The sequence below is a fragment of the Balaenoptera ricei genome, chromosome 14, assembly GCF_028023285.1.
Source record: "Balaenoptera ricei isolate mBalRic1 chromosome 14, mBalRic1.hap2, whole genome shotgun sequence".
In the NCBI taxonomy this organism is placed as follows: domain Eukaryota; kingdom Metazoa; phylum Chordata; class Mammalia; order Artiodactyla; family Balaenopteridae; genus Balaenoptera; species Balaenoptera ricei.
In genome coordinates this window covers 47,062,418-47,134,506 of record NC_082652.1, presented here as the reverse complement: position 1 = coordinate 47,134,506, position 72,089 = coordinate 47,062,418, and the positions used below count along the sequence as shown (strand labels likewise).

The window sequence follows — 72,089 nt, the reverse complement described above, 5'->3', positions numbered from 1 at the left end:
CTGTGGCTTGGCTTTTTACTTTTTAAGATGATATAATGTATAGAAATTTTTATTTTTGAAATTGTCAAGTTTATCAGTCTTTTCTTTTATGGTTAGTGCTCTTGCGTCTTAAGAAAGCTTTTCACACACTTATAAGATATTGCCTTTCAAAGTTAAGTTCCTAAATCATCTGGAGATGATTTTTGTAAATGATATGGGATCGATTTCATCTTTATTTTTTATATGTGTACCTTAATGTCCAGGCACATTCATTAAAAAGAGCCTGCTTTCTGCACTGCTTTCTGTAGTACCAATTATAATAAATCTAAGAGTGTACATAAAATATATAATATACAAATAAAAATTTAAATAAATAAAATATTGAAAAATAATAGTGTGCATAAAAGTGTATATCTGTTTGTAAGCTCTGTCTCTCCCTCTTTTTCCTTTTGCTTATTCATCTATTCTTATGTTAGTTCTAAGCTGTTTTAATTGCATAGCTTTGTTCTATTCAAGAGTGTTTTGGCTGTTCTTGGCCAATAGCATTTCCTGTACACTTTAGAACCAAGTGTTTCACAAACAAACTGCAATTTTGATCAGGATTGTATAATATTTTAACAGAAATTAGAAAGAATTGTCAAAATTTCAATTTTGAGTCATGTATCGGAATATACAAACAAGGAGATTTCTTTATATTTTTAGGTTTTATTTAATGAAGTTTTATTTTTTCATTATTAAAGTCTTACAGAGACCTTTTAAAGGTTATTCCTTGGTAGTAGTATAATAATATAATGATATATTTTCTTTAATTACAATTTCTAACACATTTTCTCACATATAGAAGTACAATTGATTTTGGCCTTCTGATATTTGTATCCAGCAATTTTGCTAAACCCTTATTTTTAATTTGAATGATATATCTGAAGAGTCTTTTGGATTTTTAACTACACAATCATTTAATCTGACAATAATGATAGTTTTGTTTCTTTTTTGCCAATCCCATAACCTTTCCCCCCTACTTTTGTACCATCAGCAAAATATTAAACAAAACTTTGATAGTGAACATCACTATTTTATTTCTCTATTTCATAGAGAAAGTTTGTACCATTAAGTATGATATTTATTTTGGGGATTTTATAGATAGTCTGCATAAAGTTAAGAAAGTCTCCTCTACTCTTAATTTACTATGAGCATATGTTTTACTAAACATGTCCTATATATTGGGAAGATTATATAATTTTTCTCACTTAATTTGTTTCTGTGGTGTATTACATGGATTGAATTTTCTAATGTTAACCCAGCCTTGTGTTTTCAGTTATAAACCCAGATTTGGTCATCATCATTTTGATATAGTACTAGATTCAGTTTGTGAAGATTCTGTTTTGGAATTTTCCACCTATGTTCATGAGTGAAATTGGCATATAGTTTTCCTGTCTTACGCTAATCTTGTTGAATTTTTTGGTCAAAGTTATGCTAGCCTTCTTAAATGAGTTGAGGATTGTGATGTTTTATTCTCTTATCTAGAAGAGTTGTATTAGATTGAAATTATTTCCTCCTTGAGTGTTTGGTTCTTAAGACAGTTTGAGTAAATTGTACTTTTTACTATGAATTTCTCCATTTCATTTAAATCTTCTAATTGATTGGCAACGTGTTGTTTATAATAGCCTCTTACTATTTTCCTAATATCTGTGGAATCTATAGTTAAGTCCTATTTTAAAGAATTCTTTATATTTTAAATTTGTGTATTCTCTTTTGTTTTGATCTAGTATAGTATACTAGGTATATGAATTTTATTGGATTTTTATTTGATAGTACATGCCTGATGATTTCAATATATGAAGTGTTTTAGGTGCTTTTCTGCATTCTGTTGTTTCTGCTGGTTTTTACTCATGAAGTTTAGTTGGATTGGTCCCTGGGTTACCTTGAATGTGCTATAGTATTCTCTTTCTTCCTTCCTCATGTCTATGGGGTCAGGAAGTAAAGACGACATCTTTAAGGAGTCTGTCTTTCAGCTTTGACTCACCTACTGACCAGTGATATGGAACGGGTTTCCTATAAGAATGTTCTCTGATAATTCTATAACTTGCCTACATCACTGAATCTTGAAAGACTGTGTCATTTACTTTTAGAGAAATCTGCACTCCACAGGAGATCTGGAGGAATATTAACTACCTCTAGAACTTCCTAGTTTTGGTCCACATTTCAGTGTACTTAGCAGACATTGTGTGTGTGCGTGTGTTTGCTTTTTGAAGGTGGATTGTTATGTTCAACTATTATTTTATTTATTGTTATTTTATTTCATAAAGTTGAGTAGAGTAAAAATATCTTGACTCAACTATCATTAATTGGAAGTCTTCATTGTCTTCATTTTTAACACATTTGTTAGTTTTTATTGTATAGAAGTTAAAATATATTTTTATTTTATTTATTTAAGGTGTCTTATCTCTAATTAGAGCATCTTGTGTGTCAAGCATGTAGAATTATCTATTTACAGTTAAGATCAATGTGCTATGCCAGTGTGGCATATTGAAATGGATAAAGATTTAGATATGGTTCAGATTCCAGGAATTTCACTAACTGGGTTTGTTTCCATGAGTGAGTTAATTTATCTCTGTAAATAGCAAATTCCTTATCTATTTTCTTCCCTGGAAGATTTTGGGACATTAAATTAGATACATTTTAATAGAAAAAACTAGCACATAGTGCATTCTCTTTGAGTAGTATTCTTTCTTTCATAATTTATAGAATGTATATATTTTTAACAGACTTGCCATTTATTAAAACCTCTGGCATTAGGTGTAGATATAAGTTATTTTTTCTATATACTAGTATTCAGTTTTTACTGTTAGTCATTAAATATGATTTTCTTATTGTTTGCTACTCTAGTTTATAACACATTCATTTCTGACAATTTTGTATCTGTGTTTAAAATTTTATTCTATTTAATTGATTTTTAATCCTCATTTTGGTTTTAATAATTTTTAAAATACATTATATATCTTAAAAAATATGGCTTATTATCCTTACTTTGCAAATAAGAATGTTTTAGAAGGAAAGCTTTTGGGTTGTTAGTGATGAGTGTTACAAAGAGAAGTCCAGCCAGTTAGTCACCCAAATGGGACCTATTAATTACTTAACTTGGCCTGAGCTCCCCATTGCATGGTTTACATCTGAGTTTTCTAGGCTCACATTTATTTTTGTCTTTATATTGAAAACAGATCAGTTTTCCTGGTGACTGATGCTCAATAATCATGTTTATAGATGATTTATAAAGTAGAATATTAATTTATGAGTTTGCAGTGGGGGGGATTTTTCCATGCTGGGATAACTGTAAAGTTAATATTTTCTCTCCAGATGCCCTCTACTTGCCCTAGCCAGCAAGGTACCAACCCCCAAATTGTTTATTGATCATGAATAGAGAGCAAAGATGGATAGATATTTTGACATGCCCTTCATCTAAGCTGCAGGGGTGTCTAGCAAAATATTCTTCCCCTGTGAGAAGGAATATCTTTATTTACTCTCCCAGAGAACAGCATGTGAAAAGGTCTGAACTTACATATATTTGATTTCATCTATCAGGTGATAGTTGATACGATTTGTTAATCTCATAGGGTCCTGGAAGCACTTTTCTATTGCTACCACGATCGTTGTCATTTGAAGAAAGCTACATTCTCATTCCAATATTTTTGGACTCATTTTTCAAATACTTGGAAAATATTTAGTTATATTTGGAAATAAACTATTTTTCTTTAGGTAACCATTTAATTCTAACTACATACTAGTAAGGTCTAAATTTTTATATACCTAGTCTTTTTTAAGACATTTGGTAAAGATACATTTTACAATCTAAGAAAATTAAATTATATTGTCCCTCATTTTAAAGAGGCGTCATTATGCCAAAGAATAACTTCGAAAGAGAAGTTCTATTGGGAATGGCGGGAATTTGAGAAGCACTATGATGTAATCTAGGGGCTCAGTTCTCACATAGAATGCCAAGGCAAGAATGGATTTTAGAACCGAGGCGTGAATGGATTGCATTTATTCATGTATCCAGCAAATAATTTTTCAATTTCTGCTTGTCACTGTGTTGACCTCTCTGCATCATACACTAATTCAAACTTTTTTATTTAATTGCTTCCATATTCAAATAATGACAATAGAATTTTTGAGGTACCTTTTTCAATTTTTGCAATAATATGTCTTAGAAACAGGGTGAACTGTATTGTTGTTGTTAGAAATAAGCTATTAAAGTGTTTGGGCTATGTATACAAAAAATAATGACTTTGACTCATAGCCCTTGTTTTTTGGCAGTAAATAGACATCAAACCCAATTATCTATCAAGGTCACTCCTAAATGTGTAACAGTAAAGCTAAGTCATGTGTTATAGGAGAATGATTATATGTCTAAACACTTTACAGAGAGAAGCATCTAATTAACATAAATGATATAATATCATAAAGGTACAAATTAATGACAAGGGGAACCTGAAGACGTTCTTATTTTATACCATTGGGTTTCGTTATCCAATCTATCCATCCATTCTTATTTACAGTGGAATGTTCAAGAAAGGCCTGTCAAGTCAGAAAAATCTGAGGTTCTATGTCACATATTTCATCAGAGAATGCTCTGTAGAGCATACCAGTGGTTGTAGCAAATCCTTTCGGTACCATCTCCATATTTTGCCCTTATCACTTCAGTGTCCACATGCCCGATTTCTAACTGCCAGCTCCTGTGTTTCTTCATTTCGTTGGTGCCATAGTCACTTTACCCACTTGTGCAGCAAGCACAGGGAATTCTGTGCCCAGAGGCGGTTCTTAATTACTAATTGATGGTAGCCGTTGTCTGAATACAGAATCACCTTCATTTCTGGGACGATTTAGCTCTATGGTGCAAGTACCATACCAGCTCCTAGGAAGGGTTTTCCCTTCCCAGGAGCGCTGAGCTTCAGTTGTCCATGGTGGTAACTGGTTTTTAATGGCTGCGTCCCCTTCCCTCTTTCATCTCCCCATTTACTACCAGTGGTTTCTTCACCTCCATCCCTTCCCCCCAGATTGCGCTCACATCCTGTCTCAGGGTCTATTTCTGGGTGAATCCAACTGAACATGTGATCAAAACCAACTGAGAAGCCTGGGTCAGTAATTTATCAAGCAGAAACTAGCATACATTTTGAAAAAGATATCTATTAATTTGAATGCAGCAAAGTATTTTCCTTTGAAAAATGTGACCAGTTACATTCTGGGTCCAACCAGATATGAACTTTGATAAGAATTGGAGTCTGATATTTTGAGCAATTGCGGGAAAGTTCTTGAGGCAGGGGCTTTCCTCCCTAGGTTTAAGGAGGATGGCTGGGACCACACAGGCACAGAGCAGACCGGGATATTCCAAGTTTGGTATAATTAAGCTTTGTTTGTAAAATTAGGAAAAGTAGGTCTCCCAGAGTCAGCTGGAGAGTTTGTCAGTCAGTTTGTCTTATTTGAACACAATCACCAAGTACTTGCCCAGAAACTGGCATCTGTTTCAAACTTTTTAACGTCAATTTAATATTCTCCATTTGTATTTACTATGCTTGAGTTCTTTCAAGTGAGATTTTTATATATTATAAAAAGAATGAGATCTTTTATGTTTTATTTTTTGGCCACCAGCATGTGGCATGTGGGATCTTAGTTCCCCCGACCAGGGATCGAACCCACGACCCCTGCATTGGAAGGCAAAGTCTTAACCACTGGACCGCCAGGGAAGTCCCTATAGTAAGATTTTAATTTAATCTATTGCTCAGTGCCCTTTTTCCAATTTCTTTTTGCATGTTGCTATTAAACTATCTAGGGCTTTTGGTTTATTTTTGTCACTTGTTTTGCTACCAAATTGTATGGTCAAACCAGGTAATAGGTCTCTCTCATAAGAGAGCTAGCAACCGGTGATCTTTTAAAAATACAATTCTGAGCAGAGCACTCCTCTGTCCAAGCTTTCCAGTGGCTCTCCATTTCACTGAGAATGTCAGAATTCTTACAGTGACTTGCAAGGTCGAACTCCATCTCATCCCTTGTTACTTCTCGGACTTCATTTCTTATTGCTTTCCTTCTTTCACTGCCACATGTAGGTCTCCTTCTTCTTCCTTGAATACCCCAAGCACATGCCTACCTCAGAATTTTTGCAGTTTTGTAGTCCTCTCTGCCTGAAGTGCCCTGTACCCAGATAGCCACATGGCTTGTTCCTGAATGTTCTTCAGGTGTCTGCTCAAATATTGCCTTATAACTAACTCTGCCTCAATTACCTTATATAAAAGAGTATCCCTCCCATCCTGCACTCCCTAGCCTAAGTTGCCCTGCTTTTTCTCTTGACCATTTTTGCCATCTAACATACTATACACTTACTTGTTCATTGTCAGAACGCCTGTCCCATCTTGAACATAAACTCCATGAGGAGCTTTGTTCACTACCATATCATCACTGCTTGGCAAAACTATTAGGCATTTAATAACCATCTGTGGAATGAATCAATGAATGAATCAATGAATGAACAATTTGGACAAGGAAAGAATTTATGAGGAAATGATACTTAAATTGCTACATAAATGATGAAAGGATGCAACCATATGAAAATGAGGAGGGAAATGTTCCATGCAGAGTGAATACCAGTTGCAAAGGCCAAAGTATTTCCTCAATCCATTTCCTCTCACGTTCTCTATTATAACTATTATAGTCCAAGCCACCATCGTCTACCCACCACCATCTTTATGCCAGATCAGGCAGGTCCCTGTAGGCTGTTCTAAGACATGCAATGAAAATCCATTGAAATTCTTAAAATAGGGGATTGACTTAATCTAACTTATATTTTAGAAGGCCACATAGGCTCATCTGTAGAAAATTGTTTAAATGAGTCCAGTATGGAAGTAGAGAGACTACTTAAGAGGTAGTTCTGGTAGGGTGGCAGATGGGGTTGGAAACTATTTGATAGCTTGAGATATATTCTGGTTATAAAATCAACAGGGCTTACTAATGGATTAAATGTGAGGGGTGAGGGAAAGGATAAAAATCAACGGACTACTTAGATTCTGCGTTGAGCACTGGGTCAATGTAGTCATATTTACTGGGATGAAGGATATTAGAGGATAAATTATAAGCTTTAATCCCGAACAGTTAAAAAGGGGCTTGGATGAGTTATCATAGAGATAATGTAGAGTGTTAACAGGAGAGGTCTTGGGACAAACTTTAGGGGAATATTACCATTTAAAGATTGGGTAGTTGGGGAATAAACAAGAAATAATAAGAGAGAGAGTGACCAATGAAATATAATCAATATCCCTAGAGGATGGTGTTATAAAAGCCACGAAAGAAGAATGTTTCAAGGAAGAGAGAACAGTTACTCTTTTCAGATTCTTTACAACAAATAAGAAAGGCCAGAACAGAAAAGTAGACCTTGTATTTGACGTTGTATAGGTCTTAGACAAATTTGACCAGGGCCATTCTAATGGGCTGATGGGTGAATGTTGTAGTCTCATGGGACATGGTAAAGAAAGGAAAGCATGTGTACATGAGTCTTAAGAAATTTGGTGAAATAAACAAAGAAAAAATGAGACAGTAGCCACAGGGAAGGGTGCTGATGGAAGTGTTCTGGGGTGGGGGAGAGAGCAAGAGAGGGAGATACAGAGAGATAGGCAGAGGGAGAGGGAGAGAGAGAGAGAGAGAGAGAGAGAGAACGAGAATAGGAAAGAGAGTGTTAAGGAAGGAGCGAAGTCCTTGAGCTTAAATGGGGAATTGTCTTTTTATATGAGTAGGACACTCCATTGCAATACGGTGGGGGGATAATATGGGTGTCAAGGGTGGCTGTGCAGGTTTGGCAGAAGAAGATGCGTGGATTTGAGATTGATGACTTTTATTTTCTCAGTGAACAATAGGGTTAGGTCATCAACTGAGAATAAGGAGGGAAGAGGAGGTGTGGGAGTGTTGAGGACAGAGACAGTATGGAATAGTAATCTAGTGTAATGAGATGAGAAGCCTCTCACAGAATCAGCTAGGATTAGGGAAGCATTTGATGTTAACCTGAGATCTGAAATCGATTATTTAAAATGAAAAAAGTCAACTCACTTGAATCATTTGTTTAGCTGTTGATGTGCAGACAGAAATGCGGGGGTAAAAGATTTGGGATATGAAAGGGGGCTCAGGGCAAGGAGGTAGAAGGTATGCTCCAAGAGGTGACAGTAGTTGGACTCATGAAGTTTGATTAGACAAGGAGGGAAGTGAAGCTGACAGATACTGAGAAAGCGGTGCGAGTCCAAAGAATGGAAGCTTTGATGAAGTGGAGGAATTGCAACAATCGGCATTCATAAGCAAGTGAGATGGAAGGATAGGAGGAAGTGAAACGGAGGCATCCAAGGTCCTGCCATGCTGGGTTATGAAAAAGAAGCAAGTGACTGAGGTGGCTGGGGGAATGGAGGCACAAGAGCTGAGAATATGGGATGCTGAGTGCCTCGTCCACGGAGTTGGAGAAGCCACAGAAGACTGTGAGCCAGAATACAAGAGTCTTTAGTAAAAGTGGGGACATTATTAAGAGGTCAGGAAATGGCACAAGGAGAAGAGTGGGAGGGGGATATAAGCAGATCGCATGTGTCTGAAAAGGGGAAGGTTTTGTGCACGAGGAAGATGATAATGTTCTGAAGGTGACATTGGAGAGCAAACAGGAGATGCACCCCAATAAAGAGGAAAGTGTTTGATTTTAAAAGCAAATAAGAAGAAAAGCCATTTAAAAGAAATAAAATGCTGGTGTAAACAAAAAAATTAGAATATGAAAGAGAAAAATGTGAAAGCATAAAGATGCTAAAAGTATCAAATAAAAGCTTAAAATGCACGTTATTGATCATTTACTTATTTGCATGAGGCTGCTTAAGGCTGTATTCTGACATTACTAAGCAGCACTCTGGAGAGCAGTTTCCCCGGTAAACATGAGAAAAAACGATTTAGGAAACAGAAAATGAAAAATCTTAACAATGTGAAAATAAAATAACGACTTCTATGGACTAAAAATAATAACTAGATTTGATAATCTCTCATTATTCCTTATATTCTAAGACCCATCCCCACCTTGCAATTCAGAAAAGATAATGAAGGCATATTAAGCATTTTATTGCTGTAAACGTAACTCTTTAGAAATTACAGACCGACTTAAAATAGCCAACAGATGACCAAGCAAGGAGCTAGCACCCAAATAATCCAAGAGTTTTTATACTGAAACTTGAAGGAAAGCACCTTGTTGTAAATATCACCCAAGATGAATATTAAAGTCTAAAAATACTCATAAAATAGCGAAAGAAAAATAGGTTAGACTAAGTACAGCTTGATGACAGTGTTTAGTAATTCAAATATAACTAAATGGAGGAATATAGACACCTAAACAAAAGATTATTCATTGTTTTAAAATTATTTGATGGAGAACAGGTTGATCCATTTATGCTTTTGTCCTAACATGAATTGAATAATCTGGAACTGGAAGACAGATTCTGTTTCATGGATACTAATAATCTATATGGACCGGTGTATTCTAGTGCAATGTGAAATAGGTCTTACAAACACCAGAAGTCCCCTCAAAGGTTGGAATTGATTAAATAGGCATGGGGAAATGTGGCAATACTTTCAAACGTTTGTTTTGGGCTTCAAATGTCTTTCTGAAAAAGCCAGGGCCATTTTAGCCAAGATTATAACACCTTTAAACTCCTGCTAAAGTCAAAGACTGTCATATGTGTTATACACTGGCTGACATTCAAATGTTGGTATAAATTCAGAAATGAATTGTGTCTATAACTAGAAACATCCAGTTAGAGTGAATATGTAATTTTTGAAGCTATATAATTAAAATTCTGTCAGAACATTATACATTGAATGAACATTATAAGGCTAAAAACTTTATATACAAATGTAGAACAGATGTCCAGATGAAGCCCTAGAAATAACCTGAAATAGATACTTTTTCTGTAAATTTTTCAGAGCAAATACATTTACATCAGGCAACATACAGAGAGGTTAATAATATGTAGCAGATGTATTTGGAATTCAATGTCAAAATTAGCTCAAGATGGTATTTTGGTTGATATTAAACAATAAAGTATTTATAATACACTAATTTTTGCCTCTAAGGACTACCTCTTTGGAAAGTGAGATGTTTTATAAATATTAAACGCTTTGTTTTCAAACTATATACACATAACAATTAAATCACTCTTTTTTCCTTCTCTTTTGTTAGGAGCAAGTTGATCTGAGACTCAGCTTGCATTCTGGGTTTGAATTATAACTATTCACTTATAAAATAATTTTCATATCTTTACATCTATGGAATGACATAAAGTATGTGAGTTAGAGTAAAGCATCTAAAGAGAAGGATTAAATTCTTCCTAAAGGCTGTTCATTAAAAAAAAATTACATGCCTTTAAATGACTGTTAGAATGGTTACTGTCTTAAAAAGGTAATTTTTTTTTTGTTTTTGTTTTTGTTTTTGTTTTTAAACATCTTTATTGAAGTATAATTGCCTTACAATGGTGTGTTAGCTTCTGCTTTATAACAAAGTGAATCAGTTATGCATATACAATATGTTCCCATTTCTCTTCCCTCTTGCATCTCCCTCCCTCCCACCCTCCCCATCCCACCCCTCTAGGTGGTCACAAAGCACCTAGCTGATCTCCCTGTGCTATGCGGCTGCTTCCCACTAGCTATCTATTTTATGTTTGATAGTGTATATATGTCCATGACACTCTCTTACCCTGTCACATCTCACCCCACCCCCTCCCCATATCCTCAAGTCCATTCTCTAGTAGGTCTGTGTCTTTATTCCCGTCTTGCCACTAGGTTCTTCATGGCCTTTTTTTTTTTTTTCCTTAGATTCCGTATATATGTGTTAGCATACTGTATTTGTTTTTCTCTTTCTGACTTACTTCACTCTGTATGACAGACTCTAATTCCATCCACCTCATTACAAATACCTCCATTTCATTTCTTAAAAAGGTAATTTTAAAATTTAGGGATAATGAGTTAGAACATCAATGTGTAAACATGAAAAAAGGAGTCTGATTTGAAAGTATCTTCCTAGAAAGATTGATGACTAATACTGCCATTTTTTTTTCTTGTATCTCCCATGGTTTTATGTAACTAATGGATCTTAATAACAATAGTTATTAAGGATGGTTGCTCTGGCATTTGTCAGACAATCTAAAAAACATTTCTGGAAGATATCAGGAGTCTTAAGAAAACACTTCTGATGATATGTCATATCAAAGTGACAAATACTAACAAATTAATTAATAATTAGTTTTATTTCTTCAAACTCCTGGACCCAGGCATACTCAAGTATATTTCAATAAGTAGCTTTTGACTTTATTTCTGGAAAGATTACCCATTATTAATGGAACCTCCAAATGGGAGAAAGAAATAAAAGAAAGACTCCTTGTGAATGACTCTATTTACACCTCTGCATTTTGGCATGCTACAGACTATCAAAATTTTACATAGTCTACAGAGTTAAAATAAGATGTGTATTGTGGCTTTGAAAATATTGACATCATCTGCTATAACATAGAGTGAAATAGCTCTGGGTAAAATAATTCACTCGCCATCCCCCTTTGACAAGTGTTGGAAGTCCAATAACTATTCTTTGATCTTGTAACACTCTGGGAAATTTGAGTAACTGGGGGGACTAATCCTTAAGATATTTTTGCCATATCCAGTTTCACATTAGTGAGCAAATATTAACATTGAATTTAGAAAAGAGAAAAAAATTCCTCTACCATACAATAGTAAATTTACCTCTAAGAATGCTTTGATTCTATTTAGAGATTTTAACCAGGTAACAGTATGTAGCAAATTCACAGAAATGACATCATAAATAGGACATTATTAAATTTTGAAGTTAGAAAAGTATACTATATAATTTAGAAACTATCTATAAATTGGAGCATATATAATCCAAGAGTTTACTGACAAATCAAATCAGGAATGTAAAATTTAGGCTAGTGAGAAAATTCGGTTAGGAGGTGGGAGAGAGTAAGGAAATTGGATTGTCTAGTACAATTTCATTCCCATTAACACAATGTCATAAACTCTGTTAAAAGTTCCTAGTTGATCTCTTCAAAATAGCAGCAGAGGGTTATTTTAAAAAGTACTAAACTCAATTAAAACTAATAGTACGGTATTATTTACTGAACAATTCTAACTTCCCCCATTAAATATTTTACATGTGCTAAAAACTTTTTTTTATATCCCCTTAAAATATTTCCCCAAAGCGTAACTATACTGCAGGCTTTTTTTCACAGCTCAGTCTAAGTCAATTATTTTATCTTAGGAGATGTGTAATAAAGAGCTGGATATAAATGAATAACACTTACTAAAAACACAATCTGAAAATACAATGCGATTCCCATCTACTTCTTTGGAAGGTAATTCACCATGTCAGGTGTTACTTGCTTCAGCCTGAGAAGTATATTTGGCAGGTTTTCCTTCATTAAGTCAGAGTCACACTGGTAAAGGGAAAAATGCGTGTGATATCCTGCAACTTCACCAGTATGCAGTATACGTCAATATTGCATCTACCACTAAACACAAACTAGAATCAGAGAAGTCCTTGACTCCATAGGAATTATAGCTGAAGCCCCATCTCAAGATCTAGACTCAGACGATGCCAGTTCACTCCCAATCAATCTCACTATGTTCACCCTCTTATGGAATTTCCCTCCCAGGAAACATTTCCTAATTTGAAGTTTGTTTCATCTAGTGCAGTTATTAAGGTGGGAGTGCCTGGTGGCTTGTGGACTTGGCTGAGTAGCCATTTATTTTTCTTTACTGGTTAACCCTGGTCTAAATATGTGATTGGATTTTTATTTATATTATCTGCAAAACTGACAAGGCATTTGGGGCATATTTCAAATTCTTCCCACATACTTGAGCGCATATTGCACGTTTAGTTTTATTTAAATATTGCCTGAGCTACATGGCAATTCAAAACAGAGCAAGGAGAATGATGCCAATTGCCATCTTAAGGCCAGTGTTTTTATATGACCAGGTTTTATTTATTCCATGTGCTGGAGATACATTACAGGCCACACAAAAGCCAAGAAGACACTACAGGCCATCCAGGCACAAAGAAGACCCTGTCTCAAGTTTTAGTTCACGGTCATGATTCTGTTAGTATGACTAGAAGAAAAAAGTTTACAAATGCTCAGGAGAGCTCTTGCCCAACAGCACTATTTCCATCTATTTTTCTCACTGAGGTGTCTCACCTTGTTCCACAATTTTCTTAGCACCTGGTTGTGCATCATAAATCACATTGTTAGTTTTTGGGTGGTGGGAATTAAACCTAAATCACAATTACTGAGAAAAAAGCGTGCTGGGGTCCTGGCTACTTGGCATATTGTCCTGTACCATACTTTGTGATTCGACTTTGGGCTGTGATAGGGGAGGCAGATCCTAGGGTATTGCTAAAGTGATGTTCAGAGGAGCCCCTCAAGTGGCCAATGGTGGATGTGCCCCCGATGCTGCTACTCAGGCCCCCGCCCCCTCCCAGGCTGCTCAGCCCAATGCCACCACCATTGCCCACCAGGCCACTGCTGCCTATGCCACTGCCTCCACCTAGCCCAGCTGGGCCACTAGTGCCAGTTATGCTGGAGCCTGAAACTACCTTCTCTGTCACAATCACATTGTGGGTGTTTGAGAAATCGGAGTGCACACTCAGATTGCCCACTAGGCCGGAATTTGGCCGGACTACTCTTTCTGTCACTACTACATTTGAAGACTCTCTAGGATCAGGGATGGTCAAAGTGGAGGGCAGGCTTGAACCGGGTGTTATTACCCTTTCTGTCACTATAACATTCGACCCATCTCTCAAGTCAGGCATCTCTAACATCCCATGCAGATTGGCACCAGAGATTGGGCCGACCACCCTCTCTGTCACCACCACGTTTGATGCATGTTGGTTATCGTGAACGTGGACAGAGGGCTTCAGAGTGCCCAAGGTGGTGTAAGACTCAGTTAAAGTGACATTACCATAGCCCAGAGGATCAGGAATAGGATGCTGTACCCCAGGTCCCGAGGGGTAGGTACTCTCAGAAATGATGGTGGTGGTGCCGAAATGTGGGGAGATGTGTGGGTGTCCACTACCAATGGGCTCTGTTCCCTGCAGAGGGCAGATCGGTTCAGTGCTGTCAGGTGGCCAAGAGGGATCAGGGTCTGGATATGGTTCAACTCCTTTTCCCAGGCTGATATCTGCCAACTTCTTAAATTTAGGCCCCAGTGTATCCAAAAAGCTGTCATCCAAGTCTTCTCCAATGAAGCTACAACAACCCACAGAGCCCGCAGGGGAACCTACACCTTCAATATCATATATGAGCAAACAGTCATTGGATGGGCGTGCTTCGTCTTCATCTGCATAAGCATATGCTTTCTGAATTTGTAGAAGAAAGAGAAAATGAAAGGATGAATACATTTTAAACAGTAATAGAGGTCTTTATCGTTATTTTTTCCCAGAGCTTTACCAAAAAAAATATATAAAACAAAATTCTAACATCTTTTAGAGACTGTTTAGAAATTATTATATAATTACTTGAAAGAATTTGGTTAGGAATTATTTTACCTGTAATTTGGATAATACATTTTGATATTTATTTAGATGGACTTCTTCATCTTAGTGCACTTGGGACACAAAAGCACAAAAAGAATCACATGAATGATTTTGCAACCAAGTTAGAAGGAGGTATACTTAAAAACACTGAACTTAAAGTATACCAAAATTGTGTATTTTTTTGGATTTGTTCAAATTAGGTAGTTCATAGTTGATTTGGGTTCATTCAGGATTGTGCTTTTCTTCCTCCAGATGAAGTGAATATGGTGGTTCCATGAAGATTTATTTCAGTGTGGCTTTTTAAGCAAAATAACAGGAAAATTTGACTCTGGGTCTATGCCACTTTTGGATTCAGAATTGAAGGTGACCAAAGACAGTTATTAAAAAAAGAATCTCCTCCAATTCAAAGTGAAAGCTCACAGACATGTGTACTTTTATTTCATCTCTTTTGTTTGTAATATTGGATTGCAAACTTTCAGGTTAAGCAGAAATACCTTTATTAGCAAACCAACTCATTGTGCCATTTCAGTTCAAAAATAGTTTTTGAGTCCTTACTATTTGGCAGACACTCTCTTAGGAAGTTGGCAATAAAGTAATGAACAAAACCAGATAAAGTCCCTCTCTCACAGGGCTTACATTTCAGTAGGATGAGTCAGACAAGACATAAACGTATTTGTTAGGAGGTGCAGAGTAAAGGAATAGAGATGGATAGCGTTGCTCTTTCAGACAGAGCGGTCAGGGGCAGAATCTCATAAAGTGATGGTTGTTCAGAGACTAAAGTCACGGGGACAGTAAAGCAGAGAGAGTGTTCTGGGCAGAAGGAGATACAATTGCAAAAGTTGTGAGGCAGAAATGGAACTTTTCATGAAAATGATATTCATTTGTAGGGACATGGATAGAAAGTATACCTATGGATTTCAGCAACAGTCCCCTTATTATTTGCTGCTATTTGGAAGGCTTTTACTAGTATTTCAGTTCAAAATATCAGCCACCCTCTGATTAGGAGAGTTAATGACTGTATTTTAGGCCAGTGTGTAGAAGGACATAAATGTATCAGAGACAGTATCAGAGGTAGGAAATATCTGAAGGTTTAAGTATCATATGGGGTATAACCATGGGCAATTCTGTCTCCACCTGAAGATGGCAAAATTAATTCTCTCTGGTTCTTAGAATGTCCTGGAAGTGTACTATGGCTCTTGGACCCACCCTTATTGCGTGTTTACTCTGTGCTTGGAACCGAGCCAGGTACTGGCAACATAATGTAGAGCCCATGCAGACGAGGCACTAGAAACAGTGGTGGACATGTAACCAACAGATTTTAGCAATGGTATGTTCTATAAAATGTACAAACAAAGTACTACAGAGATACACATAAAGAAACATCAACGCTATTTTGGATGAGAGGAGTCACAGTAAAAACTTCAGAAAGGCAGGGGTGTTTGAACTGGATAGAAAGATGAGTGTGGATTTGTGAGAGAGAAGATCAAGTAAAAGCATTCCAGGACAAGCACAGCATAAGCAAAGACATGGAGGGCAGTAGACCAGTGTGAATAAGGCAAAGGGGCTTGGCAAGTGGGGTGGCTGGTAAGGAGTAATTGGAGGTGTGAGGGTGTGAGGGAAGAGGTCAGTGGGTTAATTGCTGTGTAAAGGAGTTTGGACTTCACGCCACAGACAAAACAGAGCTGGGAGCCACTGGTTGTTTTAAAGTGGGGGAGTAAAGTGCTCAAGTCAGAGTTTGAGAAATACTATTCAGCAGGAATATAGATTGTCAGGCGTAAAGACCAGAGGCTGGGAACCTAGTTAGGAAACGCCCACCAAAGCCCTGTTGGGAAATAGCAGGAGCCTGGGGTAGAGATATGGGTGCAGGATGGAAAGGAAGGCATGGGGATAGAGAGCTTACCTGGCAGAAGTAACTTTCCATGAAGTTCATATTCAGCTCTCCTTCTCTACATTCCCTCATAGAACTTCTTCTTAATGTTCCAGAATATTCTTGACATATCTTAGGTGCTCCTGATGTTTTAACTCCATCCACTAGTTCCAATGCTGTCGTTTTTTCTCCTCCTCCCAGATCTTGCATTTTTCTGCCACGATACTCATTTGTGTAAACCCCTAAAAGTGTTGATCAAATTAAATTTTACTTTCTCCTGTAAACTGTTTTTTCTCTAGTGTATTGTAAACTAAAAATTAGTAACTTACTGTAATGTATAGTTTCTCCATTTAAGTACGCAGTTGTGAGTGAGCAAAGAAATAAAATGAAGGTAATATGGGACTTCCCTGGTGGCACAGTGGTTAGGAATCTGCCTGCCAATGCAGGGGACACAGATTCGATCCCTGGTCCAGGAAGGAGCAACTAAGCCGGTGCGCCACAACTACTGAGCCCGCATGCCACAACTACTGAAGCCCACACGCCTAGAGCCTGTGCTCCACAACAAGAGAAGCCACCAAAATGAGAAGCCCAGGCACCGCAACAAAGAGTAGCCCCTGCTCGCCACAGCTAAATCCCGCACACAGAAATGAAGACCCAACACAGCCAAAAATAAAAATAAATAAATAAAAGTTAAAACAAAAAAAATCCCTATCTATGCCTTAGAGAGTTTGATTTCAAATTGGGGGAAAATACCCAAATTCTAAAACGTAAAAAAAAAAACAATGTAAGAATACTCAATGTATTATTAGAAGCACAGGGCCTCCAGGGCATTCAGAGAAGAGGCCATGGCTATGGTGAGGGATAGGTTTGCATGGAGACTCTGGGATTTGCACTTGATTGTGAGGGGTGAGTAGAAGTCTGTTACAAAATTCCAGGCAGGTGAGATAAGAGGATGGCCCAGACTATGGATGCGCCACGGACAGAGAAAGTGTGGACCATGGAGCAGGTGTCCTATGGCTTTCATATTTTGAAGATCTTGAGTTTAGGTACAGTGTTTCATACTTCTTACTCTGGTGCCTCTCACTGTGCTTTGTTCAAGGTTTGTAGACTTAATGAGAGAATAAATGCATAAATAAATCCTGGTGGATCTGAGGATTTGACAAGTCTTGAGAACTGACTGAGTGTCAATGAATAGGGAGATAAGAGAGTCAAAAATGAGTTTCTGCTTTTAAGGTGGAGGGTGTTGGGGTCATTAACAAAAATGGACACCTCAGGGGGAGAAATGAGTTTACAGACTAGCATCTCCAGTCTTCTGAATGTGGTCCAGTTCTATAAGTCATAAACATTCCTATGTCTTTTACATTTTGAAGAGTTCAAAGTGGAAAAGTCATGATCACAAGTTTGAAAAAGACTGAATGAAAAATAAGAGAATCAATAATATTTATTTACCTTGAAACAAGGCAAGACGGTACAATTATTTCCAAAGATATGAGTTTTTAAAATTTATTCCTCTCTTTCTTAGACTGACCTTTGTGAATTGTGGAGGTAGATGCTAGCCTCAATAAATGAGCATACATCTATTTAATAGGCCTGTACTTTAATTCAAATTAGTGGTTTTTAATAAATAACAATTGTTCTATTAGACAAAAAAATCTCAGCCAAAATTGACTTCCGGTTACAATTCAGTACTTCTCTCCTATTTATAGAAATCCTAATCAGGTCATCTCCTGTATACTCTCTGATGATTGAAGAAGATTAAAAAAAATACAACCTAAAAGAATAATAAGTATTCTAGGTTTTTCTTTATCATTTAATTTGCAAATTAGTCATTTAAAAAAGAATGATGGGAACAATTGTAAAGATAAGACAATTGAGAAATGGTAAGGTATGCAAAGACAGAGAATAGAGTTCCTTGTTAGTCATTTGAACTATGAAAACTTAAAAAATAAATTTTCTTACCTGAGTTGTCAAGGCACTCAATAATATCTGCATTATTGGGTGGTATTCGTGGTGCAGAGATATTGGTCAAATCCTAGAGGACAGGAAACATTTTCCTATTTGTAATGATTCTTTTCTTCCAATAATTATACACTGGGTTTGTTCTCAAATTACCTCAGATTTTCTAAAAGGATACTGAAAGTAATCTGAATCTCATTTAGAAAGGCTTCCCTGGTTACTGTCATCTAATTTTGATGTACCTTTCTCTTCGTTTTCCCCATCGGCTATCCCAGAACAAAGAACAACCTAGACTGTTAGTGAGCACTTACCGCAAGTTTGGGCTGCGCTCCTTCCACAGCCCACGAATGAATTGCTCCATCCATACATTCGGGAACAGGCTTAAATCTGGCCCCGCTACCAGGGACACCTCCACAGTCACAAAACATCAACAAAAGTGGGACCACTGATGGTGAAAAGATAGGAATATTGCAATTAGCAGTGGGACCAGATTAAAACAAAACAACCTGCTTTTATGATTAAATTTGAATGCCTAATATAACTTTATTTGATTCTAACATTACTATGAAAGTTTCAGAAAACAAGCTGAATAATAGTGAGATACCAAAATCAATGTGAGCCTCAGACTGCAATCAATTTTTACTTGTTATATAGTATTCAAATTACAGATCATATACTGTTAAAACAGATGAGTCTTTTCCCTGTCATTATTTAGGAAAATATTAAAAGAAAAATATTCCTCAGAGACTGTAGCGTCTGGCTCATCGCCACTCTAATTTCTATCATCATCCAAGGCAATGTTAAAGACCACCTGAAGAATCCATTGGATATTATACCCTCATGTCTAGATCCTTGACTAGGTCCACTCTAGTGACCATACAATATGGTCTATCTCTAAATGCTTCCATGCGTGGTACTTCCTTTTCATTATCTAAGTATTGTTGTGAAGTAAGTTTTATTATTTCACGGATGGCGAAGGCAAGGCTCAGAAAACTTGGGTAACCTTTGAAGGACTCAGACAATTGAATTTAGCAGCTGGAGTTTAATTCTTCATCTATTTGGCTCTCCTTTCCTTAGGCTGTGCAGCTTTAGCACAGCATGAAATCCCTTCAAGGTCTAGCCCTTGCCTATCTTTCTAGTCTCAACTCTCACCATGCTATCAAGCACATCCTTTATTTCTTCTATGCTGGAGTCGTTTATTTCAGTTACTTGCACTCTCATTCTTTTGGGATTTTGCACATGGATTTTTTTTTCTTCTTGTATTGTGTTCCCTTTTTCTTGTCCACTAGGCTAGCTCCTATTCATCTGTTAAAACCCAACCCAGAGTTTACTTTCTCTATGTAGCCTTTTCTGATTGTTTCAGTCAGTTGTTTCTGACTGTCTTCTTCACTCAAATAGCAATTTGAACCTGTCTGTTATGGTACTTTCCTATTACATTGAGATTCAAAGCAAAAAAGTTTTTATCCTCCACTACACTCTAAGGGGTCAAGTTGTTTGATTTTTTTTTTCGTGTCATAAACCCAACACCAAACATAGAAATTTCTTGATAATTGCACAAAATAAGAATTTGTAAAATATATTTCATCAAATGATCAGAAAACTTATTTCCTCTCCACAATTTTTTAGGGGACACATAAAAACGGGACTGTTAAAGTACTTACATCCTAGGACCAAGAATCCCATGATGAGTAGTCCAATGCCAGCAGCACCAAAATGTACATTATCATTGTCTTTTAGCTTAAAAGTAGTGGAGTGATCTACATCAAAAGTATTTGTGCTAACCAGGCCACCGTTTTTGTAGGCATTAGTGGTAACATCTGAGGAAATAAGGCCATTTGTGCTAGTACTGGTATTGTTATTAGAAGGTTCACCGTTCCAGGGACTACCTTCAAGTTTAATAATAATTGTACCAGTAGAAGTTCTTTGAAGAGTATCTGTAACAAGGTTTAAAATGAAAGAAATATTTTATACATTTAGCGTAATAATTGTTGGACAATACAAAATTATTTTCTCTTTGCATCAGTACTTATTTCAATGTCTTTATTCCCACCAATTCAGTAACTCTGCATATTGTCTCTTGTCTGTGACTCAGTTTTTAAATCAAACCATTATGAATAAATATTAGTGCTTGAGAAAAACTGTCCTATGTGCTGAGAAACATACACAGTAAACACCACATTATGTATTGGTCAGCAGTGTGTCATAAGCCACTGTGGAGACATTTCTAGACCATGTGTTGCACACTTCTCCATGCATTAGACTAGATTTTGTTTGCTGTTTTACTGTCTTTCATCTTCAGTTCTTGTCTTTTTTCCTTTTATGGGCTGACAAAACCAACAGACTTTGGGCAGATTGGTCAGTCATTTGTATAAAAATCTCCTATTGATAAAGTAGCATATCCTCAAACTCACAACCAACAGTTCAAACAACTCATAGGAGAGGGAATTTGGCACTATTGGGGGAGGGGAATCTTCATATCAATAAAATGAAGCACTTTTGTTTCACAAGCAGATATTCCAAATTTGCTTTTTTCTTATCCTTCAAAGTTTCAGTAAATTATTGTGTTTGTTGACTAAACACAGGAGGAGAGACATTTGTGATTTGTTTCAACTTAATGGTTCCACACTTGCTGTTGGCTTCAGCAAGTTACTATTATTGTTATTATTATTTCTATTATATAGATGTAAGCGCCGTTGTCAGACTTTGTCCATCGATGTCACTCTAGAATCTGGCACAATGGCTGACGTTTGGTTAGAATTCGATACTTAGTTTCTGGATAAATGAATAAAGATATCCCTGGAAGTACATAACAGAGATAGGTTTACATACAGTCTATCTGATATCAAAGCCCATGCCCTTTCAGCCAGCTATGCTGATTCTATTGTTACTGTTTTGTTGGAATACAACAATTCTATTGTACTGTTACTGTTTTTGTTATTTTTATTATTATCATCGGATCTACTGTTTACCCCCAGAAGGTGGTATTTTTTAATGACAAAGGGAATGCTCCCTATTTGCCATCAGCCTACAGTTTAGTAAATTAAAGTTCCAATTTCTCTTTCATGTGTCCAATTAAGCTTGATGTTGGATGTAAGAAAAGGAGTAAACTAGCAACTGCTTAAGACAATTTCAGCACTGAAATAAACTTTATATGTAGATGGAATAAACATTTCGATTTGTGATAAACATTTTTAAAACTACATTTATTTTGACTGATTGTGGAAAAGACCAGCATAATTTGGTAAAAATTCTGAGTTGTTGAATGACTTTAAAGAAATGCTGTTTTCTTTCTTTTAAACTTGTGAAGCAAGTGGAAATTGTCAATCCCTTTTTAGGACAATTGAAAGAAAAAGAGGAAGAAAGGGAGAGAAGGAGGAAGAAGGGAGGAAGAGAAAGTGAAGTAGCAAATATTGCTTAGAATTAGCCTCGAGGAACTTCCCTCCTAGTGATTAGCCTAATTTAAGTTTGTTGGTTTTGAAAAGTAATATAAGCATGCTAATTCCGAATTGTTTACACAAAATTGTACATCAACTTTCCAAGGATCACGTAAAGTTAAGTTAGCTTGGCTTTAGGTCCGTTTGAAAATAATTTTACAGTACAATTAAAAATTTTCAATTACTGACATTAATATGGACTAACATTTATTGAATGTCAGCACTCGTCTAGTGCTTTACATGTAGTAACTCCTTAAGTACTTCTAAATCCATAATGTTATTGGCCCATTTTATGGAAGAGAAAACTGAGGGATAAATGGGTTAAATAACTTCTCTAAAATCTTGGAGCTAGTAAGTGATGTTACGAGATACCAATCCAGTCTAATTCTAGAGCTCACGGTCTAAACCCTAAATTATAATGTCTCTTGTATCATTCAGGATTTGATTGTATAATACCCAGTATGATAACTTTTGTTGGAAAAAGGGTTACTTCAAAAGACAGTAATTAAAATTTTAGTTTCTGAATGTATATATAACTTCCAGTAGACGGGAAAAAATTAAATTGATTTCTTACCATCTATAGATAGAATTGTTCCTTGGTATTTTCCCTTAAGTATTTCATATTGTTGAACAGTAACTTTATTTCTCAAAATAATTATGCCTGTTTTTGAGTCAATAGTGATTAGGCCAGCTGGATTACTTCCCATTACATATCTGTATTTGAAAGACAATGGTACAAATTAATGTTAGCTATCTAAAGGCAGGGGGGAGAGAAGGAGAGATTTTGATTTTAAACCATGTTTCCAGCCAGTAGTTGTAACTCCTGGATATAATTTTCAATTATTGGAGACTTTATTTTGGGGGGGGCAGTTCCAGTTGTTTGAGGACATTCAGAAATGGATGAAGATTTAAATCTAAGAAAAAAGAATTACTGAGCAGCCACTTGTAATGGAATGTCTATTACACCTAGCCCACTTAGATGTACGAATAAACCTCTGATACCTGCAGTCTCATTTTCATTTGATTTTGGTAGCATCAGAACTGTCCTGGACAGCCCAGATGCTGGGACTTCTTGGGCTGCTGCTAATTCTAAACTATTCTTTTACCAAAGAAGTTACTTCTTCAGCAGCTTGGCTTTCATCCCTTCCCTATTTCCACTCCCCATCTCATATACTCAGTGAATATACAGGACTTCTTGTGGATTCCAAACTCTGTCCTTGTCTTGTGCCTCTATCCTATTCTCTATTCTCTTTCTCTTCTCATCTTTGACTTCGAAGTTTTCCTTCTCATTTACATGTTCGTTAGACAAACATTGGTTAGATAACTCTCTGTGTCAGGCATTGTGCTAAACTCAGGAAATAGAACTTGATAAGGAGTCAGATAGGGGTGTGGTCTTCCCTCAGTGAACTCACATCTGTGGAGTACAAGAGAGCTTATCAGTAATGGCGGTGCAGTGTGATAAGAGCTATAACTGAAATACTCACATGGAGTGAGAGGAACACAGAGAAAGAACTTTTAAAACTCATTTGTGAGGTCTTTCCACTCCACCATTATTCCTGATCACAAGCACATTTGCAAAATACCTGTGCACATATACACACAGATTTTTCATGATCAAGTAGAAACACTCGGATACGTAGAGTTAAAAAAAAACTACACAGCTTAATTTTTCCTTAATGTAACCAATTTTTCATATCAAGGTGATTGTTGACCAATATTACGTGCTGATTAAAGAGAGAAAGTAACTGAAATGCATTAACTAAATCTAATTGATTTCAATCTGGGCAAATTTGCAATGGGAAAATCAATCCATCAAATCTTCCAAGGGGAATAACCATGATATGTAGTAATCAGCTAACTGGTCAATAAAATATATAAACACAGGAGCGTCAAACTTTCCAGATACAATATTTTCACATTTTAAACCTTCACATTTTTCCATCTTACATTTTGCACAAATTATATATTTTCTTAAGTTAAACAGTCTAAATTAGGTAACAATTCCCCAATTAGTACGTTTTATGATTGAATTTCAAAAATAGTGACAAATATTTTAATTCAGATACTTCAAATTTCTAAAAAGAACATATTTACTTAAGTTCAATATGTGATGAAAATTAGTTGGAAAATGTCAGTCTTACCTAACAGTGGTTGAAAGTAGACCTGTGTCCAGATCAGTAGCTGTAAAGTCTCCCAATTGATAGTTTTGTCCCATCTCACTAGTTACTATGAATGTCTTTGAACCTGGACGGAACACTGAGCCTTCAACTACATTTAACACAGTCACAGAGACTGCAGTTGCTGTGAGTTTATATCGAGACATAATTGATTGATGAAATTCAGCTTTATTTCTAACACCAAGACTAAGTTGCAGATTCTTCATAGCTTCATAATCTAGGGGCTAGAAAATACAGAGTGAAATAGTTTTACTCTAAGGGGAAAAAACATTCTAGAGGAAAGAGAAATTCTTTGATAATAGGCAAAAAAATTCTTACATCTTTTTCTTTAATTAAATATAAATACATATAAATACACACTCTATTCTTACTTTATATTCAATTCAATACAAACACATGAAAATACAGTAAGAAAAAGTCCAATTGTCTTCGATCCTTTGTTGAAAAAGTTGAAAATGTATGAGTTCCAATTGTCCACCAAATTAAAAAACTTAAAATAATACAGGTGGTCAAATCCATGCATTTTGTAGTGCAAAGAGAGCTTATGTTAGATGCTATCATTTCAGGTTTCTCAGAAAATAGCTCTATTTATTAGGAAGAATGGGCCAAGTATATCGTAGGTTCAATCATTTGACTGATTTTATCCATAAAGAACTATTTACAAGAAATTTTACTATGTATATGTGACTTCTTTCAATAAATCAAATAATAGAATGTAGTATATAAATAATAAAAAGAAATCCATATTTTATTCAACATATCCTGGAAAAATTCACTTTATATTATAAAATTATCAAGTAGTCATTTTCATTATGAAAGACGGTGTCAAAATCCACTACTCATAAAATCCACAACTATGCATTTTGCCTATAAATACCAACCATATTTTTAAAAATTTTCACATAACAGTAGTTTAGATGACCATCGATTCACACACTGAGCTCTCTACTTAGCTAAAATTTTCAGTCTTTGCTCTAATATTAGCTTTATTTGCAACTCCAAGAATGGCTATAAAATTATGTATACATATACATCACACACACGTATTACATATATATATATAATCCTAACAAAAGAATTAATATATGATGTCATGTCTGGGAGAAAAATCAACATAATTCCCATTTTACAGACAGAGATGTTGAGGCCAGATAGATGAATTAATTTTCTAAAGTAATATCATAGTTTGGGGTGAAATAGATTAGGACTCAGTTTCCCCAGCAGGGAAACCTAGATAGTGTAGTGGAAAGAATGTGAACTTAATAGCTAGAGAAGCCTAGGTTTGAATGTCAGCTGTCCCACTTACTAGTGATGAGAACTGAGCAGGTTACAAACTCTCTCTGAACCTCAATGTATTTATTTGTAATGTGGGCATATAACCTATTTTACAGGGATGCTGTAGAGAATAAACTAAATCATCCGCACACTGCCTCAGTGAATGGAAGCTGTAGGCATGGTGACACTTTATGAAGACATATGAGACAAATGATCACACATTCCTATAGGGACAGAATTCCTTAGGAGTTTATTTCCCAGAGCAATTCTGAAGGAAGAAAACAGTTAAAAAGGGATTACATTTTACCATGAGGAATACATATTGCATGCATCACGTACAATCCATGCACAGCTATTGCAGATTTTAAAAAATAGACTGACAAGTCTTGTAGCCCAGGGTGAAATCTTCACTATCAGCTCCCTAGGAGTCAGACATTTTTCCCCCTCGAATCTCAGAGAAAATTCTACTGCAGGTAAATGTGGTGGATCAGTAATGTAGAGGGGACACAGGAGAACTGTGTTGACTTGGACCAAATCTCTATGACTTGGAACAAGTCTCTAGTATACTTATGTCTGTAATAAGCCTGGGTCAGCTGCAGAAGTGAGATGAGAATGTGATAATCCTACAATTACAGTTATTTAATTTTAATTCTGTGGAAACACACTGGATGAACTAACAACTTTTAGTTTATGTGATGAATGTTATTAATGAATAATAATTGATGTACAGTGTTGACAGGGACACCTTTTTTTTAGGCAATGATTAATCTGCTTCAAAAAATATTCTTCAAATGTGTAAAACAAACCTAAAGGATTAATCGTACTTTGTTGTAAGCATAAAATAAGATTTGTGTTTAAAAATGTATGATCTGTGAGGGAATATTGTATTGATAGAAAAGAGTTTCAAGTAAAAAGTTCAATGCCTGTCTTTACGAAATTATATAAGCAGAAAAACTCTCTATAAAAAAGCTCTATATCATGTATAATTCTAAAACACATTAATTTTTATTCTTTCACCCACTCAAGTTTGTGAAATGTTGACATCATTTTAAGATTAACACTTTGAAAAAAACCAAGAAAACAAAATATTTAGGATAATTATTCCATACCTTAATAACCTTTAAAGTTCCCACATTTGTTCTTTCATTCATTTCTATATCAAACCAATTTCCCTCATTTCCAGAGATAAAGAAAATGACTGCCATCCAGTTAGCTGAGAACTCCTCATCCAAATCAATTATTCTAATCTGGAGCAAATTTGAATTTAGAGCATTTTCTTCAATACTTATGGAATACTGAAACAAGAAGTAAAAAAATTTTAGCACAAACTATGTGAGAAATAGAACTATATTAGTTTTATATAGAATGTTTATAGTTATTCATGATATAGAAAAGAGATCTATGTGGTCTCAATTTTCATTGTTCAAATAGGGGTTTTTTCATATGTATTATATAAACAAACATGAGATGAAATATTTGTGTACATTTGGGTTGTGTGTGACTAAAGATAACATGTACATATACAAATAGAATTGTTTGAACAAATTTGAAAAGGTAATGAACCTAAAGTTGTTGTTAAATTCAAGGACTAATACTTACTGATGACTGTTCCATGTATGGGATGTTATCATTGACATCGAGGATTTTAATGCTGCATTCACACTCTGCTGCCATTCCATCTGCCCTACCATCTCGGTCTGAGCCTCTTACAAATAGAGAGTACTGGCCATATTGCTAAAAATATGCACAACAAACAATACCACAGTTGATGTAGACAGTTTTTATTTTGTCTTATACAAAGATCTTTTAAAATGTTGTATCAACGTTTACATAAATCTATGATGAAGATAGAGGTAACACAGAACACTGAAAATTCACAAATCTCACATGAATCAATATGAAGTTGCCACTTCAATTCCCAAAAATTCTTATCCAGCATCATGTAAAAGAAGCAAAAATTTTAAAAGACATCATTCCTTATTATATGTTGCAAAAGTTTGTAAAGGGTGAAGCAGAACAAAATGATCAGGAGGGGAGAGATTAAGGTTTACCAAGAATTTATGGAATTAAAATTCTGTACCCCAAATTATCAACCCCTGAAGAATAAAGAGATAGCAAATGGTTTGCATTTTTGGGGGGTGGCAGTACAGTTATTGATGATCTGTTTTCTTGAATCTACACAAAGGTGCTTAAATTTTTAGAAGCTGGTAAAAGCCATGAAGTCTTTCCCAGACACATGCATATATGCATCCTCACTCAAAGTTGTGGATATAATTTTAGAGAATTCATAGTTAGAGACGTCCTGAGGGCTCTCCACAAATGCCAGGTTAAGAATATCTGCTCTGAAAAAAAGGGAGAGGGCTCAAATCAATAAGATTGGAAATGGAAAAGGAGACGCTATAAAGGACATCACAGAAATACAAAGGATCATTAGAGACTACTACAAGCAACTGTATGCCAATAAAATGGACAACCTGGAAGAAATGGACAAATTCTTAGAAAGGTACAATCTACCAAGACTGAACCAGGAAGAAATAGAAAATATGAACAGACCAATCACAAGTACTAAAATTGAAACTGTGACTAAAAAACTCCCAACAAACAAAAGTCTAGGACCAGATGGCTTCGCAGGCAAATTCTATCAAACATTTAGAGAAGAGTTAACACGGATTTCTTCTTCTGAAACTATTCCAAAAAACTGCAGAGGAAGGAATACTCCCAAATTCATTCTATGAGGCCACCATCACCCTGATACCAAAATCAGACAAAGATACCACAAAAAAAGAAAACTACAGGCCACTATCACTGATGAACATAGATGCAAAAATCCTCAACAAAATACTAGCAAACAGAATCCAACAATACATTAAAAGGATCATACACCGTGATCAAGTGGGATTTGTCCCAGGGATGCAAGGATTTTTCAATATCTGAAATCAATCAGTGTGATACACCACATCAAAAATTGAAGGAGAAAAACCATATAATCATCTTAATAGATGCAGAAAAAGCTTTTGGCAAAATTCAACATCCATTTATGATAAAAACTCCCCAGAAAGTGAGCATAGAGGGAAACTACCTCAACATAATAAAGGCCATATATGACAAACCCACAGCCAACATCATCCTCAATGGTGAAAAACTGCAACCATTTCAACTAAGATCAGGAACAAGACAAGGTTGCCCACTCTCACCACTATTATTCAACATAGTTTTGGAAGTTTTAGCCACAGCAATCAGAGAAGAAAAAGAAATAAAAGGAATACAAATCGGAAAAGAAGAAGTAAAGCTGTCACTGTTTGCAGGTGACATGATACTATACATAGAGAATCCTAAAAATGCTACCAGAAAACTACTAGAGCTAATCAATGAATTTGGTAAAGTAGCAGGATACAAAATTAATGCACAGAAATCTCTTGTATTCCTATACACTAATGATGAAAAGTCTGAAAGTGAAATTAAGAAAACACTCCCATTTACCATTGCAACAAAAAGAATAAAATACCTAGGAATAAACCTACCTAGGGAGACAAAAGACTTGTATGCAGAAAACTATAAGACACTGATGAAAGAAATTAAAGATGATACAAACAGATGTAGAGATATACCATGTTCTTGGATTGGAAGAATCAACATTGTGAAAATGACTATACTACCCAAAGCAATCTACAGATTCAATGCAATCCTTATCAAACTACCAATGACATTTTTCACAGAACTAGAACAAAAAATTTCACAATTTGTATGGAAACACAAAAGATCCCGAATAGCCAAAGCAATCTTGAGAAAGAAAAACGGAGCTGGAGGAATCAGGCTCCCTGACTTCAGCCTATACTACAAAGCTACAGTAATCAAGACAGTATGGTACTGGCACAAAAACAGAAATACAGATCAATGGAACAGTATAGAAAGCCCAGAGATAAACTCACGCACATATGGTCACCTTATCTTTGATAAAGGAGGCAAGAATATACAGTGGAGAAAAGACAGCCTCTTCAGTAAGTGGTGCCAGGAAAACTGGTCACCTACATGTAAAAGAATGAAATTAGAACACTCCCTAACATCATAAAGAAAAATAAACTCAAAATGGATTAAAGACCTAAATGTAAGGCCAGACACCATCAAACTCTTAGAGGAAAACATAGGCAGAACACTCTATGACATAAATCACAGCAAAATCCTTTTTGACCCACGTCCTAGAGAAATGGAAATAAAAACAAAAATAAACAAATGGGATCTAATGAAACTTAAAAGCTTTTGCACAGCAAAGGAAACCATAAACAAGACGAAAAGACAACCCGCAGAATGGGAGAAAATATTTGCAAATGAAGCAACTGACAAAGGATTAATCTCCAAAACATACAAGCAACTCATGCAGCTCAATATCAAAAAAACAAACAATCCAATCCAAAAATGGGCAGAAGACCTGAATAGACATTTCTCCAAAGAAGATATACAGATTGCCAAAAGGCACATGAAAAGATGCTCAACATCACTAATTATTAGAGAAAGGCAAATCAAAACTACAGTGAGATATCACCTCACACCAGCCAGAATGGCCATCATGAAAAATCTACAAACAGTAAATGCTGGAGTGGGTGTGGAGTAAAGGGAACCTTCCTACACTGTTGGTGGGAATGTAAATTGGTACAGCCACTATGGAGAAAAGTATGGAGTTTCCTTCAGAAACTAAAAATAGAGCTACCATATGATCATCAATCCCACTTCTGGGCATATATCTGGAGAAAAACATGGTTCGAAAGCATACATGCACCCCAATGTTCATTGCAGTGCTGTTTACAATAGATGAAAGCAACCTAAATGTCCATCGACAGATGAATGGATAAAGAAGATGTGGTACATACATACAATGGATATTAGTCATTAAAAAGAATGAAATACTGCCAGTTGCAGCAACATGGATGGACCTGGAGATTATTATACTAAATGAAGTAAGTCAGACAGAGAAAGACAATATCATATAATATCACTTATATGCAGAATCTTAAAAAAAAAATGATACAAATGGACTTATTTACAAAGTGGAAACAGACTCACAGACTTAGAGAATGAATTTATGGTTACCAGTGGGGAAGGGTGGGGGGACGGATAGACTGTTAGCTTGGGATTGACATGTACACACTGCTATGTTGGAAATAGATAACCAACAAGGACCTAATGTATAGCACAGGGAACTCTGCTCAATATTATGTAACAAGCTAAATGGGAAAAGAATAGATACATGTATATGTATAACTGAATCACCTTGCTATATACCTGAAGCTATCACAACACTGTTAATAACTATACTCCAATAAAAAATAAATAGTTAAAAAAATAATAAAAAATAAAATAGATAACCAACAAGAACATACTGTATAGCACAGGAAACACTGCTCAATATTCTGTAATAACCTAAATGGGAAAAGAATTTGAAAAAGAATAGATACATTTATACGTATAACTGAATCACTTTGCTGCACACCTGAAACTAACACAACATTGTTAATCAACTATAATCCAATAAAAAATAAAAATTAGAAAGAATAAAATATCTGCTCTGGTGGCTTGCCAGTGATTGCAGAGTTCCTTTACTTTTTAGAGCTCTTCACCATTACAACTCTTTTCATGTTAAAGGAAACCCACTGGGCTCTTTAGGAAAGTTTGAGAGAGAAATATCTAAATAGTCAATTTCTTCTTATGGTAATTTTCAAACAAGTAAAAAAGGACATAATGGTAACCTAGAAACTGATGGCATTTGGATCAATAAAGAGTGTTAAAATAATCTGATTTATCTTAAATCTAGGAATCATTAGCAGGGAGATGTCATTTTAAAATAACTATAATACTTAAAATGTAATTTAATTAAATATCAAATAGAAAATAAAACTTCCTCATTTATAACCCTAAAATATATGCACATCAGTTATATTCTATCCACATTAAAAAACATAATGGAAAAAGTTGATATTTTAAAATTAAATCAAGGGACCACATGGCATTATAGAAACCATGCAATACTGGTTCTAATTTGGTAACAATCAGTAATTTTTTTTTAATTTGTAAATGAAAAGACTGGTCTGGATGTTACTTAATCCTTATCCATCATTCTGATTCTGTGATTCATTTCCCAAAGTACTCAGTGGGCTGTCAGTAGGTGAGATATAGGAAGAGAAAAAAAAAAAAAAGAGTTCTCTTAAATGCGCTTAGGATACGCTGGATTAAAGAAAGATAAACAAACAAATAAACAAAACAAAAAAGAAAGATAAACAAGTTTCTTAGCCTGTAAAAATTCTCGGAGCTTCTACCATGTTCACACGCATTGTGACTCACCAAGATGGGAAACATAATAGCAATTGTTTCTTAAATTTATTTCATTATAGGACATACTTTAAAAAAAAAAAATAGAGCTTTTGCTTCTACCTTGTGTGTATTTTTATGTACTCTCAGAATGTAGTTTTCTTAAATTGAGACAAATGCTAAGTAAGATTAAATGAAAAATGAGTATAAAATCTATTTGAGGGATTCCTATTTTTTTCACCTCACAGATATTTATGTCATTACCATTATGTGAAAATGTTATGTAATTAAAATTTTAAAGTATTGTTTTCTTTTTCTTTTTCTTTTCTTAGAACTCTTGCTTTTAGAATCAGTTCCTTTGAGACTACAACTCACTCAAAGAAAAAAAATTACCTCTCTGTCCAGAAAATTATTCATTGTTCGAATTTCTGCAGTGTATCTGTTGATAATAAACATTGGTGCATCAGGAGGTTCTTGTCTTACGATCTTGAAGGCTATTTTGGAGTTCAAATTATTTGGTTCATCTGCATCAGTAGCATTGAGTATCATCACCAGTGTATCTAGAAATCAAGAGAAATTGATTGCAAATGGACAGTTTGCATTTTTGTTGTAGTATAATATATATTGTTTTTCCAACAAGGTGTTAGGGTTAGTTGGTCCATATAATGGGCACTCTACCATTTTCCCTTTCTACTGCTTCGACATACCAGTATCTTAGCTCCTTTCTATACCTTTGTCTTGATGAAAAGATCACATTTTACCAGGGACCTTAGACATTACTGATAGCTAGAAAACAAAGAAATATTTTCTTCTGCCTTTCCATTTCTTATTCTAGTATAATTCATTTTTTAAAAGGCTGCTATAGTGAAACAAAATGATATAAGGCCAGACCAATTCATTCCCAACTATAGCACTTTCTAGCTATGTGATCTTGGCCTCAGTTTCCACATCTATAAACAGGGATGATAATAGTACCGTCCTCATTGAGTTCATGAAAGAATTAAACATCTATATGAAGAAAATTATGTGAAGTTCCTATTGAATAATGCACATTCAATAAATATATATTACTGTTGTATTTTGCGTGGTTTCTAGTAAAATGCTAGGTTTAAAAAGACGCTTGTTTAATTACATACTTTGTCCTATCCCTCACTTCTTCCAGTAATCTTATTAGCAGTTTTGATGAAGAACACTGGAGAATGTGAAAAGCTGCCAGCATTCATAAACTAGACTTCTCTACAATCAACTCTGTTCCAAGCACAATTGGCCTGTCTGTAGACACCAACTACCAGCTCCCATCTCTCTCTCTCTCAATCTTTGTGTGTGTATTCATTTCAGCATCATTTTTAAAATGTTTTCAGAGGAAATTAATTCATTAATTATGGTGCGTTCATACAACGAAATCTCATGAAATTGTTAAAAGGAATGAAGAAACATGTATTTCCTAATATGGAAATGTGTTCAAAATATATTTCAGTAAAAACTCACATTGTGGATAAGTATGTAAAATATGGTCACATTTGTTTCTTCTTTGGAAACATGTTTATATATATTTACATGATTATAGAAAGTATGTACCTAAGTAACTAGTGATGGTACTTGCCCTTGAAAAACGGTGCTAGGGAGAGCAAAGTATGCATTTTTATTCTGTTTTTACTCATATTTTGTGAATTTTTACAACAAACATTTTTTTTTTTTAACATCTTTATTGGGGTATAATTGCTTTACAGTGTTGTGTTAGTTTCTGCTGTATAACAAAGTGAATCAGCTATATGCATATGTATATCCCCATATCCCCTCCCTCTTGTGTCTCTCTCCCATTCTCCTTATCTCACCCCTCTAGGTGGTTGCAAAGCACCGAGCTGATCTCCCTGTGCCATGCAGCTGCTTCCTACTAGCTATCTATTTTACATTTGGTAGTGTATATATGTCAGTGCTGCTCTCTCACTTCGTCCCAGCATACCCTTCCCCTGCCCGTGTCCTCAAGTCCATTCTCTACATCTGTCTTTATTCCTGCCCTGCCCCTAGGTTCATCAGAACAATTTTTTTTTTTAGATTCTGTATATATGTGTTAGCATACAGTATTTGATTTTCTCTTTCTTACTTCACTCTGTATGACAGACTCTAGGTCCATCCACCTCACTACAAATAACTCAGTTTTGTTTCTTTTTATGGTTGAGTAATAGTCCATTGTATCCATGTGCCACATCTTCTTTATCCATTAATCTGTCGATGAACACTTAGGTTGCTTCCATGTCCTGGCTATTGTAAATAGTGCTGCAATGAACATTGTGGTACATGTCTCTTTTTGAATTATGGTTTTCTCAGGGTATAAGCCCAGTAGTGGGATTGCTGGGTCATATGGTAGTTCTATTTTTAGTTTTTTAAGGAACCTCCATACTGTTCTCCACAGTGGTTGTATCAGTTCACATTCCCACCAACAATGCAAGAGGGTTCCCTTTTCTCCACACCCTCTCAGCATTTATTATTTGTAGATTTTTTATTATGGCCATTCTGACTGGTGTGAGGTGATACCTCATTGTAGTCTTGATTTGCATTTTTCTAAAGATTAGTGATGTTGAATATCTTTTCATGTGTTTGTTGGCAATCTGTATATCTTCTTTGGAGAAATGTCTATTTAGGTCTTCTGCCCATTTTTGGATTGGGTTGCTTGTTTTTTTGATACTGAGCTGCATGACCTACTTGTATATTTTGGAGATTAATCCTTTGTCAGTTGCTTTGTTAGCAAATATTTTCTCCCATTCTGAGGGTTGTCTTTTTGTCTTGTTTATGGTTTCCTTTGCTGTGCAAAAGCTTTTAAGTTTCATTAGGTCCCATTTGTTTATTTTTGTTTTAATTTCCATTTCTCTAGGACGTGGGTCAAAAAGGATCTTGCGGTAATTTATGTCATAGAGTGTTCTGCCTATGTTTTCCTCTAAGAGTATTATAGTGTCTGGATTTACATTTAGGTCTTTAATCCATTTTGAGTTTATTATTGTGTATGGTGTAATGGAGTGTTCTAATTTCATTCTTTTCCACATAGCTGTCCAGTTTTCCCAGCACCATTTATTGAAGAGGCTGTCTTTGCTCCATTGCATATTCTTGCCTCCTTTATCAAAGATAAGGTGATCATATGTGTGTGGGTTTATCTCTGGGCTTTCTATCCTGTTCCATTGATCTATATTTCTGTTTTTGGTGCCAGTACCATACTGTCTTGGTTACTGTAGCTTTGTAGTATAGTCTGAAGTCCAGGAGCCTGATTCCTCCAGCTCCATTTTTCTTTCTCAAGATTGTTTTGGCTATTCGGGGTCTTTTGTGTTTCCATACAAATTGTGAAATTTTTTGTTCTAGTTCTGTGAAAAATGTCATTGGTAGTTTGATAGGGATTGCATTGAGTCTGTAGATTGCTTTGGGTAGTATAGTCATTTTCACAATAGTGATTCTTCCAATCCAGAAGCATGGTATATCGCTCCATCTGTTTATGTTATCTTCGATTTCTTTCATCAGTGTTTTATAGTTTTCTGAATACAGGTCTTTTGCCTCCTTAGGTAAGTTTATTCCTAGGTATTTTATTCTTTTTGTTGCAATGGTAAATGGGATTGTTTCCTTAATTTCTCTTTCTGATCTTTCATTGTTAGTGTATAGGAATGCAAGAGATTTCTGTGTATTAATTTTGTATCCTGCTACTCTACAAAATTCGTTGATTAGCTCTAGTAGTTTTCTGGTAGCATCTTTAGGATTCTCTAGGTAGAGCATCGTGTCATCTGCAAACAGTGACAGTTTTATTTCTTCTTTTCCGATTTGTATTCCTTTTATTTCTTTTTCTTCTCTGGTTGCTGTGGCTAAAACTTCCAAAACCATGTTGAATAATAGTGGTGAGAGTGGGCAACCTTGTCTTGTTCCTGATCTTAGTTGAAATGGTTTCAGTTTTTCACCAATGAGAACGATGTTGGCTGTGGGTTTGTCATATATGGCCTTAATTATGTTGAGGTAAGTTCCCTCTATGTCTACTTTCTGGAGAGTTTTTATCATAAATGGGTGTTGAATTTTGTCAAAAGCTTTCTCTGCATCTATTGAGATGATCATATGGTTTTTCTCCTTCAATTTGTTAATATGGTGTATCACATTGACTGATTTGCATATATTGAAGAATCCTTGCATTCCTGGGATAAATCACACTTGATTATGGTGTATGATCCTTCTAACGTGCTGTTGGATTCTGTTTGCTAGTATTTTGTAGAGGATTTTTGCATCTATGTTCATCAGTGATATTGGCCTGTAGTTTTCTTTCTTTGTGACATCTTTGTCTGGTTTTGGTATCAGGGTGCTGGTGGACTTGTAGAATGAGTTTGGGAGTCTTCCTCTCTCTGCTATATTTTGGAAGAGTTTGAGAAGGATAGGTCTTAACTCTTCTCTAAATGTTTGATAGAATTCGCCTGTGAAGCCATCTGGTCCTGGGCTTTTGTTTGTTGGAAGATTTTTAATCACAGTTTCAATTTCAGTGCTTGTGGTTGGTCTGTTCATATTTTCTATTTCTTCCTGGTTCAGTGTCGGAAGGTTGTGCTTTTCGAAGAATTTGTCCATTTCTTCCAGGTTGTCCATTTTATTGGCCTATAGTTGCTTGTAGTAATCTCTCATGATCCTTTGTATTTCTGCAGTGTCAGTTGTTACTTCTCCCTTTTCATTCCTAATTCTGATGATTTGAGTCTTCCCCCTTTTTTTCTTGATGAGTCTGGCTAATGGTTTATCATTCTTATAGCAGCATTTTTAAAAGTTTAAACTGTAGGTATAGTATTTTAACGAATAGAATTAAAATGTAAGAATTATTTGAACTTACAAGAAATTACACCACTTAACAGTTAAAAGTAACTATGGTAAGTTGAAGTTTTGAATTCAAATAAGACATTATCTCTGCTTTTTAAAAATATACCTAGGACAATCTTCAATGGTACACTAAGCAGTTAATATACTATCCCGCCCAAGTGACTGAATATTTGGCAGTTAAAATATTGCCTTTTACAGTAATCCATAAGGAAGAAATAGCGCATTTAGATTTTTAAAGCCCTTGTGTAAATACTGGGTCTAGTTTCTAGATTTTCTGGTGCCCCTCCACTGTCATTCCTTGAGATGGTCATCTTTAAATATATTGTACATGGAGGACCAAAGAGGATTAGGTTTGTAATCCATTTCAAATACATAATATCAGTGACTTGAGTAAAAACAAACAAAACCCATATTTACTAAATCATATATAGGAAGGGGAAACAATGTTTGTTTTGCATTTATTTGTTGTCAAAGAAAAGCTCTTGAAGATTATGGCTACCAAATAGCTTGTCTGGGAGTGATTTCTATGAGTGACTTTAGAGTCGTTAAAATTAAAAAAAAAAAAAAAAAAAGGCAGTATGAATAGAAATGGATGAGATTCCCCTTCAAAGTAGTCAGGTTGGGAGGCTAAATTCTCCCAGTGCCTCTGTCACCGCTGTGCAAAGTACTTTTGGATTTTTTCCTTAGGAATCTACTACAGAGCTGGTGTGTGAGAAAATGTTTCCTATTACTTTAGAGTTGCTCCTTGTGTATGACAGTTGGAGCTGCTTCCACAGTTGAAGGGAAAGCCATTATGGAGATTTCCTCATGCCTTCCTGTTCTACATGCTTTTCCAACCTTATCTTTTACATTCGTGATATAGTACCTTGACAGAGTTTAGCCTCTAGTTGTCTGGCTGTTAAGAATGATCTGGAAGCCAAAATAGTCTTGTTTACTTAATAAAGTAGATGACTTACTGGCATTAGAATTTTCTTCTATTTGTCCTAGAAAAGTAGACATAGAAAATACCGGAGGGTTGTCATTTATATCCAAAACCCTGACTCTGAGCTCAAGAATTCTCTCTAAATCTTGGCCCAGTGAATTCACAGCCCGACAATAGATCTAGGAGAGAAAAGAGGAATAATTACGTGGTGCAACACATATTTATTAAGTTCTTGCTTTCTTTGAACACTATACTAGGCATTGTGGGACACTAAAAGAACAGTAAGACATATTATTTCCTACTTGAAGGTAGACACAAGTAGTACTTATAATCAGTAAGGGGAAGCAAACACTAACTCAAAATCCCATTTGAGAAAAGGTAACATGATAAGTTACACGAAGGAAGAACAAAATTACTGTGACTTCATAGGAGGATGTAATGATTGAGAGATCTTCAAAGAAAATTTCAACAGGTGGAGCAGGGAATTGGCAGGGTGTTTCAAGCAAAGGGATTCACGTGAGGAAGGAAATGGAGTGGTGAAACCTCGTTGTTTGGAATTAGGAATAGGGGTTATGGGGCTTGAGAATGTGACAAAGGAGAGTCACACGGGGGCTTCAGAGAAATATAGCATTCATGGGATAGGTGTGGCTATGTGGGTGTTTATATTATTATTTGGTGTATGTAAGTGTAATGTATACTATTTTGCCTATGTGATATTTTTCATATAAAAGTGCATTGTGCATCAAGAAAAGCTAATAGGCTGGCATGTTGATTTAGAGTTTTCAGGGAAACATTGTGGGAGACAAGGCAGGAATACAGACTTGGAACAGAAGTCTAAGGAATTAAAGTAGTTTGAGGCAGACGGAAAAGCAGTATGAGTGAAAGCCTGCAAGCGTAGATTACTATTTGAAGGCATTTTGGAAAATTATGGGGTTTGAATAGAAGAGGTTACAAGATCAAAGAAAGTTTTAAAAATGTCTGTATTTTTATTTTTCAAGTATTAACAAGTGTTGACCCTAATGATAGATGCAAATGGATTAACAGCCAATGGAGCAAGCAGAAGAAAGATGAAAAAACAAAGTTGATTGATTAAGGTTCTTGGACAGGTAATTATGGGAAAATAGATAGCTCTTGGGATAAGCTGTTGAGAAAAAGAAGAAAATCGATCCCGTGTTTGGATTTAATTCAGAACATTTCTGAACTGGAGGAGAGAGAATTAATTGTGGGAGTTTGTGATGAAGGGTCTCAGACTTTTTAATGAAGTTGGTCACAGGTCAGCTTCATAAAGTGGAAATGAGGTGGAGGGTTTGAAGTTTTGTCACAGTAACTGTAAAGAATAGAGTGAGATTCGTTAAGGGTGAATTAAATTATCTCCAAGGCACATTCTGAGCTCAGGTGAGCTTGAGCAATGCGATTTTATCATAAAGTATGTTCACTCAGGAAAGGCTCCATCAGGAGCTCCAGAATCATCATTTGGCATTGGAGTTAAGAGGAACCGATATTCTCAACTGAATTAAAGTAAAAGAAGTTAGGTGCTTGCTCTTCCAAACAAACACTTTAGCTTGACACTGGGGACTGACCAGAGGTTAGCATTTTTGCTAAGGCAGTTAAGCAAACACTCCTTTCTCTCTTAATCTTTTGTTTGTTTTGGGTCATAAGATGCTCATGAAATAAGGGACAACCAAAAATGCCTAATATTGAGACTCTTGAAATCAAATCAAGTATGATCTGAGCTTAAGATAGTCCAACAATAATATAGGCCTGAACATACATATTCACCCACTTACAATGAAAAAAGGGGTGACCTCTCGATCAACTATGGATGTTATATTAATTTCACCAGTTTTTTGATTAATAACAAAGATTCCGTAAGGTGGTTGATCAATTCCTACTCCAGAGATGCGGTATGTAACTTGCTGGTTTGCAGCACAATCTGAGTGAATCTGCAGAAAGAGCACAGGTGAAAACATTACAGGGTGCAAATCAAGAGTGCTATGTTTGATATAAGACAGCTATCTTTCTTGAGAATTGTTGAATGTGAGTATCTGTTATCTTTTGAGAAATGCTGGAAATAGAGAATTATTTTCCTAGATAAGAGGAATAATAACAGCTCTATATTTTCAATGGTAAATGACAATGTAATAAAAGAAATTCAATTTCTGTTTCTACCAAATTAGAAAAAAGTAAAATATCACTCTAATAAATCTAAATCTATGCAGTCATCTTTCATGCATTCATTCATTCAACATTTACAATGGATTGTATTATTTTTAGTCTCTGTGCTAACGTTGGGGCTAGAGTAGAGAACTCCTTGCAGTCTTAAGGAGTTTACCAATATTATTACATAACTTTTATCTTTTGATTAAAAATTTTTTTAAATGTAAAGTTTTAGAAGAAAGTTTAAAGTAGATTTATGTAGGTGACAAGAGTTATCTGACTCTGTGTAGAAGATTTTAATTTTGAAAATGAGGAGGATGTATTAGCAGAAAAGTAAGAAGACCACCCCAAATGAAAGGTTAGAGAAACCAGGGCTCTCTTTGAAATAAAAAATTGTATGACTGTTAAGCAATCTTATGGGGAAATCTCTGTGTAAATTTGTGTATATATGTTTGTATGTGTGAATCTGTGTGTGGGGATATGTTTCCGTGTGTGTGCGTGCGCACATGTGTGTGAGCCCATGTGTGCAAAAGGAAGAAAAGGGAAAATAAAAGGAAAAGAGAGTATGAAACAGGGTACATGGTGAATGTTCATAACAAAGCCAAAAGTAGGAATTCAATTCTAAGAAATTAGGAGGCAGAAGTAGCACACATTGAAATAGTTCCTGTGAATGTGCTGAGCATTAAATTCATTGTATAAATCACTATATTGTTTTCATCTAGAGTTTGGGGTGACATATGATCATGTATATTAATTTCACCGGTGTGGTGAGTCAATGTTTAACTGTTTACCCAAGTGCCTAAATTTCTTAATTTATACTTTTAATGGCTTCAATTTTCATAACCTGAATGGCTATAGTTTTGTTCTGTATAATAACTTCTCAGTGAGATGTGTTCATAAAATATTTAAAAGACAGGTTCTTTTGAAAATTTAGCTCTATCCATTCTGATTTTTGATTTTATGCTTTGGGGTTGATACTTACTTTGGCGATTGGGTTCCTCTTTGAGTTGTCCTCACCTTCACGGCAGGCTGCAGCGAACTTGATCCACTCACGTTTTTGCCTCCTGACGGAATGCCACTTGATGGTGCCATTTTTAGTGTTATAATCTCTGACCTTGGGTGGGCAGGATAAAGTAATAGTATCTATTAACTTTTATTCATAATTCACATTCCACTGGAGCTTTTGGAGGATGGGGTAATTATAATGTCAGAAAGAGAGGATGTTTCATTGGGAAAATTGTTAATTTTGGTAATCTATTAATTTTAGCATAACATTAACTTTACTTATAAGGATGAATTTTCTTTGGAAAATATGTTGCTTCTCCCAAACCATTTTTCTTATTTTTAATTTGGAAAAAATTAATTTGCTATATGTTACCTGGATTTGAAATTCACTGTTAACTTCCAGCACCACCTATAAAAAATAAGATAACCATAATTAATTTTTAATTGAATGCTTTGTAATTCATGCTATCTCACTGCTTAAAAAAAAATTAAGCAATAGTCTTGTGGGTTATTAGCAGGTGAATTTGGTTTATCTCTCCAGTTCTGATGACAATGCTAAGGATTCCTTTATGTTTGGTTTTTACCTTTCAATTTTGCTCTTCTTTTCATTACTTTTATTGTTAACCTCTTTTTCATTCTTAGCCTATGCAGATACTTGTAATCATATGAGCTAGGACATTTGAAGCTAGAACCCAGGGAGAATGAGGGTTGGGAACTCAGGACCTCTTAGTAAATCTTGTGCCTGAAAAGCTGGAGATACTCGGATGCTATTTAGTGATTCAACAGCATGTTATGATACTAAAATATTTGATGATAGTTTTGGGATCTGACTAGCCACAGATGGAAACAGAAAAAAAATTTTGGAGTAAAGAAAGGATATAAAGCAGAAAATATCAGGAAAGCTTTGGAATATTTGCTTTTTCACTGTCCAATTCTAGATGGAAGATTTTCTAGTATTCTTGAAAATCTTAAGATGATAAATCTTTAATTTGCTTTGAAATATGAGAATAAAAAGTTCTAAAATAAAAACAATTTTCTTTATGTAAAAATGAGTTCATATTTGATATTTTATTGTTGGCACTAAACAAAACAGATGATATAAATGCATCCTTCCATAGCAATGAAAATAAATTACAAGACTGTAGGGAGAAATTGCTGTGTAAGCAACTTTCATTAGTCTTTTCTCCTGCATTAAACAATTTCCCTGTCAAACAAGTGAGCTAGTCAAACAGAGCTCAGCCTAGGTTCATCTCTGGCCTTGATCTTTACATATGATTTCTAGTGAAAATCATACATATAATTTAAATTATTTTTCTCTAAAAACAAAGGCATTTCTAAAAACACACACACTTACATATTAAGTCTAATATATCAATATGCTTAAGACATTGTAAAATATCTATCTAAAAATTAGGTGTGAAAAAAAAATAAAAATAAAAATTAGGTGTGGATTTGAAGGGTTTGTTTACATTTATTAAATTTTAAATTTAATTTAGAATCAATTAAAGATAGTGTAAATTCTTAGTTTTTATTTTTCCCTAAATAAGAAGTTTTGAACTTTATCTGTTTTTTTTTCAGAATTGTTAATTACAAAAACTGTTATCACAATTAGACTTTATCTGGACTGTTGATAAAAGAAAATTATAGTTTGCATTTTAAAAAATACTAGTAAAAAAAAATTAAAAAAATAAATAAAAAATACTAGTAATAGTAATTTCAAAATATAGTAAATTACTTTTTACAGTTAGTTTCAATTTCACCATTAAAGAAAAACAAAATTTTAGTCTCCAAGTACATATTTTTAAAAATTGCCATAATTGATAATTCAGGAAAATATGTATTTATGGTTAATATGAGTGTGTAAAGAGATAATGTTTTTATTATAGGAATTATACACTCCTGGTGTCTATTTAATGTTAATCATTATCATTAATCACCATTACAGTTCACTGAATGATAACTAAGTACTAGGCAATGTGTTTAGAGAAATCCGTGCATTCAATCTTCATTAGTACATATGGTCAATAGTATAATTCTCTCCATTTTACACATGAAGAAATTGAGGTTTGGATATTAATTTAGGGCTAAATACAATCCAACACAATTCAGTCTAAATTTGTTCTTGAGGTGTGGGTTTTACAATAAAGTATAAGAGCCTATTCCAAGTAAATTACTAAGTAAAATATACTACAAAGAATTGACATTATTACAACTTTGAGAATTCAAAATAATTCTGATTTTAATCTAATCTCATAATATCCTTGTGAATTAGGAAGGCTTATATACAATAATAACAACAACAATAATAGTAATACTATGGGGTAAGGGATAGGGTAGAAAAATAAATGGCCCAAATCATCCAAGTTACTTTGGACAAGTAACTGAAATGTTATTGTAGAGTCCTTCTTGGGCACAGAATTGAAATGATGTTAATGCAAATGTGTATTTCTTGCTACCTGTGAACTCATGAACACTTTTTCCTCTTGTTTGTGAGAGTGGGACTGGGGTGTGGGTGTATCTAATTTGTCCGTTTGGAAGCCATTTCTTCATAGCTACAGAGTTGTGTATGCATCTGTTACCTGTCTTGTACTTCCCTTTCCACAATGAAGTGTCAGTGCCTGCTGTTTGTTTTGGAGAACTATGCCAGATGACTAAGAAACCTTGCAACTTTATGGAGCTGGGTCATTCTTTTTCCCATGAGTAGCAACTTAGGCAGAAGACCAAGCAGGTTTCACCACAGTGTCAGGCTCTCAACTGGATTAGTAATTAAAAAACTGCCGAGTCTGCTTTAAAATGTGTTTTGTTGAGATAACCTTATTGTGATTTGTTCAGAGTCCAGAAAAAACTCTGAAACAAAGTCACTCTTGGACTTTCAAAGGCAAAACAATGAGATAAAAGGAGGACTTGGTAGAGTCAGAAAACTCTCAGTGTACTTCCTCGGTTCTCTGAGCTTTAGTTTTCTCATTTGTGAAATGATGGGGGTAGACTAAATTTTATACAGTTACCTTTTCAATTCTGACATCAAGCCCCTGTGTGCAGTAGGAAAATATGGAAGTTTTTTGATCACGGTAAAGGCATGATAAAATTGTGGGTTTAAAAGATTACTCTGCCAACAGTTGGTGAGAGTGGTGGGAAGAGTCAGTGATCACAGGCCACCAGCAGCTGAGTGTTTTGCATGAAATCAGGCCAGAGGTGAGGATCTGAACAGGAGCAGTGGCCATGGGAACAGAAGGGGACAAGATCAAGGGAGAGATACTGCATGGTTGAAATTGACAGGGCTTGAGAACCAATGGGATGTGGGAGTCAAGAGAGGGAAGAATCTCAGGTGGCAGCAGTTTTAAACGGGCAGATCAGGAGCAAGGCCATAGCAGAATTTAGCTGGTTAGAACACATCAAGTTTGAGATGCTAGAAAAAGGCCTGGGCAAAGATGCTTAGCAGTTTGAAATACGACTTAACACCGTGAACAATGGTGGTCCAAGACTGATATATGGAGGAATATCTTTGCAGGTAGGTTAGTTGAAATCATGGGAGAATTTGAAATCCCTCAAGAATACAGCAAAGAAACAGCCTGTGGGTGAGAATGAAACTAGGGGAATCCCTACATTTATATAACTGGGAACAATGACAAGAAACGAGAAACAAAAAGAGAAAAAAGAAGAAGTGGCTGAAAAAAATAGGAAGAAAATATCATTGGATGTCAAGGATGTCAAAGGAAGGGAAAAGTGAAAGACAGATGGGTGTGAACTGTATCAGATATGAAATAGTTGAGCGGAGTGAATCCTGAGGAAATCTGAGATTTTCTGTGACCTTGAACAGGATGCTTTCAGTTGGATGGAACAGGCCCTTTCTGACTGAAAGAAACTGGGGAATAAGATGGAGGGGAAAAGGACATAAACCATTTTATTTTCTTTTGCCCGTGCTGCGAGGCATGTGGGATCTTAGTTCCCTGACTAGGGATCGAACCCGTGCCCCCTGCAGTGGAAGCATGGAGTCCTAACCACTGGACAGTCAGGGAATTCCCAAGAGGGCATAAAGATAGTCACTTTTCTAAGAAGTTTGGTGATTAAAAAAAAATAAAAAACAGAAATATGTGATGGTAGAATTAGACGTAGTGTCCAAGGAAATATTTTGGGAGAGGGAGACGGGTTTTTAAAGGAGGAGAAAGAGGAGAGTAAGAAATTTTGATTTGAAAGCAGAGAGGTTCAGAATGAAAGTCCTTGATGGAGATGTCGTGATGGGGAGAATGGGAGGGAATAAGCAGAAAGAAAAGACTTTGAAGACAGAGAGTAGGGAAGAGAGGATGGAGATGAAAATCACTTGATTGGAGAGGGAAGTTGAAGGACACTATCCTTCTAGACAAGATCTAGACCTTGTCCCTAGAATAAAGATAAGGTTATTTGGGGGCAATTAGGGGACTAGTTTGGATTCTGAAATGAGTTGGGAATATGGTCTGTAGAGATTGTGACAGAGAATCACTTAGAGATGAAGACAGCGTTGTCAAGCTGAGTACATCTCAACTCTCTTGACCTCTGCCTGTGGGTGTTGCGGTGAGTCACTTAGCCATTCTGTGCCTCAGTTTCCTCATCTGTATATGAGACTAAAGCCCTTTCCAATTAAGACATTCTAAGAAAGCAGTGCATAATTCACTTAAAGCGCATCCTCAATGGGTCTTCCCTGAATCATTATTTTAGGAGCCAATCCACATATTTTTTTAAAAAGCCACAAGACACAAAATTGCATGCTAATTTCAATGTCTCTCTAATTATACTCATTTTTAGTTATTTCTTTTGATTTTGAGGTTTACATTTCTTTGCATGTAATAAAAATGGTCTTGAAAGTAGTAAGTGATTTTTATAAGGAAAACCTCTCGCATTTAATAATTGTAAGGTAGTCTTCCACAGTCTCTTGACAGTTTTTTAAGCATCAAATTCTACTGTGTTTAGCTGTTTTATACATCACAAGGATGAACCTGAGATAAAGCTAAAATATAATAATTTGCTTCTTTTAAAAAACCTCCTGTTTTGTCTTTCCTTTGTATTACTTGGACAATAGCTATCAGTCTGGAGTTGACAACACCTTGATAGCTCATTCCTCATATTTGTTCATTGGTTTATTTATTTATTTGACAAATACATATCAAATGTATATCCATACTTGGGTGTGGACCCAAGGCTGGATTAAGACTTTCAAAGGGGGCTTCCCTGGTGGCGCAGTGGTTGAGAATCTGCCTGCTAATGCAGGAGACATGGGTTCGGGTCCTGGTCTGGGAAGATCCCACATGCCGCGGAGTAACTGGGACCGTGAGCCACAACCACTGAGCCTGCGCGTCTGGAGCCTGTGCTCCGCAACAAGAGAGGCCGCGATAGTGAGAGGCCCGCGCACCGCGATGAAGAGTGGCCCCCGCTTTCCACAACTAGAGAAAGCCCTCGCACAGAAACGAAGACCCAGCACAGCCTAAATAAATAAATAAATAAATAAAAAATAAAAAAGGCTTTCAAAGGGCTTAAGCCCTAAAACTATTACGGTAAGCCTTAGATTAAATGTAAATGTAATAGTGCATCATAAAAATACATGTTAGGGAAATTCAGTGTGATTATTTTCATGTTTAATACCCTGATGATTTTTTAGGCGTGTGCAGGGGGAGAAAAAGACAAACTATCCGGGCTTCCCTGGTGGCTCAGTGGTTGAGAATTCGCCTGCCAATGCAGCGGACAAGGGTTCGATCCCTGGTCCGGGAAGATCCCACATGCCACGGAGCAACTAAGCCCGTGTGCCACAACTACTGAGCCCACGTGCTGTAACTACTGAAGCCCACGTGCCTAGAGCCCGTGCTCCACAACGAGAGAAGCCACTGCAATGAGAAGCCCGCGCACCACAACGAAGAGTAGCCCCTGCTCACCGCAACTAGAGAAAGCCCACGCGCAACAACGAAGACCCAACACAGCCAAAAATAAATAAATAAAAATAATAAATAAATTTATTTAAAAAAAAAAAAAAGACAAAACTATCCAAAAATTCCCTTTTGATGCCTCTGCTTTGTGAATTAGACATCTACGGAGCAACCTTGCACTGGTGCAAGGCACTGTGAAGGATACAAATGTGAATCAGAAGAGAACTTGCCCTCCAATAACTTACAGTCAAGTCGTTTTATGAGCAGCAGGCAGCCATTCATTTCTGAAGATGTGGTTTTTCCTTAGACAAGGTTGTGCCCTGTGCTCATGGACCAACTGAGAATATGGATCAGCAACCAGTGGCATTCAAACCACTTTGACTTGCCTAAGTCCATTAAAGGACCTGGCATGCCAAGCATAGCCAGCAAGGGTGACATGACCCAGTGTTCTGTAAGGATGTTCCCTCACTGAGGGAAGCATAGTGAGTTTAACTGCATTACTGAGCATGCATCCTGCTTCTGTGTTAGGCCATGCCTGTTAGGACACGGGGAACCTCAGCAACAGTGTCCTTGAAGAATGTGTAGTGGAGAAAAGAGTTATCAGAAATTAAGTGCTCTGGCTATAGACAGAGTGTTATTTTTCTAGATTCATGAGCCTTGTTAAGTAGGTAAATCTTGTCCTTTAGGGGCCATGCCTTCAGATTTATCCAGTTAGCATTTCCTAGTTCTTTAGGTTTTTCTATTACCTAAATCAGACACAGCAAAATGTTTTACTCTGTGGCAACTCAAACCAATTAAATGATGACAAATTTGTACTCTCTGTTTTCATAAAAGTGAAAGAACATGCTGATCTTAAATCTGCTGTGAAATTCCAAAGCTTTTAAGAGCATCATCATTTTGCTTAAATACAATGTATAAACTTAACAGGTGAACTGAAATGCTGCTTCCATTTTCTATAAAATATGTTACTGAAGTTCTAATGTCTATAATATGTTTCACTGTAATATGTGCACAAGAAAGCATAAAGAATCCTCTCTTTTGCTTCTCTTCTGTTTGGTCTGTACTAGTTTGTTAGTCCTTCTCTTGCTTTAGGCATCAGTGAACACAATCATGGAAATTTAAGATGACTGGTTCACGTTAAGTTGATGAACTATGTAATAAAGTATATATTACATTCTGTGTACTTTAGCACTGGTCCTGAGAAATACTCTAAAAACACCTGCTTTATCCTTAATAATTTCAGCTAAGTTCAAATTGTGGAGTTAGTTTATCAAGTGGTCAGAAGGGTTTTTTTTAAAAGGAAGTATTAACCATGGAAAGAAGAGAAGCTAGGCTGGTATGATGAACTGAAAAACCGATCAATCCTGGTAATAGATAAAGATAGGTTTATTTGTTCTTTGAGTGTAAGCTGCAGAAGTTGGCTTTTATAGAAAAAGACACCTTGAGATTTGTATTGATTTGAGGTGACTGATTGGACCTGGTAAAGTCGCAAGTAAGTTTTAGAAATCAATAGAACTATAAAAATTCTACTGGTTCTACTTTGCTTTCCCACAGTCACCATGCCATACCTCATAACACGGTTACAACCATTCACAGAGATTTCTTATATTTGATGCAAAGGTAACATTGTTTTCTGGTCTAGAATTCATTCTAACCACCACTCAGCCCCCTGCCAGCCACACACACTAATCTCATGGAAACAAAAAAGAAAGAAAAATAAATGTAGCATCAATAACATTTATTTGGCTTGCAGTGTTATAACAGCTGCAAACTATCGTCTGTCCAGCCAACTTGTCTAAATAATGGAATAGTTGTGTGACAGTCTTGGTCTCTGTAAGAGCAGGTTCTTCAGCTTTATTCTCCCTGATCTAACCCATTAATTTGAACAAGGTCTAACACTTAAAGGTACATTGAGCAGACTACACAACATACTTGTAAATACATGTTTGCCCAGCTCTCAGTGGGTTTGCATTAAAGATACTACCAGCTTAAATGTCTTAAAGGTCTTCAAAATTGTCCAAATATGCTCCCTAATTTAGATTTTCACTTACCAACTTTGAGCAGAGAAGAATATAAAGACTTTACATAGATTTCTTTCTTTTTTTTTTTTAATTGGTAAAAGCAAACATTCAGAATAAGGCTAGCAGAAAAGTAAGAAGAAGAGTTTGCTGTAGTGATGGTTAATTTTCAGAAAAAAGTATTTTAAAGCAAAAATAGATTGGATAACTCCAAAGGACATTTATCCAAATCATCTGGTAAAATCAGTAGTAAAAATAAATTGTGATTTTCTAAACCTCAGAAAGTGAAATGTTTTACAAAAAATGTTACGATAACATGAAATGAAACATCTCAAGTCTTTATAAAATAAGTTCTTTGAGAAATAATTTTCATAAGGTGTATGAGAAACTTATGATTGATTCCAAAGCAAAATATGGCAACAAACAAACAATCTACATATAAACAAACAAAAACTATCCAGACTCAGAAAATAAAGTACAAGTGCCCAGAAATCTCTCTACAAAGAAAGTTCAACGAGGATACATGATTTTGATAAAATGATATGTTGTACTGAAGACCGACTAGTTACAATTGGCTGTTTAAAGGAATTCCACAGGATGTAATCAGTTAGAAATAATCATAAAAATAGTAAAAGAAGGCATCGTATAGATTCAATGAAAGTACATAAGCATCTGAATAAACTTTAATCAACTGACACTATAATAGGCCTTAATTGGATCAAATTTATATGAAATTAAAAATAAAAGTATTTTATTATTGCATAATTAACAAGCCCTCCTATGTTCAAATGACGTACTCTGTGGTGCTCATTAATCCCTGCTGTGTCGCAAATTATGATATCGTCTGATCCTCAGGATCACGTCCATGAAATAAGGCTAATGTTTGAAGGGCAGTTTGGAACTACAGCTACAGCTTACTGATGCTCACTTATAACTAAATTCACTGGTTATGGCCTCTCAATTAAAAGTGAATTCAAGCTAACCAGCATATGTTGAATCAAAGATCTACCTTGTTATAGAAACACAACAATCCAGTTCAAAAATTAAGCAAGTAGAGACACATATGCACCACAGCACTACATCTTGCCAAACTGGAGGACAATTTACCTGACACTCGCCTCTTTGGATTATATTAACCTTATTGTGAGAGAGACTACGATTTTCAATTTTTCAACATAAGTGAAATTGAGGCAACACACTGGTGTTGCCCTTAGAATTATCTCTAAAGAGAAGACGAGTAACATGTAGGGGGGCAATGATAAAGCATTCTGTTACATTTCTCTGATCATCAAATGTACAACTTTTATGTCACAGTCATTACTGACTTTCCAGTAGTAAGAACCAGTATCATAATAATTATACTTACTCCTTAATTATAGCCATTCCTTCACCTACTATGTCATTTATAAATCTCCTGTACTGCCATTCTTTTTGAAATTAAAAAATGTTGTTTTAAATGAAGTTACAGTTTAGCAGTGTGGGGCTTCTGATATTAGTGATATGGACCCCCAACCACATATGGAACTGCTGAGATTGTTTGGATGGTGAAGCCAGGCACAAACAGCTATGATTTTAATTTGTATGGATCCTAATTTTATGTTTTAAAAATTAGAGTGAATCTACTAGCAAAGATATAAAAAGTATGGGAAAATGTCTAGGTTAAAAATCAAGCTACACCTGTGAGATTAGTTTTCAAAGCCCACCTGCAAAAGAGAATTTGAACAACAAAATGCTATTAAGTAGTGATATGACTTTCCCAAATTCAGTGTTTTCCTGGCATGACTTAGCAATGACTTCGATGTCAGAGATGTGATATGATGAGTTAATGTGATGCATTAATATGATCTTGAGTCTTCAATTAAGGAGAGAAACACTATTTAAAAATCTAATTTATAAAATCACCTTATCATTAACATAAACCTTTAACGGGTTTAGGTTGGAAGTAACATAAAAAAACATTGTCTTAAAAGTCCTCACTTGTTTACAATGAAATGATGGTGGAAAGTTTTTAACAGGATCCACTTACCAGGAAAATGAACAGCACTGCAGCTGTTCTGAAGAAGGGCCAGTTCATTGCTGCTGGGTTCTCTTACAACCAAGACCAAGGGAGTTTTGTTTGTTCTTCTCTGTTCTTTTTCCTCCCCCCACTCAGCTGGTGTCTGCTTAAAATAATTTCTCAGTAGATGTTCTTATGTGCAGGCTTTGAGGTGTTTCTTTCTTCTCTGGGAGCAGGTCTGAAGGTGCGGATAACCTGTCTAGATCCCCACCCTAAAAACTTGGGCTGGTCTCATTGCAGTGCTTAACAAGATCATCATCGCTCGCAGGTAAAAGCTTGGGGACACACCCTCTTCTAGCCGAAAGGCAGCTCTTTGTGAGGCATGGAAGATTCATTCCTTTATTGAAGGTTTCCAGTGGCAGGCATTTATTTATTTATTTTTTTTATTTTTTTATTAACCCATTAACTTTTAATTAATTAATTTATTTATTTATTTTATTTTTTTGGCTGTGTTGGGTCTTCGTTTTTTTTTTTTTTTTTTTCTGTGCGAGGGCTTTCTCTAGTTGTGGCAAGCGGGGGCCACTCTTCATCGCGGTGCGCGGGCCTCTCACTGTCGCGGCCTCTCTTGTTGTGGAGCACAGGCTCCAGACGCGCAGGCTCAGTAATTGTGGCTCACGGGCCCAGTTGCTCCGCGGCATGTGGGATCTTCCCAGACCAGGGCTCGAACCCGTGTCCCCTGCATTAGCAGGCGGATTCTCAACCACTGCGCCACCAGGGAAGCCCGCAGGCATTTAAAATGATCAGAAATGTGGAGAGTTGTACAACTGATAGGGGCTTTTCACCCTATGCTTTATTTACAGGTTGTTTAGCTTCTTCCCATGTTAAAAAGGCAAGTGGAGTCTGGAAGTTTATATTATTCAAAGAGGATTATCTGGCCCATGCTCCTTGCCAGATCTTCAGGTCACAGTAGAAAATTATAAACTTTCCATTTCAGTGGTCGTTAGGAAACAGTCAGTCATTTTCTAAGCTATTTTTTAAGAGACAGAAAATTTGCTAATGTAAAAGTGAGGATTTTTTTTTAAAGCATTAGTTCATACAAGCAAAACTGTGATACTTATAATGTTCCTTGCATAAATCACAATTCCTTTTAAGTGACCAGCCTAAGTCTATGGAAGTCTCTGTTTTCTCTCTAAATGAATATCTTCTTTCCCCAATTATTTTTCTCTCTTTAAGTTTCTGTCCTCTTCAAATGCAGTAAAACAAAATTTAAAATATCACTAAGCCAGCTTAAAAGTAAACAATCAAAACCACCAATTAAAGTCCTGTTGACAGGCTTCCCTAGTGGCGCAGTGGTTGAGAATCTGCCTGCTAATGCAGGGGACATGGGTTCGGGTCCTGGTCTGGGAAGATCCCACATGCCGCGGAGCAACTAGGCCCGTGAGCCACAACTACTGAGCCTGCGCGTCTGGAGCCTGTGCTCCGCAACGAGAGAGGCCGCGAGAGTGAGAGGCCCGCGCACCACGATGAAGAGTGGCCCCCGCTCGCCGCAACTAGAGAAAGCCCTCGCACAGAAACGAAGACCCAACATAGCCAAAAATAAATAAATTAATTAATTAATTAACAAAAATAAAAAGTCCCGTTGATAATTTTAAAAATGAGGATCAGAGCCTGAAATACTAATGGAAACACAGAAATCTGTTCTTCAGGTGAAGTGGGTTAAAAGTCAATGAGGATTCCCGAGCCCAGAGCCAAGAATCTATATAGTGAGCCAATTAGAGCACAGGGAATACACTGGAGAAAAGGTTGCCCACACATGCAAACGGGAAACTGAATGCAGCCCTGAAGTCTGTGAAAATAAATAATGACTCTCACAGGGAAGCCTTCGGAAGTGTTCTGGGGTAACCTCCTCTTCACCTGGCAATGTCTCGTATAAACATTGTGAGTGGCAGGAAGTCTATGGAGATCGAAATGGCAGTCTGGAAAAAGAGATCTATCTGATAAGATGTTGATTATGGTCAAAAGGTGTTAAAAATTGTCCCAGAAAGGAAGGATATCTCTGAGGGTCAGAGGTTCTCTAGAATGCTGTCATTTCACTGTAGGTATGTGGCAAAGAAGGTTACTCCACACTGACTTGAAATTTCATGCTATTCATCATGGAGTTTAGAGGGAAGGAGATAGGCTCCCTGTATTTACTTGCTGTGCATAAGAATTGGTTGACGTGAATAAATAAAATAAAAGGAGATGATCAGGCCAAATTTCTTATTCATCAAGTAAGATAGAACGTAAGTATCGACCGATGACTTAGTCTGAGCAATGTATTAGTAGTAGGCCTGTCTGACCATGAATGACTAAAGACTCACTGGGCGCTGGAGGTGAGAGGACTTGCTCCTGCAAGCTTTCCAGGGGCCAGTGAATGTTTTATCCACCCTGAATTCTGGGCATGTTGCTAAGATGTACACAGGGCCTCTTCATGCATGGAATGACTCTTCCCCACACCCAGTTCTGACTCCACCCCTAACTCAAGGCCTTGTTCCACAGTACCAACCAACTAAAGCATCCTAAGGCAGCAAGGTCTCCAGCAGCTTTCTGGGGAGGAGGTGTGGCAGAACTCCGATGCTGCAGAACAGTGGCTATGTTAATTGTCACATGAGAACTAGTGACATTAAGCAAGAAGTGGGGAAGGGAGTTTATGAATCACCATCCCTCCTCCTTCATCTCTTTCTCTGCGTTTTTCGTTCCTACTCATCTTAATGTCCTTAGAACAGTATCGTCCAATAGACAACTTCCTGAAATGTGGAAATGTTCTCTATCTGTGCATCCAGTATGGTAGCCACTAACCATATGTGGCTATTGAGCATTTGAAATGTAACTAATAGGACTAAGGAACTGAATTTTTAACTTTAAGTTAAATTTAAATAGCCACATGTGGCCAGTGGTTACCATATTGCCCAGTGCAGAGAGGTTAGAGCAACATTGCTTTTATTATCTTCTATCTTATTCTAAGCCTTAATTCCTGTTCTTTATAAATTCAGCTCCTTCTAATTAAATCTACCCTATTCTTTTTCTCAGTTGAGGGAACTCTAGCTTTCTGCTTTTCCAGTCAGCACATTTGATTCCTTTTCCTTTATGCATTTCTATCATCTCAGTTGCCAAGTCCCTTATTTTTGACTACTTGCTGATCCTATTTCTTAATGCCAATGAATTGAGAAACTTTAAAACATAGGTAGGCAACAGCACACACCTCTCTCATTTCTATGGTCATGTTTTCTCAGGTATTTCTTCCAGGCCCTTTATCTGTAACCTCACACCCCACCGTGGCATAAGTGCTGTATAAGGTTGCTCCTTCTCTCTGGTCTCACTGTACCCTATTTCTACTATGAACAATGTTCATTATGTGCACCTCCACTTACATACCAACAGTTCTCACTTCATGGGAATTTTATGAAATTCGGGGTGATTTTTCTGTTGTTGTTTTTTTTTTTTTTCCTGGTGTTTTCTGGTAAGCTGACAGATTTTCTCACAAGGATCAAAATTCTCCTGGGAAATAATTTTGCTCTCTCATAAGGCACTGCACACCCTAGAATGTCATCCCAAGTGTCTACATTTCTATATTTTTTCACAGCTTGGGATACTGTAATACCCTCTTGAAAGACAAAATAATCAGCATCTTTCACAAGAGGTGATGGATTCTACTGATCTAGAATTTCTTAAGCCTTATTAAAGTGACTATTCTATCTCCCTTCATTTACACAGCACCCATAGCATGGACTCATATATTCCAGAGAAAAACTTTGGAATATGTTTTTATGTTATATGTGAGCCTCTGGTGTCGTATATGTATCTAAACTACCTTAATCAGCTCTAGAAATTGTTTAAAAAATAGGTGAAAGATTTTTTTAAAATCTTAAAAGTGGAGAATTGAGATAAATGTTAAGGATAATAGGAACAGAAACTTTTGTATTTCCCTCTATATTAATGTTCCTATGAGATGTATTGATTCCAGGTCTTTTTTTTTAATAAATTTATTTATTTTGTTTATTTTTATTTTTGGCTGTGTTGGGTCTTCATTGCTGCACGTGGGCTTTCTCTAGTTGCGGCGAGCAGGGGCTACTCTTCATTGCGGTGGCTTCTCTTCTTGCTGAGCGCGGGCTGTAGGCTTGCGGGTTTCAGTAGTTGTGGCATGCGGGCTCAGTAGTTGTGGCTCGCGGGCTCTAGAGCACAGGATCAGTAGTTGTGATGCCTGGGCTTAGTTGCTCCACAGCATGTGGGATCTTCCTGGACCAGGGCTCGAACCCGTGTTCCCTGCATTGGCAGGTGGATTCTTAACCACTGTGCCACCAGGGAAGTCCCTTGATTCTAGGTCTTGCTCACATTGTTTAAAGTCAGACTATTCCTCAATGAGTCACATAAAAAAGTCTGGAGGATGGAGGCTGCTTTAGATTAAATGAGACTTCGTGTATAACAATCAAATGCAATGTCTGATACTTAATGGGATTCCTGATTTGAACAAAACCGCTACAGAAATAACTGTGGGAACTAAAAATAGAGCTACCATATGACCCAGCAATCCCACTACTGGGCATATACCCTGAGAAAACCATAATTCAAAAAGAGACATGTACCACAATGTTCATTGCAGCACTATTTACAATCGCCAGGACAGGGAAGCAACCTAAGTGTCCATCGACAGATGAATGGATAAAGAAGATGTGGCACATATATACAATGGAGTATTACTCAGCCATAAAAAGAAACGAAATTGAATTATTTGTAGCGAGGTGGATGGACCTAGAGTCTGTCACACAGAGTGAAGTAAGTCAGAAAGAGAAAAACAAATACTGTATGCTAACACACATATATAGAATCTAAAAAAAAAAAAAAGGTTCTGAAGAACCGAGGGGCAGGATAGGAATAAAGATGCAAATGTAGAGAATGGACTTGAGGACATGGAGAGGGGCAAGGGTAAGCTGGAGTGAAGTGAGAGAGTGGCATGTACATATATACACTACCAAATGTAAGATAGATAGCTAGTGGGAAGCAGCCGCATAGCACAGGGAGATCAGCTCGGTGCTTTGTGACCACCTAGAGGGGTGGGATAGGGAGGGTGGGAGGGAGGGAGACACAAGAGGGAAGAGATATGGGGATATATGTATATTGCATAAAACCCTGACAAATATTGGGGAGATTAACCATTTAGGAAGATATAGATAAATTACTTTTTTGCAATGAATTTACTTTTCTCATTAATTTACATAAAGTTGTTAATGTTTCAAATAAATGTTATTGACCCTGATAAATAATATGGTCTTCAAGTATGAATGCAGGAAAAAATGGATGCAGCAAAAATTTTTTCTTTATTACAAAACTGGAAAGATGCTTAGATTTCCTCAAAGTTGCTCTTTGACCTGATACTTGAATTACCCTCTTAAACCACATGTCTGATGCAAAAATGTTAAATAGTTTTAAACTTTCCAAAGTTCAAAAATTAATAAATTTATTGAAATAATCACTAGTAATATTGTTTTAGGACTTCCCTGGTGGTGCAGTGGTTAAGAATCCTCCTGCCAATGCAGGGGACATGGGTTCAAGCCCTGGTCCAGGAAGATTCCACATGCCAAGGAGCAACTAAGCCCACGCACCACAACTACTGAGCCCGCAAGCCACAACTACTTAGCCCGTGTGCCTAGAGCCCGTGCTCTGCAGCAAGAGAAGCCACAGCAATGAGAAGGCCGTGCACTGCAAGGAAGAGTAGCCCCGCTCACCACAACCAGAGAAAGCCCATGTGCAGCAACGAAGACCCAATGCAGCCAGGAGAAAATAAATATATTGTTTTATATTTACAATTAGTAATAGAATATAAGCACTGAAAATAAAAACTGAATATAAAATAAATTCTGGTAGTGTGATTATCTGCCATATGCATTTTACTGCAATAGAGGTAGCAAACCAAAAGACTTTCAAAGTTAATGAAAGTACTTGAAAACCTCCTTAACTCTTAAATTTAAAGTGTATTTTAAATGAAACATTCACTACTTTTGCACGCATTATGAAATGAATCGTTCACCATCTTTTAAGACATCTTTCCTTTTAGGGATCTTATATATAGTTTATTTAACTGTCTTTGTGTTTTATTTTATTTTATTTATTTATGCTTCATTATTTATCTATTTTTTATTGAGATATAATTGACATATAATATTATGTTGGTTTCAGGTGTACAACATGATTCAATATTTGTATATATCAAGAAGTGATCACCACAATAAGTTTAATTAACATCCATCATTCTTTTTTATTGCTGAATAATATTCCATTATATGGTATACCACATTGTGTTTATCTATTCATCAGTTGATGAACAGTGGGTTGCTTCAACTTTTTTGACTATTATGAATAATGCTTCTATGAATAGCTGTATACAAGATTTTTTTTGTTTTTTTGTTTTAGTTTATTTAATTGTCTTTGAATTTCAGGATGTTGTGGCACTTAAAATTAAAGATTATCAAAACTTGCTGAAAGATAAGTGGATGCTTCAGTAGTCTGGGTTATGTCTAGAACCAGCCAATACTTGATAGCAATGAACAAATGAGTAGATTGTGACAGTTTATCCACCTTTTCAACTTAACTGCATAGATACTGAATTAAGAGCTTGTTGCTTACTAGGGGCTATTAATACATCAAGATGGTATTTGCAGAATCTAGCCAGGTAATGACCTTCCTGAACTTTGACAGTTGATAAATTGTGAGGTTGATACACACTAGAGTTTCCCAGACCCCCACCTGAAAGTAGTATCGGGACAAAGTGGTGATGTAAGGTCATCGAATTCTCTAGGTTGGGGTGAATATTTGATTTAAATAGTACTTTGATTTCAAAATAATTTTGAAATTAGAGACACTACTAGAACCTGAATGGACTTTCTTTTACTGCTTAACTCCATATTTGTCCCTTCAGAGATACCTCCCAGCTCTGACCATAACCGTAAATGTGATCTCACACTCAGCCCGTGTAGATGCACATGTTGAACTGGAATCACACTTGTGGATTTGACCATTATCCCATGTCCACTGCTGTCTTTTAGCTTACCACCTGCCACAGGTGCTTTGTATTAATATTATTTTGCTAAATTAATAAGTCTAATAAATTTATGTTCTCAGCAAGAACCTGTTAAACTTTTTTTTCTGGTGGGTGTGACCAATTAGTATCACTTCACAGACATACTCGTTATTCTCGGTACCAACTTAAATTACTCACATAGAACTTAGTTTTGAAGACAAAGTATTTCAAATACTTCAAAGGCATGGAAACATACAGAAGACAAACCGAATTTTAAAAGTCCTATTTAAAATTTTATGATATTGAACATGAGTTTTCCTTGGCAATATTCGAGGAAAATTGTGGTTATTTTTTAAGCCCTCCTACCACTCTTTTTTTTTTTTTTTTTAATCTTAGAGCACAACTTTTTTTTTTTTTTTTAATTTATTTATTATTTATTTTTGGCTGTGTTGGGTCTTCGTTTCTGTGCGAGGGCTTTCTCCAGTTGCGGCAAGCGGGGGCCACTCTTCATCGCGGTGCACGGGCCTCTCACTATCGCGGCCTCTCTTGTTGCAGAGCACAGGCTCCAGACGCGGAGGCTCAGTAATTGTGGCTCACGGGCCCAGTTGCTCCGCGGCATGTGGGATCTTCCCAGACCAGGGCTCGAACCCGTGTCCCCTGCATTGGCAGGAAGATTTTCAACCACTGCGCCACCAGGGAAGCTCTCTACCGCTCATTTTTAAGTAAGTCATACCTTGAGCAAGGTTGACATATTTCTGGGTGGCAGAGTTCTTTTCCACGAAGTGGAAATGTTATGTTACATTAAATGAAATGAGGCTCCTTCTAGTTCTAACAGTTTGTGATTCTAGGAAATAAATATTTTTATAATTACATTTTGTTGTAAATTTAAGAGAAAGGGAACTTTGGAATTGCATTAGGTGAAGCTGCAAGGTTAATTCTCATCATAATGCATAATTCCCTGATGATTTTTTGTGTGGTAAACTTTTCTATCTTATGTGATTATAAATTATTACTTTTCTATACGCGAGTGCTTAGCATACAATATGAACTCAATATATTTTTGGAATAATCAAATTTTTGCGAACAACCATGATTATTGCCTGGTCTACCCCTTCAGTTCACAAAAGACACGCGAGGGCCTGAGATGGCAAAACAGACTTGTCCAAGGTCAGCTCATGTCTTTGACGCCTTTAGTGCTTTTCTTTCTGCACTGGCGTAGACTCTCAATGTAAGTTTTCATAAATTTAGCCATTTTTATTAAGACAGAAAAAAATACCACTGAGATATAAGATTGAAATTATTACAACCTATCATGACAATCAGGATGATGGATAAAGATACTACTCAGGCATTCCTAGAATTAAAGGAACCAAAAGAGTTATATTATCTTCACAATTATAAAAAGAATGAAAATTTTAGCTAATAATTGATAAAAATTGTTATTGATAAAATAACAATAAAACTTTGTTATTGGTTTTTTTCTGTTAAGTGAAAGAAGTTGGTCTTTGTTAAGTTTTCCAAGGCTTATAATTTTAAGATTGCCTGGACACTAGCACATAGTTATGGTTTTGTAAAGGTGGGTTTTTAAATTTGTTTTTCAATTGAGAATGATGGCATTAACGTAAATGTTTTCCCCTTTTTGTTTAAAAGAATAATAGAAAGATGCACTAGTAAATTACTGTTTAAAGTCTTTTGCATTCTATTCATAATATCAATCAGTCCCGGGATCTAGAAATGGAATTTATTAAAAGTGCTTTAGTTTTAACTAGAAACATCATATTATTTATTAACATCAATTTATTGCATTATGAACGTCACCCTGCAGGGAGTAAGATTATTGTAAAGTAAGTGGATGGAACCAGAATCACATTGATGTTAACCTATAAAAACCTTTAAATTATCCATCAACAACAATACACTTTGTTTTGTGAACATAACCCTACGTAGTGACTTAAAGTTACACATGTCTAATGTAGGAGGGCAGGGCACTTGTCCCAGGGTGTGGCATCCTGGTTTCAAATCTTAGTCTGATCATTTCCAATCCCTGTGACCCTGGGAAAGTTAGTTCACTTCCATGTGTCTCAGTTTCCTTATTGGTAAAGTAGGGCTAACACCAGTGTCTACCTCATAGTGTTAGAAGAATTTCATGATTTAATATACATGCCAAGCACAGAGTAAGTACTGAATAAGTGTCAGTTATCATCATTATAACACAGATATGTACAGAATATAATAAAGAGTACACACCCGCCATGTAAGTTTCCAGTTTTTTAAAAATGTGTGATTGAATTGATGTAAGTTAATTCTGTGCATGATGATAGACTTGGTATACCCTGTTATTTCCTCTGGTGTATTTTATTAATTTATATATTCTTCAGTATATATGTGTATGTACTGGATCAGTATATAAAATATTTTTTGTGATGGGGTATGCTTGAAGGATTGAAAGTGGCTGTCTAGAGCATCTGAATTCCTCCTCAACTGCTGAAATTTACTTGGGTGCTAAGTTTTTTTTCCCCATCTAGTGAACAAATGAGCAGTAAAATTGGCTCTTGGGATGGGGAGTGGTGAAGATACTGGTGTAAGTAGCTTGGGAGAGCAGGGATCGCATCCAGGCGTAGACTGGGCGGGGGACAGAGGCAGTGGGTGGAGAGGTATAGCTGGGTGGAGGAGGAGAAGCCCAGAGCATGCAAAAACCTGTGCTCACACTCTGGGTTGGGCTGTAGGAGGGGTGGAGAGGCTCTGCTGAGATTAAACATGTTCGGTTCTTGAAAGGAGGCAGTTTGAGAGAAGGGAGAAAAAAAACGTTTATGTAAGCTAACGCTTGCATGGCGTGAGATGTGGTTCTGAGGGGGCTAGCACTCTTGCACACTTTCTGGGAAATGACAGAGGGATAGATGTGGGAGGGGTGAAGTGGTGAAAGGAGTTGAGGGAAGAGATACAGAAAGGTTGGAGTCAGTCGAGTTAACAATCCTGACACGCTAGAATCCTTATGACTCAAGATGGTGTGTTTTAGGCACTGCTTGTAAGCCAATTAAGAGCTAATTGAACGAACTTGGACCGGAGGCAGTATATAAGAACAAAAAGCTGTTGCTGCATTCATAAAGTCCAAAATTGGGTTTCTGTAGCTGATGAGGAACTTTGTCCAGTTGTAACATTCGTAGTGAATTGAAGAAGCACAAATGGCAATGATGTGCTTTACAGTACAATCTGTTCAGGGACTTTTCTGAGGAGATAGTGAACCACCCAAGAAACATGCCAAAGGTTATAGTTATACTAAAACTGATAAACGAATGGTAGAGAGGCAATAAAGAACAGACTGTGGGGAAACGGGGTGGATAAGTAGTTCTGGTTCTTTTCATTGTAATTGATCTTTTGTCAGACAGGGCCCCTATCTGCTAATACATGCCCTTCGATCGCAAATAGACCACCCTCCGAACCCCCAAGCATTTCCGAGATTTCTTGGAGGATTTCATCAAAGTGTTCATGAGCATATCTAGTGATGCCAAGTGCACCACTGCCCTTGCCCAGACAGTGCCTCCTCTCCCACTGAAAAGAATTGGATCCCATGATGCAATGGTCTGGGGAGAGGAAAAGAGAATGTCGCCCTCTTTTATTATGGAAGGACATCAAATTAATAATGCGTTGTAGCATCTTTCAGTGGTGAAAGTTTCTGTACCGCTGTCTCCCTAAATCTCAGGCATGGGCAGGGCAGGAAGAACTCTGAGTGACACATACTGTCCTGTTCTCAAGTGTGCTTCACTCTCCCAGGACAAGGCTTTGCTCCTGGGCCATGCTATGCTTGTCTGCTTCCAGTACATGAAGTCTCTGTCTCTCCTCCTGACCTCATGTTGATTATCACTATATCTTTTGTAAATGACTCCACTTGGTTATTTTTTAAACGTTTCAAAGGATGCTAAAGGGAGATAAATAAAATGATATGTTTTTTTCATTTTAGAGCTTTTAAAGTATTTTTTCATAGAAAGCTCCTTTAGAATTTGGTAATTTCAATGAATAAATATATAACTACATTAAATGTGTTCTCCCCTTCTGTGACCCTTCCTCAAAGGCAAGGGCTGCTGACATGTGGGAGACATGAACTGAAGTACAAGGAAAGCTCCCTTCCTGCCACCCAGTTGTGTGCCTCTGGGTTCATTATGTGTGGATGGGCTCATCAGAAATTTAGGCATGCATGAGGGACTGATGAGCTACCTGGGAGAGACTCTCACCTGTGAAGAGAGACAGGAAGACAAGTTTGGTCTAGGAAACAAATCATCGGTTGTTTGAGAAGTAGAAACAATCATGAATACACCATGTTGTTCATGTATCAATCTGTCTCTTGACCTCAGTGCGTACCTGATTCCATTGGAAAAGGAGGGTTTGAATGTAAAACTGAAATGATATCTTCAGTAAAACCTATAAACACTAATTACTGGCAACACTAAAACATGGCTCCCAATAGGAAAGAAAAGTCTAATAACTCTTCTTTGCAGAACCCATTGTAGCTTCTACATTTTGAGGATTCCAGGAGGAGACTATGATGTATCACAGAAGGTGATGATAATAATGTAAAAGTGGCTTATCTCTGAGTGCTGTAGCCCCCTGGAGCAAATGTCACTGGAAGGGGCCAGCGAGGAGAGGAAGAAAATGGTAGATGTCATGGAATGTTCGGGTGGACACGTTCATGAACATGCATGAGACATCTTGGGAATTCTGGGTGTTCTAGACATAGCTGGGGTGCAGGATAGATTTTGTAGGGAAAAGAGGTTCTCTCATAACAGCTGGAAACAAGAACCAACAAAACAGGTGCAGCAAAGGTACATTCTGTACGGGTATTCAGGTACTTTAGCCTGTTAGATCAGTCATTTAAAGGGGTAAATTAGTTGAATGGGGTTCAAATAGCTTCTGTAGGTCAATAAATACCAACACATACATCTCCTATAAAGAAGAATACATACGTTGTCTGAGAAAGACAGCTCTTTATGCAAACCGTCATAGGGTCCTGATGTAACAGAGCTAGTGTTGGAAACTGCACCAAAATTCTTCTGGGTTGTCCGCAGTCCCATCCTGAGGAAAATGAATTGAGAGTGACAACTGGGGATCTTAACCATTAGTATAATACCCAATGAGTTGCCTAGACAGCCCCTGTACGTGTGCTTCCACGAGGTTGCATTTCTATAAACCAGTGAGCAGGGCAGGTCACTGGCTAGAAGAGTATTATTCTTTACTTGGTATCTCAAGTCTTCATATCTGACCCAAATCTTCCTCTCTTCCCTCATCACTTCCAGCTTCCAGCATGTTCTCCACTGAACTACATATCCTTTCTCCAAATGCTAAGCCCTTTCATTCCTCTATGGCAGTGCTCATGTAGTTTCATCCTGTTGGGATGTCTTTCCCCCAGCCCTCGCCTCATTTCTCAGTCTGACAAATTATTTCTTATTTTTTTAAATGCATCTCAAATGGCTTCTCGTCTTTGCAACCTTCCTTGACTCCCTAGGAAGAACTAGTGTGTTCTAATATCATTTCTATTATAATACAGGTGTATCTCGGCGTTCGGTTACAGACTACTGCAATAAAGCAAATACAATAAAGCAATTCAAGGAATTTTTTGGTTGCGTGGTGCATAAAAGAGTTATCACTATAGAGATACTGTAGTTTATTAAGTGTGCAAGAGCATTATGTCTGAAAAAGCAATGTACTTACTTTAATGAAAAAATACTAAAATTTACTAACTGTCATCTGAGGCTTCATTGAGTCAGAATCTTTTTTTCTGGTGGAGGGTCTTGCCTCAGTGTTGATGCTCAGGGTGATTGCTCAGGGTGGTAGTTGCTGAAGGTTGGGGTGGCCGTGGCAATTTCTTAAAATAAGAGAACAAATGAAGTTTGCCTCATCGACTGACTCTTCCTTTCATGAACGATTTCTCTGTAGCATGCAATGTTATTTGAAGTCATTTTGCCTACAGTAGAACTTCTTTCAAAATTGCAGTCAATCTTCTCAAACCCTGACACTGCTTTAACAACTAAGTTTATGGAATATTCTAAATCCTTTGTTGGCATTTCAGCAATCTTCACAGCATCTTCACAAGGAGTAGATTCCATTTCAGGGTACCAATTTCTTTGCTCATCCATAAAAAGCAACTTTTCATCCATTAAAGTTTTGCCATGAGATTACAGCAATTCAGCCACACCTTCAGGCTCCACTTCTAATTCTCACCACATCTGCAGTTACTTCTTGCAGTGAAGTCTTGAACCTCTCAAAGCCATTCATGAGAGTTGGAATCAACTTCTTCCAATCTCCTGTTAATGCTGATATTTTGACCTCTTCCCATGAATCATGAATGTTCTTAATGACATCTAGAATAATGAATCCTTTTCAGAATGTTTTCCATTGACTTTGTCCAGATCCATTAGAGGAACCACTATCTATGGCAGCCTTATGAAATGTATTTCTTCAATAATAAGACTTGAAAGTTGAAATTACTCTTTTATCCTTGGGCTGTAGAATGAATGTTGTTTTAGTAGGCATGAGAACAACATTAATCTCATGTCACATCTCCGTCTGAGCTCTTAAGTGATCAGGTGCATCGTCAATGAGCAGTAATATGTTGAAAGGAATCCTTTTTTCTGAGCAATAGGTCTCAACAGTGGGCTTATCATATTCAGTAAAGTGTTGTAAACAGATGTGCTGTCATTCAGGCTTTGTTGTTGCATTATACAGCACAGGCAGAGAGAATTTAGCATAATTTTTAAAGGCCCTAAGATTTTCAGAATGGTAAATGAGCATTGGCTTCATCTTCAAGTCACCAACTGCTTTAGCTCCTAGCAAGACAGTCATCCTGTCCTTTGAAGCTTGGAAGCCAGGCATTGACATCTCCTCTCTAGCTTTGAAAGTCCTAAATGGCATCTTCTTCCAATATAAGGCTGTTTCATCTACATTAAAAATCTGTTGTTTAGTGTAGCCACCTTCATTCATTATCTTAGCTAGATCTTCTGGATAACTTGCTGCAGGTTCTACATTAGCACTTGCTTCTTTACCTTGTACTTTGATGTTATGGAGAAGGTTTCTTTCCTTAAACTTCAAGAACCAACTTCTGTTAGCTTCATATTCTTCTCCTGCAGCTTCCTCACCTTTCTCAGCCTTCATAGAACTGAGGAGAGTTAGGGCCTTGCCCTGGATCAGGCTTTGACTTAAGGGAATGTTATGACTGGTTCGATCTTCTAGCCAGACCACTTAAATTTTCTTCATATTAGCGACAAGGCTGTTTCACTTTCTTATCACTTGTGTGTTCACTGGACTGGCACTTTTAATTTCCTTCAAGAACTTTTCCTTTGCATTCACAGCTTGGCTAACTGTTTGGTGCAAGAAGCCTTAGCTTTTGGCCTGTCTCAGCTTTTGATTTGACATTCCTTCCTCACCAAGCTTATTTCTAGCTTTTGATTTAAAGTGAGAGACATGAGACTCTTCCTTTAACTTGAAGAGTTAGGGGCCATTGTAGGGTTATTAATTCGTCTAATTTCAATATTGTTGTGTCTCAGGGAATAGGGAGGCCTAAGGAGAGGGACAGAAACAGAAAACGGCAGTTGGTGGAGCAGTCAAACCACACACAACTTTTATCAATTAAGTTCGTCATCTTATATGGGCGTGGTTCATGGTGCCCCAAAACAATTACAATAGTAACATCAAAGATCACTCAACACAGATCACTGTAACAAATATCATAATAGTAATGAAAAAGTTTGAAATATTGTGAAAATTACCAAATGTGACACAGAGACATGGTGAGAAAATGCTGTTGGAAAAATGGCGCCCATATGCTTGTTTGACTCGGGGTTGCCAAAAACTGCAACTGTGTAGAAAATGCAGTATCTGCGAAGTATAATAGTGAAGTGCAATAAAATGAGGCACGCCTGTACCTATCACATTCTGCTATGTAATTTCCTGTTAATCTGTCTGCTTCCACACTAGACTGTTAACTCATAAGAGCAGGGTCTGAAGAGAAGGGGTTGACTAAGTTGGAGGAAAGTAATATAATATCCAAAATGCCATGTTTACTTTAAAGAAATAGGTCACCTAGGATGGACCTCGAGTCTGTCATACAGAGTGAAGTCAGTCAGAAAGAGAAAAACAAATACCGTATGCTAACACATATATATGGAATCTATTTAAAAAAAAAGGTTCTGAAGAACCTAGGGGCAGGACAGGAATAAAGATGCAGACAACCAAATATAAAATAGATAGCTAGTGGGAAGCAGCTGCAAAGCACAGGGAGATCAGCTCAGTGCTTTGTGACCACCTAGAGGGGTGGGATAGGGAGGGTGGGAGGGAGACACAAGAGGGAGGGGATATGGGGATATATGTATACGTATAGCTGATTCACTTTGTTATACAGCAGCAACTAACACAACATTGTAAAGCAATATACTCCAATAAAGATGTTTAAAAAATAAAATAAAAAGCATAAATTTTGGACAATTAAAGTAGAGCCAGGAAATCTTGCAACTGTAAGGACCTTTGATGTCACTAGATCAAGTCCTACTCTCTCATCTTCTAGAAGAAGCAGACCCAGAGAAGTGAAATAACTGACTCATTTTCTCCCTAAAATTTGAGAGAATACCAGGCTTCCTCTCTTTCAAGTGCTCTTTACATTATACAAAAGAACGATTGAGAAGAAAGTTACCCCCAGGAGATGACGTGTGGCTAGACACTTAACTTGTTAAAAAAATGCTTAAACAAATTCATTAATAACAATTTAATAATGAGGTTTTTTTGTTTTTCAGGCAAACCACCTCTGTCTGTAAGCCCCTAAGCTTTGAAGCTGATGTCATAAAGATCAATACTTTATTCTATCAACATGGCCTTTCATAACATTCCCAAAGAGTGAACACTAGACTGGCAATGTTTTGAACAGTCATTAGACATCACTATGTAAGGTATGAGGATACCATTCTCCCGAGAATGTGACATATATCATGCAAGCACTTGACATAAGTTATTTTGGTAAGTTATCTCAGTTGAACTCTGAGTAACACCACTAGGTTTAACCAAAGAGATTTAAATTGCAGGATTTAAGCTCCATGAGAACAGGAAACTTGTGTTCTTTTTGAACTATTTTATACGCAGCATCCAAACCAGAATTGGCATAAAATGGATACTCAATACATATTTCCTGAAGTGACGCAGCTGGTATTCAAGCCAAATTCCAAGCGGCTATAAAGCCCTTGTTGATTCCAGGATGCCCTATTGACTCTCAGGCTCTAGCGTGAAGAGAGATAACTGACTATGGGGCAAAAGAAGTTGGGCTCCAGCTGCTGTCTCTGAGAAGATCTCTTGTAAAATCTTAACAGGGAAAACTAGTATGTACCTTTAGTCAAGTAAACAGAAATTTATCATCAAATCCTGCTGCCAAGGCATCATACTCTACAATACATGAATAGACCAAAAATATCAAAACTCTACCACCCTGCCACTTTGATAGATAATGATATTAATGTGGCATCAAGGTAAAAATCATGCTAGATTCAAGGTTGCATTTTCTTAGTTCTTATTAGCTCTGAAATTTGGACATATTCAGTTCTTTGACACAACTGGATCATAGTTACACTAAAGTAGCAAATAAGATCCTTGTATATCTTCCAGAATAATCTAGCTGTTTCTTTTTGGCGACAAGAAAAGGCCACAGGAAAGGGTCACATGTCCTTTTGAAGCACAAATGGCACTACTATGGAATGGTATATGAAGCTGGTAGATAACTACTCTAGGTTTTATTGTATATAGAACCATAGGGTTTCATAGTACAGTAGAAATAATCGATAAGGAGGTCAGGGAGAGATTATACTAGTGAACAAATAATCTACCATTAAAATCATATGGTTATCAGAGGCCAGGTATATTTGTCATTGAATAAAGAGCTCAAGTTTATTGTTTCTTCTTCTAGGAAATATTTGTTTCTAGTTCTTGGAATAATATCAGAAATCAAGTAGCAATTCCATGATAAATATGGAAGAGTACTTGGAGAATTTCATTGTGATTATTCTTCTACTCTCAGACTGTACAGACTTTATTGAAGTGCTGAGTTTCATTTGGATATATAACATGTAAGCTTCTAGGAATATGGAGAAAATCTGGAGGAGAATCATAAAAAATTATTCATGTTGGAAAGTAGGCTTAATGTAATGAACTGTATTTATTCAGTCTAGAAAGCTAGAGCTTGAGGAAGGGTAGTTATTTTCATGTCTATTCATTCAGCAAACAGTTGTCATTTCCTACCATCTGCTAGGCACGATTTTAGGCATTTGGGATACAGGAGTAAATCAATAAATAGTCCCAAAAAATCCCTGAGTTATTGGAGCCTCCAGTCTTGTGGGTGGAGAAGATAAATATAACAAAATACTAAGTAAATTATGTGGCACGTAAGAAAGTGTTAAGTGCTGTGGAAAAATTAGACCAGGGGAAGAGAAATTTAAGAGTGGGGATTTGCCACTGTTACACAGGTGATCAGGATAAGCCTACTGAGCACATGATTTTTGAACACATCATTCAAGGTGGAAAGGGAGTTATCCATGCAGATTTCTGGAGGATGAACATCTCAGGTGGAGGAAATATGCAAGGCAAATATCTTAAAGCAGAAATACCTTACATAGAGTTGAAGGGGAGGAGATAATGAGTGGGACAGATAATGTAGGGCCATCTTAAAGGCATCATAAGGAATTTAACTTTTACTCTGTTATATGAAAAAATACTGCAGGGTTTTGTGTGTTTTTTTGTAAATATCTTTTTGAGCTTTTATTACAAAAATTCAAACAATAAAACGTATACAAAGTAAAAAATAGTAGCTCTGAAATGAGTGAAGGGGGTCAAAAAGTACAAACTTCCAGTTATAAAAGTCCCGGGGACGTAATGTACAGCTTGGTGACTGTAGTTAATAATACTGTATACTGCAGGGTTTTAAAGAGAGCATTGATATGATCTGACTTCCATTTTCAAAGGACTCCTCTCATTGTAATGTGGAAAATAGACTTTAGAGAGGGAGAAGAGCAACAGTCATACCAGCTAGAAGGCTATTACAGTGACCCAGGTAAAAGATCTTGGTTGCCAGTATTAGTATTGTAGCAGTGAAGGTGGAAGGAAGTTGTCCTGGATAAATTTTGAAAGTAGAGTAGGGATTTGTGCACAGGTTGGATATGGGGTATGAAAGAAAGAGAGGAGTAAAAGATATCAAAATTTGGGGTCCAAATGACTTGAAGTGTGGAGTTGCAATTTACTGTGATGGGGGAAAACTATGTCTATAGTAGGTTTGGGGCAGAGTGAAGGGGCCAAAGAGGGAAGCAGTTTGAAGATGTTAAGTTTGAGATGTCTGCTGGATATTAAGAAGAGCTGTTGAATAAGCATTTGGAGAAATACATTTGGAGTTCGGGAAAGAGGTTTGGGCTATAGATATAAATTTGGTAGTCATTGGCATCTGCATGGTTTTTAAGGCCATGAGACAAGACGATGTAATCAATGGAGTGTAGCAAGAAAGGAGAAAAGAACCAAGGACTGAGTCTTGTGGAATTCCAACAATGAGAGCTAAAGGAGAAGAAGCAGAGCCAATAAAAGAAATCTGTGAAGTGGTGAATAGTAAGAGGAGAAGAAAAGAGAGTGTGGTATCCTGGAACTCAAGTGAGGAAGGTGTACCAAAGAGAAGATGGTCAACTGTATTGAATGAGGCTGATAGGTCACAGTATATGAACGATGAGAAACTGACCATCAGTTGGATCCAATTTCTGAGAAATAATGGGAATGGAAGCCTGATTACAATGGGTTTAAGAGAGAATAGGATAAGATGAAATGGCAAATTTGAGTATGGACCTCTTGCCAAGAGTTGTGCTATAGAGGATGAAAAGGGAAATGAGGTAGCTCAAGGAGAAGTGGGATCAAGAGATTTTTTTGTATGTTTGTTTAAAAATTTTTTTTGATGGGAGAAGTGGAGATACATTTGTATGGTGATTGGAATGATCTGGTAGAAAAGGAAAATGAAAGGCCAGGGGGCTTTTTTGTATCCATTGAGAACTGAACCAAAGGGCATGCATTTCACTATATTAAAGGAGATTTAAGGTGAATATTAGGAAGAACTTCATGATCAGAACATAGTATCACAGGAAGTTATTAAAATTTATCCTCTTACATTTAAAAATATTAACATAAATAATAATGTAATAGATGGTCATGAAGTATTCCCAGCACTAGAGATCCTGGGGAGACAGGATGAGTAAACCCCTGTCTAGTTTTCAGGAATTTATTATAGGACAGTGGCTAAGAGTATGGACACTGGAGCTGGTTGGGTTGAATCCTGGCTCTACCACTTATTAGCTGTGTGGACTTGGACGGGTCACTTAAACTCTCTTTGCTTAAGCTTGCACATTTGTAAAATGGAGTAACAATAGTATGTACCTTATATGTCAGTTATGAGAATTAAATATAGTTAAAGAAATGCCTTAAACATAGCAAGTGGTGTGTATAGCTATTTATTAGTCAAATTCGCTATTATTAGTCAAATGTTATATGGGCTCATTTAATGGAGGTAAGATTAGAGTATCATTGTGGCATAGGAGAGACAGATGTTCATTTTGACTTAGAGGTCAGGAAGGGTCCCAGAATGCTTTAGCTACAAGGCACATTTAAATGGACCTTGCAGAATGAGTCAGACTTTACCAGGTAGAGTAAAGCTAAATACAGACTTGTGAAGCAAAGACTCAGAATTTGAGAGTTCCTGATGTATTTGAGAATAGAGAGATCAGGGGTGTTGTAAGATTAGGGTGGAAAGTTAACACCGGAGACACAGCTGCAGGACCTTGAATGTCTTCTACAGAGTTTGGACTTGGCCCTGTATACAGGGTGCTATTACAGAGTTCTAAGAGGGGGGTTACTCCAGGGAGGAAAAGAAAGGTAGATGGGGATGGCCCCAGGCACCATGAACTCAACACGTTTAACTCTAAACTGGTCATCCTGCCCTTATTTCCATGGCATCGCCAGCCACTCCAACTTCATTTTTTGCTCAGTCCTTTGGTTACAGCCTCAGATTCTCTCACTTTTTAACGTTCTCTCTCACCTTTATGTGCTTGTATTTTCTGCTCCCTCTGCATGATTACTTATTATCTTCAGAGTCAGCTTAGGCTGAGCTGTGGAATTTTTCCTCACTCTCTAGACAGGCAGTAAAAACTCTTCCAACAACAAGGCCCAGAGTGCTCTGGACTTCCCTGACACAGCATTTATCCCTCTTTATTTAGTTTTTAGTTTTCCCCTGAAAAACAAAACAAGACAAAACCAATAGCAACAAAAAATCCTTTAAATTCCTCAAGTTCTCCCATGGTACTTGAAATACTATATAATCATACAAGCTGAGTAAGCGAGTAAATCAGTAAAATAACAATTTTTAATTGTTTAAGAAAAAAGTGATCAGAGAGTAAGGAGAATGATGTGGAGAAAGTGATATTGAGAATCCACAAAGAGGTTCAAGGAAGTCTCCCCCAGAAAAGTAATCTTGGGAAATCACTTTAAGTTTTCTAGATTCATTGTTGGATATTGTTAGCTTTTGAGTTTCCTTTTTTAAAAAAATGAAGATTTCAAAGCACATAAAATTAAAGGCTCAAACCCAGTCCAAAACATTATCTTCCCAAGGTCTAAACTAAATGGGAAACTTCCAACTACAAAAGAAAACAGTGCTTGAATGAGAGGCTACTTTCTGATAGAGATGAAATCCAACCCGTTCAGGACTAATGTGAACGTGGATTAACTTGACATGATGTGTGGTCCTCAAAGTCATCCCTTGGAGACCTATGGTTCCCTAGAGACACAGGCAAATGAGAATGCACTAAATTACCTACAGAGGCAGCTCAGCTTCCCCGCGCAGGGCTCACGTCATGCTTCTCCCTACGCTGCTGCCTCAGCAGAGAATTCCTCCGCTTCATTCTCTGCCCATCACGTCACCATCCGGCTTCCACCTCTAGACACAGAGGCTGCCTCCTTCCATTGACATTTTGGATATGTCTTACAATCAGAAGGAACGCATCTAAAATACTTCTACCGCTGTTTTCATTCTGACTTGAATTGCAATTGATTGTTTACATATTTTCCCCTCCTATACTCACCCCTCTCTTTTACACGCACACACACACACACACACACAAGCATACGCACACATTCAAATGTAAGCTTAGAAGTAAAAGGTTAGGGCTTACTTGTGTCTCACAGAGCCTTTTATATTATAATTTAGTAAGTGTTCAGAGAAGGAAGAAATTAATGTTGGAGAATAAATACATGGAAAGCGCTTGGTAAATTCTTGTGGATTGTTTCCCGAATAGAGGATAACAGTATGAAAAAAAAAGAAAAAAAGGAAAGAAAGAAAGAAAGAGAAAGATATTTGGGCACAGAGTTTATTGAGTTGAAAAATGCAATTAGGTAGCACCATTTATACAACCTTGAATTTGGGGTATCAGAATAGAATGTTAATGTATCTCTCTTTTTAATAAAGAATTTACTATAAAAGGACATTAAATAAGGGAAGAAAAGGGAATATGGTTCAGGAAAATGGAAAGATCTACTCTACTGTTTGTAAAATGCTCCCTGCGATTCATTTACAGACAGGATGTGGACTGTGACACCA

General features: G+C 36.6%; 1 protein-coding gene across 1 annotated transcript; it reads right to left on the bottom strand.

Moving 5' to 3' along the window:
* Positions 1–13,354: 13,354 nt before the first annotated feature.
* Positions 13,355–50,472, bottom strand: DSG1 (desmoglein 1). The gene is made up of 15 exons (XM_059893842.1): positions 50,425–50,472; positions 40,863–40,898; positions 40,467–40,598; positions 39,115–39,270; positions 37,362–37,506; positions 31,975–32,141; positions 26,881–27,015; positions 26,391–26,576; positions 23,971–24,230; positions 22,404–22,543; positions 20,057–20,329; positions 18,707–18,840; positions 18,399–18,471; positions 16,473–16,681; positions 13,355–14,395 (listed from the first exon to the last, which is right to left on the bottom strand). Exons 1-15 carry the CDS (start codon positions 50,470–50,472, stop codon positions 13,355–13,357), a joined length of 3,135 nt encoding a protein of 1,044 aa, XP_059749825.1.
* Between the last annotated feature and the right edge of the window lie 21,617 nt (positions 50,473–72,089).

Coding starts and splice junctions, on each gene's coding strand:
- DSG1 (XM_059893842.1), bottom strand. CDS start 50,472: ATGAACTGGCCCTTCTTCAGAACAGCTGCAGTGCTGTTCATTTTCCTG. Junction 39,271..40,466: donor AGAGGAACCCAATCGCCAAA/GTAAGTATCAAC, acceptor CTCTTTCTGCAG/ATTCACTCAGATTGTGCTGC. Junction 20,330..22,403: donor AACAATTCTATCTATAGATG/GTAAGAAATCAA, acceptor ACCTTGTTACAG/ATACTCTTCAAAGAACTTCT.